The following is a 72,089-nucleotide window of genomic DNA, read 5'->3' on the forward strand; positions in this document are numbered from 1 at the left end:
GATGCAAATTTGTAAATTTTGACTTATGTGATTGTCATTTTTGTCTCAGTTTTATTTGTCCATCGACTGTACCTACATTAGGCGCTTGAGACGGCCTCGCGGGCTACACACACGACCTATTTTTAACATAACACACTTGTATCGTAAATAACAATTCTATAATGAAATAAGTACTTATAAAAATGTTGTGATATTTTTTTAAATAAAAGTTTTGTATATTTTCTCAGTGTTTTATTAGTTCTGCATCTACTACTCGTATACCTAGTTAAAAATAATTACCTTCCACCTAAATGCTAATCCTGAAAAATTAACAATTCTTGACAATTGTATATTCTATAGGTACTCTTCGGGATTTTGAGTCAAGTCTTAGTCAAATGTTGTTCCAAATTAAACCTTGTAGATTCTCTTATCTCTCTAATGGTTAGGTACATACTTTTTAATCGTGTAGAATAATTTTTCTTAATTTCTGTTACGTTTTCTACATTAACCACAGTTTTTGGATTAGAATGGTTTGTTTTTTTCTTGGCTTCTTCAGTTGTGATAGCACCGATAGCCTTTAGCATAATAAAAACTCACAGCATCTACAGGGTGGGGCATCGTATACGCGCACGCGAGAAATCCAGACTTCTAATTAAATAAAATTGTCGAAATTTTCCAGACTTACCTGGCTATTGGTAAGGTACATTTCATAATTTTTTGATAATTTTTCACTTACAAACAAAGCCAAAAAAAATTAAAATGTAAATTTCAACCAAAAAGTCAAATTCTGATTTTTATACTAACCTATCCAGATTCACTTCCTATAATTATTTACGAAATCTACGGAAAAAAATACCAATTAGATTTTGAATTAAACGCAATTTTACATTTCAACTTTCAAAATCTTTTTTATTTATGACCTGCTACTTGTGGTATCGTAAATTTAGGTCACAATGGAAACTGTCAATTTTATGGCAAAAAGGTTTAAAACGGTCGGCTATACCTTTGTTGGGAAATTATACCATTGTGCCGTAAATCACCCGTCTGGTTTACGTTTAAATAAAAAAGCGAATTATTTAGCTAGCCAAGTCAAAATTTGTAATTGTGCCACCAGGGTTTGATGGGCTAGCAGATACAGATTCATTTAGTGTAAAAACTTTGTAGGTAAATTAACAGTTAATTTCAGAAAACTAATAAAACTGTTACGGCCTTATTTATTAACAAAAATTTTTTTAAAAATTGTCAAATGTACCTTATCAATAATTAGTCAGGTATATAAAATTTTGCAAATTTTATTTAATTAGAAGTAGCGATTTCTCGCGTGCGCGTATACGATGCCCCACCCGGTACAGCTTCCTAAAATATTGATTTTTTATAAGAGATTTAATAATTTGAGATCTGTTATCACGATTAAAGTAGGTCGGTACCTAAACATAATCTTGGATTTTTTTTTAAGCGGTATTTCTGCATATTTGTATAAGGACACATACTAGTGGACATTTTTAAAATACATATTATGTCATGTGACAAAATTCATTTCAGTAATAAAAGAGACATTGTTTTAAACACGTCGTTTTTGCTTTATTTTCTCCATTTATGTTTAGCCAAGTATGAATTCTTGAAAATTGATACGCACAATAGTGTCAGACCAGGACGGGGTGTAATTCAATACCGTCTCAGGCATCTTACGAAAAATAATCCCCGTATTTTTTATTATATAGGAAGTACAGGTTGCAGGGTGGGAAACGAATTTATTCCTACTTGTAAACAATTATTTAGCGCACAAAGCTCCAAGCTTTCGTACAATCGATCGCATTCACCGCCCTGCCAGGATAATAGAAACGAGCACGTCCTCTGATTGGTTGCACGGCTGGCAAATACCCCAAACAGAGGGGATTAAAACCGGAGCGCCGCCCTTTCCAGCCATACGTCAATTTTCGAAATAAAACTGGAAAAACGTACACGACAAGTCTGATCGATTGATGAGGATGGGAATGAGGTAAAGGACTTCCGGACCAGCGATCACAGGGATGTATTAAGTTATAAGTCAGGTGGTTAGCGGGTGGTAATAACGCAGCAATATCGATGACTTTACAAGGGAAGTGACGAAATGCGACACTCGGGAGACAAACCTCAATGGAAGTACATATTCAAAGAACGGCAAAAACAAGTTTCGGTGCCAATCTACACGGTTTCAAGTGCAGTAGTACAAATTTTTGGTGTACGACGAACTTATAACCTCGTTAATTTTGAGCGAAATCATATGATCTATCTGTCATCTGATTGCAACACACACTTGTTTCACTTGTTTGGATCGTGAGATGAGTGCTTCAAGTTTTTAAATTAGCGGAGATTTTATCTTTCTTGTAAATACTTGAGGAAAATAAAAATACATTCTTGTCAAATTACTTTATGCAATTATGTAATACATATGCCGCGGCTCTCCAAAATGATGTCTTAGATTAAGTCAACATATTAAATTGCAAAAATGAGAGTTGCTAGAGAATTGTGGTTGGAAAAAATGAAGGTTGAGCCTTCTTGGGCTGCCACCACAGATAAACCGCTCAAATCAAGTGGCTTGTTGATGTAATAATAGATGACACCCCCGCCGGCAAGGGACGCGGGGGCAGTATTGGACGCAGATAGGGTGATCGGTCACTCATACTACTGTTTAAAACAGTTTGAATATATAAACTGTAATGAACTGATGATCGGCGCGCGAAATCGAATTTTCGAAAATGTGTCGTCAACTCGGAATATGTGTAAATGAAAATGGACGTTTTGTGTGTTAAATAAATTGTATCAAGGTGAGTGTTTTTAAGTGTTTTTATGAGTAGAACACTGTTTGTGAAAATCTGAAGTGGATTTGTGTGAGATTAGTATAATCATAATTGTTTATAAGAATTTGATGTGTGCGGCTTAACAAAGAAATTATGTTATCTGGTTGCGGTATTTTTCCACATTTTTCGGAAATTGACATTTTGAAAAAGTGTAATTTTATCTATCGGGCGATTGACTTTTAATTTTGTTGTTCTTTCAAAATCCGCGGCTAATATCTAATGGCTTTTTCACAAAAACAAATTGTTATTATAATTGCAAGAATAATTTTAAAAAATACTTAATTTGATATCAAATTTCCGGTCAGTAACATCGCTTTGTGACAATTAATCCGATGAACAGATTAATTTCTTAATCTCTTAATCATAGAACGATGTTTGTCGTTCATTTTTGCAATCATCTATAAACCAATCACTTTACTTTATTGTGTTTAACAATACAAAATTTTCCAATTTTAGTATCTAGGTAATTTAAGAAACCGAATTCTCGATAAAGAGGAGTGATTTTTTAAAAAACTTTCTCAACATGGTGTTCACCCAAATTTAAAGTCGAATAATTCTACATATTTTTAATTAAAATATACAGACTGATTCACATAACTTTCCGACCCTAACGAAATTTAAATGCACCCAGCTATACGTTTTTCATTCATAACTTAATCCAAAAATATGCATTATTTTAAAGTTTTGTATGGTTTGGACATCCCTCACAAAAGTCTCAATCATAAATTTTTTTATCCAACACCCGTTTATTATGAAGTCGTAATAATGCCGATTTTGAATATATTATGGGGTCTATAAAACACTAGTGGATTTATGAACCCATAATTAAACTGTTTTTATAAAATTAAACAGTTTAGAGAGAATTGAACAGTTTATTGAACATCAAAAAATGTAATACATAAAATTTGAAAAAATTAGAACAATTCTTTTGCCATTAAAGAAGTAACCCCAGAAACATCATTTTCTTGTTTCCAATTACTGAAGTCATTTAATTCCTTGTAATAAGCACCTCTGGATTTCTTCGGTAGAGAACTCGATGTGACTTATTCAACATCTTTAGGTGTTGGATAAAACTATGTACTTATTACACTCGTGCCTTAACAGCAAATAGGTCACTCAAGAAAAATTAGCCCACTCGAGCAAGCTCTCGTGGTTAAACATTTCTTTCGTGACTTATTTGCCCTATAAGACACTTGTATAATAAATAGCTATTAAATGGCAGTAATCGACAATATATTTTTTTAAATTTAAGCAACTGACTCATCAATCATCATAATTCAATATCATATCGATCCTTTCGTCACTGGAGCACATTTTAATTAAAAAAATATTTCAGAATTATACAAAAAGGAACTGTCAAGTGATTATCAATAATGCCAGGAGATTTAATAGGAAATAAAGGTATTAAGTTGTCACTGAATAACATATTACTGGTTGCATTTAAATTTTGTTAGGGTCGGAAAGTTATGTGAATCAGTCTGTATGATGCTTGTAACAAGCGTTCAAAAAATTTGTGATCAAGCAGTTGAAACTTTTTCTTTTTTTTACAAACATAATTAGATCGTTTGTTCAGAAATTGTCAAACGCTTTCACATTTTCTTCAATTAATCTCAATTTGAGCGTCATTTTATTATAAATTGAATTACATATTTGCTTAAATAAGAAACTATTATACAACACTAAGATAACAAGGAAAATTCTAGATGATTAGTTCTGAAAGGAGCTCTTGTTTTCAAAAGAAATAAACTAACACCACCGCTTGTTCACTGAAAGAACTTTTGATGTTTACAATTTGGCAGCTGATGCAAAGGAAACAATGTATTCATTTTTTTGGCCACGCAATTTTTTGAACGCTCTTTATTTTTGCTATTGCTAAATGGAAAACATGTTGAAATATTTTGCACACATAGTGTTTCTAATGAGCTTAGGATACATTAAAATATTACATTTTTAAGCTGTGTGAAATGATAATCCAAGATACAAAACTGACTTCTCTGTATTAACTTAGGGGATTAAATGAGATGATTTCTTGCTGATTATTACAATCTATAGCTAGAAAATCCTGGCTGATATACTCGTAATGCAATAGCAATTTATGCAATTCATAAAGTAGTACTTTTTTCACGAATCACCTTCGTATACAGCTTGTGCTAAAAAAGACACTTTATGCCTGAGTTGCATTCAACATTTTTTTCAACGACTGTCTTTTAAACAATTAGACAAACAATGATCATCATGAAACAAATCCAAAATTTGACATTTTTAAAACTTCAATTATTTTCAATGCATTCCTAAAGTAACTACAAATTTTAAATTTGTAATGTAAATGATAGATAATTTGAATTTGTCAATGTGCTACGTCAAGGTAAATTGCCAAATTAGGAAATTCAAAATTACTAAACAGTAAGTGATGTCAACATACTGTCATATTGACAGCAACTAAAGGAAATTCAAAATGGATTGGGTATTCAAGGTCTCAGAATTTTATTTTTTCGTTATGTGATACATCGTTGAATTCAGAAAAAAAACCTCTTTTCAAAAATAATAAAATTAACCCATGTTGCCGTTTAAGAAAATTCAAGTTAGCTTTGTATCTCGAAAACAAATGAAGGTATAAAACTGAAAAAATTGCAAAGAATAGAATTTGAATGCTCTTAACTCCATACCAAATCTTAAGGATTTCCGAGAAACCATTCTGGAGATATTTAACTGTTGCCATACTTTGTAGCGACCCTGTATATAATGCATATTTAGCAATGCTCAATCCAACGTGAACGATATCCTATTATAAGTTTTTAACTTTTCATTATTACTACAAAATGTCAAAAATGACAATTTGATTATATTTACTATTTGGAACATACAGCGTGGAACAAAATGATTATTATTATCCAGTTAGCTTTGGAATTTTTTCACATGTAAATTTTCCTGCACCTCTCTACTCTTTTTGAAGCAGCCATGTACAGTGGCGAGCACGGAATTTCGCACACATTGGACATTTCACTGACATTATTTTATTAAAATAAGATACTGGCGGCATTTTCGTGACAGTTCTGGTGAAACGTCAGTCATTATCACATATAGTCGTTTTCAACGACATCCGTGCTGTCAGTGTCATTTTTAATATGTTGGCGCAGATTGTACACAAAAATTCATAACCAGTATTGAGACTATTGAGAGTATAAGCAAATCCTAGTTAAAAAAAAAAAAAAAAAATGTCAAACAAGAATTTAAGGTTATGATAAAAGAAAATTTATATTTGGTGAAACATCAACAACAAATAAGAAATCAATCTTCAACTGGTATAAAACATAGTTAAACTAGGTAAGTCACCCTCGGAATCCGAATCACACTACATATTTTCTTTGTTTTGTTGAAAATGATAGAAAATAATTTGAATTTGTCAATTTGCCGCGTCAAGGTAAATTGCCAAATTAGGAAACTCAAAATTACTAAACTGAAACAGCACGTGATGCCAACATACTATCATATTGACAGCACGGATGTCATTGAAAACGACTATATGTCATGATTGATTATAATGACAATAAAGCTTAGACTAAATAGTTTTTTTATGACATACCAAAATGGAAAATTTCTGATATTTGTAGAAAAGAAGATTTTAACCTAATAAATTTAGTTTTGATTGATTTTATCTTATCATTTATTTTGCAATTTCAGTTCAGGAAAATTTTTAATTTAAATGTAACTTTTAAATTTTCTGTTGACTTTATGTTATGCTGCAACATAATTCTGTCTTATGTGCGATGAAGGAACATTAAAAAAAAGTTACCCATTGTAGAACATTTTAACGATTCATTTAGTAAAAATCAAAATTTGTTTAATTGTTAGTTTTCTTCATAGAATATTTACTGCGCATATGAACTGAAATAAGAGAGAAAAATATCATAATCAAAGATTTCGATATGTCTTCTTAGCAACTTTATAAAAAATAAGGTATTACAGGTATGAGATCTTTCTGTTTAGTAAAAATTCTATAAAATGAAGTAGATGTGCACGTGCTGACGTAATTAAGAAAATATCAGTTAGTGGAATTAAATCTATTATCACAAAAGTAAGCCTGTAGGAAAAAAAGTGTTTATAACTTGTCAATCATTGAATCAGAAAACAGGTTAAATGACGTAGGCAATGTGAAAAATAAGCTAATCAATTAATAAGTTTGACACCTTGGGAATTGCTACTTTTGCCGTTGACTCTTTATAGAATTAATCATTACGTTATCAGAATAATACTTTTACATAAGTATCTAAAGCACAATGTAAATCTTGGCTCATTAAATCCATATTAGGAGCGATTTCAATCAAATATGATAAGGAAATCTGTGACAGCAAATGATTGAAGTTAATCAATGAGTTATAAGTTCGCCATGTTTCCTCGAAAATATCGCTTTCAGACGGTTACCAGGACGACGAATTAATATAGAGGCGCACCCGTAGGGCTTCAGCACTACGTGGAATATTAGTTTGCAGGAAATATCTTCAGGAAATAAATGCTACACATTCTTTTATCATATTATATCATATCCACAAACAAATCAATGGGCATGCTTTTATCAAAAGAAAATTCATATTATATCATATCCACAAACAAATCAATGGGCATGCTTTTATCAAAAGAAAATTCGCCGGGTCATTTGAGAGTCAGTGGAACCTTCAAAATGAGATCAGAGGATAGGAAGGAGTGTTGGTGATGCGACTACATCAGTGAAAATCCAATTAAGCCCACATTTTAGAAGAATTCTTTTTAATTTAATAGAAAATTCCTCTGGTTGGGGAGACTCTTTCGAATCGGTATGGTTTCTGTTTTGCAACAGGTGCGCAAGTTCGCCGTTTGGTTTGGTCCTCATCCAGCCTCGCCATGGATGCTAGTTACGTCCCTAACAACCCCCAGTTCGGTCTGCAGCTCGAATGCAACTGGAGCTCTGGTGCTAACGCAGGAATCCAGCAGCTTCCTTCGTGCACGGACGATTTGTCTTCCTGCTGGAGCGAAGACATGGGATCTTTTTCCTTGCCCCTAGACTTGGAGCCTCTACCGAGTCTGTTTCCTTTCTCGCCCTGCAACAACTCCACCTCCAACTACAAGTAAGCAGAGACATGTGTGCGTAGCTCCTTGTAATCGATAGGGTTCCAGGACAGAATCCTTGATGCAGAATCAGAGTCCTCAGTATATGCTACGCGACAATAAGCAACCGACATCGGATATGGCCGACGTTTTGTTGTCTCTTAAACACGCGGTGGTGCATCCTGGACAGAGTCCTTCGGAGAAGTACGACGGACAGCAGCATCTCTACCATCCGCAGATGTTGCTGTCTCCAGGAGGATACACTGGGGGCTTGTGCGATCAAGGGTTCAGTCAGCAGCCTCCCATGTTTCCGAGCATGTCCGTGAACGTGTCCATGAACATGACAATGCACGGGTACCATCCTTCTGGTGGTTATCCAACGAATGAGATCGCGTGCCCACAGGTATTGGAGTGTTAGTGTTATGATTGTGACCAACTGGCTTATTATTAGGTCCAGTGGAACGCCACTCCTCAAGGAACTTCCCCAGCGACGTACCAGACGCAAGGACTCCTCAGTCCCTCGTACGGAGGCACAACGTATTCCTTTACGGCTGATTTTAGGCCGCCGCAAGAGACTCCCGTTTTGACATCTTACAAGTCGGTTCCTATGGCCTTTTCGTCGCCGAGGAGGAGGCACAGTATAAACCTCATCGAGGACGACAACCAGAAGCCGAACGTGTGCAGGATATGTGGTGAGTTTCGTGTAAAAACATAAGTGCAATAAATTGTGTCATAATTTTTATCTTGATTTTTTTTCTTTTATTGTGCCGCACGTTATTGAGTGCATCATTTACGTAGGTGTTATTTTTTACCTTAACCCACAACCTATTCACCAAAACACTAGAGCAATGATGTTTTTCTTGGTCATAACTATAAATAATTATGCCATCGAAGATATTACAAGTAGAGTTTAAACAATTGTATTTGAACGATTCTAGAGATATCAACAATTCTGGTCAAGGGTAGTCTAATAAACAATGTACGTTTATATTTAAAATGTAGAGTTAGGTCAAATCTTATTTATTAGTGACGAAGCTGTAATGGTGGTAGATTCTTGAGAAATTAATGTCAAAAAAGAAAGTACTTTAACTTGCTTATTGCTCTTAGCAACAAAGAAAAAATTATCAGTTTCTCAAATACTGTGTCAGTCATCGTTACAAACTGGGGTAATTCCATTTAAAAATTTGAAGGGTATTATTATGTTTGATAATCCCTTGACCTTTAATCCAGGATGATTCACTGTCAATAAAAACCTATTGTTTCTTACCTATATATTCTAATATGATAAAGCCATTTTTAATTAGTGCAGTTTAATCTCCCTGATTACGAGATGATAAAAGTTACGTCGTTTCTATCTTGTATCTGGGTAAAAAATTAAGATATAAGTATTTTTAAGGGATAACCTCAAATATTAATCACATGTTATGTTTTAGAACTATATTATGAGAAATTCATAATTATGTAGTTTCTGTAAGTATGAAGGACATTTGATTTTCTAAGATAATAATCATTGCAAATATGTACATATTACAGTAATGAACGATAATGTAACATTTCTTTAAATCGATTTTTTTTTACACAGACAAATTAACACAGTTTTGCTTAATTTTTTTAGTTAAGTGCCTACACGTGATTCATACTAGATTTATTAATTTATGTTTATTATAGAACATATACCGTGTGTCCGCTCAAAAATTTCGACTAGGTACTACTAGGTTTCTGGTGGCTTTAACGTTAGAAATTTGAAATTTACATTTTTAATGAGGAACTGTCGAAGAAAACATTATTTTTAGTTGGCCCAGTTTCAGACTAGAAAATTTTCAAAATGTCTTAAGTACTACTTTTTTTACTTCACAAACTACTTTCTTATTTCTATCGACACTATGTCACATTCTCGCATTTCCATGAAAAAAAGTTTTCTTACATTTTGTCACTTTTCTTGCTATGGTAACGCCATTTTCTTGTAAATATTAACACAATTTCCCTTTATTTGATTAATTGTCTTATAATAAAAAATCAAGCTTTACCATATCCAGAAAATTTTAGTATTAAAATCAAAATTCAAAATATACAATAATTTCAGTTAATTTAACTTTTTCATGTGATTAAAGTTAAAACTACACTTGATGAGGAACATAAATAAGTTTATTTTATTTATTTCGCTTTGGTCCGGTTGTATAAAGCTTAGTTAATATCGTGTCAGCTAACAACGCGTCAAGTCGGAAATCCGCCCATTTGATTGGCTGATTCAAATAAAATGTTAAATATCATTCAATCAGATCGCTTGACATTATGTTAACTTTAACAACGACTTGACATCGCTTTATGCAACCGGGCCTTTTATCTTTTTGTAATTTAATGCTATTACACTACAGTAAATTAAGAAGGGGAATAAATGGTGAAATAAATTATTTCACCTGTTATTTCAGACAATAAAGTGCATTATTTGTTGAAGAGATATACTGGGTGCCCCAAAATTCGTGGAACAACTTAGCAGTACGTTGTCAAGTAGTCATTAAAATATCAGGTAAAAATGTTAAAAAAAATCAATCTTCGTTTTTGTCGAAGATATGGACCTATTCGTTACACTAAATGTGGCAACATTTAAAAACATTCTATGTATCCCAATAGTCTGCAAATATTTCATTTTTGTTGTATCCATGGAAATGGGGGAGAAAAATCAAAGCCATGTTGCCGTACGTTATTTTAGGTAAAACGGACATAAAATTAATATTTGGAAATGCTGGAAGTAATGAAGAGAATAATTGCAAACCTGATCACAATCGTTCAAAATTATTATGCCAATGGCTAGGAAAAGAAAAATAATGAAAATCTTTTTTAATATTTAAAATAAATGAGATCAAAGCTGCACCTTTTGAGCCCCCATATCTTCAAATTTAAGAGGTATAGAATTTTTTTATTATTTTTCTCATTATTTTCTAACATGAGTTGACATTGTCCCATTGAGTTGTTCCGCGAATTTTGGGGCACCCAGTAGAGCATAATAATAAATTTCATAAACCAATTTTAACAGTCATCTGATGTAATTTTATGTAAATATGAAAATCAAAAAGTTTAATCTAAAATCTTTTTTCTACTTCTATTGGATAATACCTACTGTAATTATTTTCATTGGGTAACAGAATTCATTACTCATGGCCCGTTGAATAGTAATTTCGAAACTCACTGCAAATATCATAGCAACTAGTTTATGAAGTCCAATCGCAAATTTTAATGCAATGGTATAAAATTTACAAAATAATAATTTTAAAACGTCAGTTTCAGTTTGTCAAATTAGGAAACTAATTTATCTATTTCTCTTCATAGTCATAGAAAAAAAATAGTATTCTACTCGCGCAGAATGGCTATTACTCGCTCGCTCGCCTGCGGCTCGTGACACAAAATCTTTCTCACGAGTAATAGCCATCATTATCCGCTCATTGAATAATATACTATTTTTATAATTGTGAGTAAAATGACGCAAGATCAAGTTTTATCTTTAGAGATCGGTATCACATATTATATCATGTATGTAGCTGCAGATAACATAATTTTTTGTTATAATTTACATTAAGAAAAAACCACCTAGAGTTGACGATAAATCTAACAGAAATATCTGATACGCAGAAAAAGCATCCATTTTCAATCCCTTGATATACTACTCGAGTAAAATTTGATTTTTATAATCGATTTAACTAATTAATTTATACTTTATGGTATGTCGTGATATAAACTGTTTCACTCTTAAAAGGCCACAAACTACGATTTTTAAGCACTTTTGGGAGGCACTTTGTTGGGTACCATTCTACGTTATCTATGCATTGATTCCCCAAATCAATAGTCGCAACGGGCCCACATTTGAGAAAAATAGAAACTTCATCTTTTCTTTGCGTGGTTAGATCAGAATCTGCAGGAAACACCCATTGTATCGATTGTCTTTTTGTAGACGTTGGACGATGATTCTTTCTTTACATTTTTTAAATGTTTCTTTGCATCATATGAAGCATTATTGCTTTTAAATATCTAACAAATATCAAATTATACAGCATCGACTGATAACAGTAGTACTTAATTCCAATGCCAGAGGTACAGTTGCGGCCCCTACAAACTCAGACAGTGCTACAAATAAAATTTTTTGGCTGTGTAACATGGTCCTAAAACTGAAGTTTATAAAATGTCACCCAACTGAAAGTCAGTGGCGTATAAAATAAATTTGAAAAATGGAAAAATTCAAATACAATAAAGTTATTTATTGTATCTCCGTTAGCATCTATGACCATTTGGAGTCTCCTCGGCATTGACAGAACTGTGTGTTGTACACAGTCCACAGATATTTGTCCCCATGTACACTTCTTTTCACGGAAAAAGCATACAAGTCTTGAGAGATTTTTGCGATTTTTTGGCTGTGTAAATTTACTTGATGTTTGTTTCCATGTTTACCCATATTAAGTTATCAGGTAAGAATTTACAAACGAATTTTGATTATACCAGACTTAAAAGAACCCACAATAAACCTTGAAAATAAAGAATAATACCTATAATGTTGATAACAGTAACATTAGAGGGGGCATTAAGTACACTTTTACTGACTGAAATCGAATTATTTCAATTACCTGTCACTGACAATGACAGTGAGATCAGGTAATGGTAAATCTGATTTACACAAGCAAAATGTAAGTGTATGCTTTTTCAGTGAACAGAAGATCCGAGATACTTTGAACGGTTTTGAGGCAAGATCTTATTATTAATTTTTTGGCCATGATACCCCAAATATTTTCAATGGGGTTGAAGTCTGGGCTTCTCGCTGGCCAGTCTAATGTGCTTACTTCATTGGCTTGCAAAAAAATTCTTATTCGATGCGCTGTATGAATGGGGCAATTATCCTGTTGGAATACAAAATTATGTACCTATTTCCAAAAACAAGTAGAACTGAAGGTAACAGTGCTTGCCCAGAATATCTCTATAAAGCTGTTAATCTTTCTTCCACTGTAACACATACTCATATTCCCGTTCCACGGGAACTCACCCACCCCGAAACATTCACAGAAAAATGTCCACTGCGCTTATACGGGGTCATTATAAATTATGGTACCATCGTAGGTGGCTGTGCGCTATGCTTTAGGTGCGCCGCTACGCCCACTAGTTGTTGTAAACATTTATAATGACCCCGTATGTTGAAAGGCGAAACGCAGTCTTTTCTCTTTATTTGCTTCTGATAAAAATATCTTATTGGCCGCACTTCGATTTCGTAGTTCACTCTCTTTTGTTCTTTTTCGACTGGTTCTTATGGAACCGGGAAAATTGGATTCCACTTTTGCTCTTATTGCCGTAAGTACTAAAAGGGTGCTTCCTTAGAAAATTAACTAAACGCATATCTTCATCACGGTTTGATATTCTCTGCCGCTGTGAAAGAATTTAAATCATTTTAAGATCATCTCGTAAGATTCAAAATGCCTACGTTGTCGCTTTCTTCTAATATAATTCTTGTTTCCTCAATTCTTCGTTTTGACAAAAGTATCGTGTTTTTATCAACGTTTATTTCATTTGCGATGTGGCTAATGCTCATACCGTCCTCTAGCCTATAATCTGTCTCAAAATCAAAAATCCACCAACAGTGCATTCTACGTCGAAAATACATCCGACAACGTCGCCGACTTTTGTTTTTAGTGTGTCTGCAAGTGTCAGAAAAAAGTGAGGTTATGAGAGAAAACTGTTGGACAGTCGTTTTGGTCGTAGTTCATCGTGTTTTTTATTCTCATTTTATTATTTCACTAAAAAAGTATGATATGGTAGCTAAAACCTTTTTGTACATAATAATTATTTTGTGTTTCGTAAATAAACTCAACAGTTCAATGTCAAATTTTGGAGGGAGGTTGAGCCAACCCAAAAAAATTAAACTTTTTCTAGGGATTTATTTTTTCTGCCAACATAATTCAACAGGTGGTGGATTTTTGATTTTGAAACAGATTATAGTTCTAACTTTCTGTGTTCTAACTTTTGCAGTTCGTTTAATTGAAGCATTTTAAAAATTGTGCACACAAAAAACTGACACTGACGTTGCCATACCGGATAAAAGTCAAATTTACACATTAAGATTTTAGATTTTTTAAGATTTTTAATTTTTTTTTAAATTTGGCAGAATGTATCAAAAGTCGGTGTCTGAGTTTGTATGTAGAGGCCGCAACTGTACTTCTTGTAATTTTTTAGGTCACTGTCATCACCTTGTATCACTTTTTAACAGCGACTGTTTTCACCCGTAACAGCAGAAAATGTTCGTCCTTTAAAAGAAATCGTCTCCTCTTTAAATATGTACCTATTTAGTACCCCTAGTTGTAAACAATTCTTTCAAAAGGTACTTCACGGACAAAAGCCAAACAGATTCTTTCGATACACAGTTTTCGTTTTAGAAAGGTTCAAAGGTCTCAGAAAAAGTTTCTTTATGTCTACATTAGATGCTACTTGTATCGGGTGTTCATTTAAATTTCCGGTCAAAGTTGGCGTTGAAGAGTCGATTGTGAACGCATCACGGATTACAGATCACGGATCATCTGTTTAAATCTAACTCCACTTTTTCCTTGTTTGTGTTTTTAATGTGCAGACTAACGAGTGGTGCGTTCACAATTGACACTTCAACGCCAACTTTGAGGAGAAATTTAAGTGAACAGTGAACACCCGATATTAATTAAAAAAAATTAAAAATCCCAACGTTTATCTAGTTAGGCTAAGGTAAAAGATGTTTTCATCACATGGTTTGTTCACTTCAAGAAGTAGAGCCAATTAAAAACGTCTACGTTGCTATTTTTATACAGTGTGGAACAAAATGTTTGTCATCTAGTTTGCTTTGGAATTTTTGCACATGTAAATAAATATTTCTGCACAGCTCTACTTTTTTTTTGGAGCGCCTAACTATTAGTTCTGTCAGAAAATGTCATCAAACGAACTGACAATTGTTACAATTTACTAAATTGAATTAACAAACGTTGGTGGCCACTTTCAACAATAGCTGTGACTTGCTTTTGTTAGCTCCTTTTCAATTTCAATCTCAACTTTGTATTCATATCATCCCTTCGCAATAAATCACATTTGGAATTTGGATATATTTTGAGGTTAGGCCTTCTTTTTTTTTGTAGAGCAGCATTTCGTATTTTTACAAGGGTAATGCAAAAGTAACTAGATGACAATCATTTTGTTCCACACTGTATTACTATATGTACCTAATTGATCGTTCTGAAATAGATAAAAGTAAAATTTTGTTGTTTAGTTTTTTTTAAACAAATTTTACTGTTGGACGACTATGAGTTCTGTTTAGATTTACCTACCTATCATAATCATAAATTAATAACAAAATGACGCCCCAGCAAATTTTCTTTATCCACTTAATTGGATAATTGCTAATTCCTTTTTTCTAAATAACTTTAAGCAATTAGAGGATAATATAAAATTTTAATCAAAGAGTAGTTTAAAGTACACATAGCCTTTTTAAAATATGTACCAATGCGCAAGAATAGTATTTTACATTGCATACTAGCATGGTAAAAAGGGAGAGCCGAAGGCGAGCCAGTCACCTTCTGAAGCCAGTAAAACCCGTTACCATGCGTGTATTGTTGAATATTTTATTTGTTCCTCACTTGTAAATAGTTATAGAAACTATTAAAAATTCCGGTATTTGAAAAAAAAATCGTATGAGCTTTACACGTATTGCTTTGGAAACGCACATCACGCACATCAGCACGGGTGTAAAATTTTACTGGCTAGCCAGTATTTTACATGCTTGCTAGTATAATTTTATATGCTAGCCAGTTAAGAGACATTTTCAAGGTGAATACAGTGGGTGATATTCATAAAAAATAGAACATACTTATACTTATAATTCATAAAATGTAAGTAAATAATTTTGCAGAATTTAAGGAGATGCTAGTACTTAATGTAGCATTAGCATATGCTTAGAAAATCATAGAGAGATAAGTTTCTACTACTGTCTACATTCATAAAATACCTACTAAAATAGAGAAGTTACTCACAAAAATAAGTATATCCTTATAAAATCACAAGTCTGCTATTCATTAGACTTATAAATCAATTGACTAAACTAGGCTATGCTTGTCATACCAAAAAATCAAAGAACTTATATGATGTAAGTATCTGCTCAAAAAGGCAAGCATCTGTTTATGAATATGGATTCAAATTATACACTTTTATGTTGAACTGATACTTTTAACTAAATACTGATGCTTATAAGTATTTGCTCATAAGTAGATACTAATTTTTATGAATATCACCCAGTGACTTGATAAACTGATGTTTACAAGTAGGGAACAAATAATGCATTTTAACTCTGGTAATAACAATAAGCAGTGCATAGAGCGCAGTATTTTGAACAATGTATGTATAAAGTATATTGTTATGTGTGGTAAAAAGACTGAGCAAAATGATTTGCTTGGATCCATGGCTTAGAGAACCTTTGGAAGATTAGAAAATACCTAAATGAGACAATTTGTTCAAGAACGACTACAATATGAAGATGGTAGTTTGATGATTTGCACTGGAATAAATGATGGGGCATTTTACGTCGACAGGTACATACCACCTTGGTCACTGTGAGCTCTCAATGAAGAATGAGGAAAAAATCCCTCAGAAAAAAAAACTAAATTAAATTTCCTATACATATCTACTTGAAAGTTAGTAATAAAATTTCTGATAATTTTTTATCAGTTCAGTGTTTTATTATTTTTTTTTTGCTAATTTGAATAAAATGTGTTTTATGTAATAATTGCCAATTTTTAGTGCATACGATATCAATGTAACAGAAACTGAAATATCTTCTATTTGTTTTGAGCTGTAGTAATGTTACTGTTGTCTCTACTTATATGTTTTTTTTTATTGGTAAGCTATTTGCTCAATTAAAACACGCCTGAGCGTGTATAAATCGAACTTTTAAAAACGCGCGTTTTTTAAAGTTTCCATGGCATCATCAACAATCCGAGAGGACCGGAGAAACGTGAAGTCTAAATATTAACTTATTAATGATTGATCTGACAGGAGTACCTTGTAACGTCAAATAAAATACTACTAAGAAACGTTTCAAAAGCTTTAATCAAATATTCAACAATCTTAATCTTTTAAATGAATGCGAATAATATAGTTGAGATTAAGTGACAGATTGGATATTAATTTTGGTTTTTTTCATTTTCCATGACAACGAAAGGTATATTCATGTCACATCACTAATGTATTCACGTTCTTATTTCCATTTTTTGTAATATTTATGATTTCAAAGTGTACCAATAAAAAAAATAGCGTAAAGTATTCGTGGATAACTGGTCGTTAAGACGTTTGCTCTATTTCGAACACTCCGGCTGAGCGTGTTTTAAAGACCTTTTTATTCATTTATACTTTAATATACTGTTAAACCATTGAACATATCATTTCTTCTTGCACCGTTTTGGCTCAAAGCGAATATAAAAAACGTCATGATATATTCGCAAAAATTATACACATGAATTTAGCAGTTAAATTCAATTTATTAAAGGATACACAACCACATTACATTTATAAACCAGAAAGTTGTTTAGAAAATGACAATTACAAATTATATTTTGATCGGACAGTTTTAACTGACATTCACATTCAGCATAACAGACCAGACATTATTATTTTAAATAAACAACAAAAGCAAGCATATCTTTTAGATATAGCTGTTCCAAATTCACACAATATAACACAGACATATAATACAAAAATTAATAAATATTTAGAACTCTCCGTTGCTATGAGAAATCTTTGGTGTTTAGAAAAAATTTCGATTTTACCATTTATAATTTCAGCAACAGGAATAGTACCCCAATCTCTTTTTAAAAATTTAAAAATTTTGGACTTAGAGAACACATTGGTGGTTGAAATTCAAAAAGGTATATTATTATACTCAATTCACATCGTGAGGAAATTCCTTAACATTGACACAGAACATAAAACACAAAAAAGTCAAAATGCGGAGGCGAGACGCCGGTAATTATGTTGATAAGCACTGCACTATTACTTGATAGTATTATCCGTAATAGTGTATGTACTCCGGCAAAATTGCCGTGCCGCCGGGTGGAGGTGGGATAGGAGAAAGAAACCTACTATCCAGTTGTTAGGTACTCTCTTTACCATCAGCTCATCTTTGTTATACATTGTTACTTGTTATCTATTTATTATTCCATGTTTTATCTCACTACTTGATAGTTGTATCCAGTTTTTGTTTTCAAGAACGTCCTTATGTCCTGATGCTATTTTTTAAACTTATTCAATTAATATTTTGCAATTATCATTTATTCTTTCTGTTTATTGTGGAAACTACAATTGACTTTTCCTTCGAAGACGGATCACTTCTTCTTAGTCCTCTTCCTCTAACATGATCTATTCAGTTTTGCTTTTAGATGTATTTCGCTTTTCATCAAAAAATTAGTTCTGTCTTAGAATTTGCAAGATTAAAAAGCAACATAAGAAAAATATTTTTTAGGGAAAAGTTACGCCCGTCCTAGCACCCTGAAGACCCACCTGCGCACGCACTCAGGTGAGAAGCCGTACCGCTGCATCGACTGCAACAAATCCTTTTCCCAAGCTGCCAACTTGACGGCGCACGTCCGTACTCACTCCGGGGAGAAGCCATTCCGGTGTCCAGTTTGTGACAGGCGTTTCTCTCAAAGCTCCTCCGTGACGACACACATGCGCACCCACTCAGGGGAGCGGCCCTACAGGTGTAGACTATGCAAGAAGGCCTTCTCCGACAGCAGCACCCTCACCAAACATCTCAGGATACACAGCGGAGAAAAACCCTACGAGTGCAAATTATGTCTTTTGAGGTTTAGTCAAAGCGGCAATTTGAACAGGCACATGAGAGTGCACGGGGCGGCGAACATGATGCCCCCGTGACAGCCGTTTTTTCCACACGCGTTTATTTAAACAAAATCGATGAGTGTGGCCAGATCGGTGATCTCCAAATGACGGAAGTTGCACGTCTTGACCACAAATACTTTTTGAGTAACAATCTTATCGGCTTTTATTCTCGCAGGACTTGCACAACAAAAACAGAAGTTGTAAACAAATGTGTTAAAAAATGTTATCAAGGATGATGGCAAAAATAAGAGATTTACTTTAGCCTAAGCCTTCGAAATGCCTCAGCAAATATTGAGTACTATTATTACACCTTGACTATTGTGACAATATTGACAATGGATTTCTCTAAATTTCGTATTTGCAATTTTTTTATCCATATTTTTCGAGTCATTATACTCGAATTAGATTTCCAAAAAACATATTTGCTTTGTGGTTATCAAATCACCTAAAAATTTTAAATGTGACGTAGTATTTTATATTATACATATTTCATATCAGAGTTATTTCCTCTAATGTACGAGAAAACTAACTCAGGCAAATAATAATCAATTAATCTGCGAATTTTTTTTTATTACTTGACATTTTGATTCACCTATTTTCAATACCCTGTAAGAATATTAATTATATTCGAACAAATTTTTTCTACTCCTATTGGCTAATACTTGTTTTTCATTGGATAACAGGAATCATTACCCATGGTCCGTTGAATAATAATTTCAATAGTCACTGCAAATATCATAGCAACTAGTTTATGAAGTCCAACAGCAAATTTTTATGCAATGGTATCAAGAATAGAGAGTAATACAATTAAAACGTAACTTTCAAACGTCAATTTCGGTTTGTCTAATAATGAAGCTTATTTATCAATTTCTCTTCATAGTCGTAGAAAAAGTATAGTATTCTACTCGCGGATAATGGCTATTACTCGCGCGGCTGAATTACGGCCCTCGCCTGCGGCTCACGAGTATAAGCATCATTATCTGCTCATTGAATAATGTATTATTAACTCAAATAATAGAAATTCCCTTAGAAAGCAATTAACGATATTAACTTATTTACACTCACATACTTTTTTGCTGTCATAGATTTCAAAAAAAATCACTACCTCCTATTTTGTTACACCCTCTTGATGAACACGAATGACTCGGCAATTTTGTATATTTTTAATCGTTTATCGTTATTATTTTTCACTTGTGTTTTACACTTTCCCAAGATGATTGTATTTTGATTTCTTCACATCTTTTAGTTTTAAAATTGATTGTAATTTAATTTATTTTTGTTTTCAACATTCAACATATTAAACAACTTCATTTAGTACTTATATCTGTTTACTAGGAAATTGTCACTTGAAATGTACCTCAACGACACTGCACAACAATTAATAAGAAAAAAATTCTCGATTTCAGAACTATAAATTCTCTCTCACGTAATCTCATTGTGTTGTCTCTATTTTATTAATTCTGCTGAGAAAACAACAGTTAGATTGTCTTCCAAAACGTAAACAAAACAAAAAAATATGTTAAAATGAAAACAAACAAGAAATTATTTGATAACAATGTACAACGTTTTGTGGAAAGTTAAATTCTTTTTCAAAGTAAGTCATAAATGTGGCTAGATTCTAATTAAAGTAATTTATAGATGCCGCTACTGCAAAAAGAATACTTTGAAATTTGTTTATTGGGAGCTGTTATGTTGAAAAACGATAACTGAAATTGTAGGAATTATATTTCCCAACCTGAACCAAAATCTAATAAATATAAACACTCAACATCAGAATGTCACAAACAAGATAATCGCGAGAGTGCAGTGTGGTGCTCTGAATTGTTAGTGCGGTCATTGTAAAGGTAATAAACAAAATTATCGCCAATCGAAAAGATCATATTTGACTCATCTGCATCTATCTAGGATTCGGAACAAAAAAAAAGTTACTACAAAAAATTACTAAATACGATACGTTTTTGTGGAACATGCTGTATCTAGTCCTCTTTTAAGAAACAATTTGGGCCGGGTCGCCGACATGTGTTGTTTTTCAAAGTACTTGATTTTTTTAATCAGATAAAATGTGGAGTGATTTGTAGATATCATACTATTGAGTTTCTTCCTTCCCTTTAGCTACCGTGTTTTGTACATTTTATTTTTCACTGATTTCTAATTTGACGATCCTTGAAGTTGTTTATTTTTGTGGTCAAAACGTGACAACTGACGTCATGAAAAACGAAACTTAAATGCAACGATTTATTATAATCGAATAAAATCTATGTAATTACCAAAGAGAGACATGAAGTATTAACAACTAGTCATTTTTGTAAATAAAATCTCAATGTTGATATTTTTAATAAAAGATTCCGTACAATTCTGGGGTTTCATTTATTTGCACAATTAGAATGGTCAAGGAGAAAAGTTTTAATCGTTTAGACAAATATGGGGATTACTGTCTACGTCGACAATGTTATTAGCCCCTACCATCTGGAACCCGCCATAAACTATTCGACATTTGTATTTGCGAACGCCTCAAAAAGTGTCTAAGATTAATTTTTCTAGAATAACCTTTGTAAGTACTCCTCATTGTTCGTTTTTGTCTAAATATTTAAACTTCTTACTCTAATTTTATGTAGGTACATATTTTTCATAATATTTGTTATTTCTAAATATTCAATTATGGATTTAATATAATCGATGATTAATTTTTGTTTTTACAATATTTACAAACGGCGATGGACATTACCCCATCATCATCGACGGAGAATTCGTTGATTCGATAATTACAATTGTTTTGTTTTACGCGATTGATAGATCAAATAAGATAAGGGATTTTGTGGGGAGGGAAATTGTTTTATTACCGGGATCTTGTAGGAGGAGCCGTCATATTGATTTGATGTGCACGCTAATCCTTTCTAAGATAAAAAATTAAATAAATTGTCCCGCGCGATTCTCAGAATCTAATTGTGTCAGTAATTGTCTTTAACAATGGATCGTGATGTAGATACCGAATCTCCAATGCTCCATCCGGAACTTCCCCGGGCTCCGGGCCAGAAGCTGAAGCAGTACTTAGCCACAATATCAGGTTAGTGTTTAACATATTTTATAATATCTCCACCCCACGAAATCGTTTTTGCCAAACCAAACTCAAAAAAAAAAAAAAATACAAAACACAAATTAATTTTTTTTAAATTGTGATATTTCTGATTCGTCGAATTGATCTTAGAGTTGACTTTTTCCAATTCGATTTTGTCCATCTATAGCTTGTATAAAACATATTTTTTCTTGTTTTACAATTTACAATATAAATTTTATTTTCTGATATTTAAATTGAACAAGTAAAGATTGTAATTGTTGTTGCAGTGTCCTTGGGGGCGCTCTGCGCCGGGACCTGTTTGGCATGGACTTCCCCAGCGCTGGACCAGCTTTCCATCGCCAACAATTCCACATCTGAAAGTTTCTACGTGAGCGACTCCGAAGGAGCCGCCGTTGGAGGAACGATTGCGATCGGTGCTTTAATTTCTGCAATTCCTGCCGGCTTCTTGGCTGACAAATTCGGGCGAAAGAAGTTAATCTTCATTCTCTCGTTGATGTTCCTCATCAATTGGCTCTTGATAATCTTCGCTCAAAACGCAATAACCCTCATCATCGGTCGTGTATTCGCCGGCATAGGCACCGGAGCGATCTGCGTGGTGGGCCCAATTTACATCGGAGAAATAGCCGAATCCTCCATTAGGGGAATTCTCGGAGCCTTCATAAACATGTTTCTCTGCACGGGGATTCTCGTGACTTGCGTGTTCGGCTCTTTCACCACTTGGAGAGTCCTTTCGATGATCCTGGCCGGGATCCCTGTCCTTTTCGGTGGAAGCTTTCTCTTCATGCCCGAAACGCCAGCTTACTTAGTCAAAGTGAACAACCTCGAAGGAGCTGAAAAGACGCTCGTCGGATTCAGAGGCAGCAACTACGACATCCACGCCGAACTCAAAAACATTCAGAAAGAAATCGAGACGTCGCAGCAGAACTCGGCTACGATTAAAGACGTCTTCACTTCAAAAGCTAACAGAAGGGCTTTCGTTTCAGTCGTCGCCGTCCTCGGCTTCCAACAGCTCTGCGGCGTCAACGCCGTCGTTTTCTACACTGTTCCTATATTCAAAGCCGCCGGAAGCAGCTTGTCTCCTAGTCTAGCAGGAATCATAATAGCGCTGGTGCAAGTCGCGTCGTCGTTCGCCTCCATTTTCATTATAGAGAAGGCGAACAGAAAATTCTACTTGATGTTCTCTTCAGTTGGAATGCTGCTGTTCCTCACAGCTTTGGGAATGTACTTCCATCTGAAACGACTCAACGTTGACATAAGTCATCTTGGTTTCATTCCTATTGGTAGTGCCGTCATGTTCATGATCTCGTTCTCTGTCGGGTACGGTCCTGTACCATGGCTTTTGATGGGAGAACTGTTTGCACCAGAAATTAGAGGAATTGGAAATGGATTCGCCATCGCCACGAATTGGTCGTGCGCTTTTCTCGTCACTTATTTCTTCCCAATTATAAACAGTAGCTTGGGTGCTCACGTTGCTTTCTATATTTGTGCTGGCATAATGGCTGTTGCGACAATATACGTTGGCTTCATTGTTCCAGAAACTAGAGGTACATCATTGCTAGAAATTCAGCGTAGATTAAATAACTAAATAATTTATTAGCAATTTATCGACAATCTCTCATTAGATTAAGTTTTTTACATGAGACTGTAGTAGAGTTAGTAATAATTTATTCAATTAGCATTATTTTTTGAAAACAGATGTTAAGTATTACCATAAATATGTATGTAATTTTATGGATAAATGACAATTGAAACTGGAAGGAGTTTATAATTGGTTTCGAAATAGATGAACTTCAATGCGCGTGTGTATTGTGGGTTGCGTAACCCTAAATGAGTAATTGTAACATAATGTTAATGTAATAAAGAGAATTATTTTATAATGCAAATTTAATATAAAAGTAGTTGATCGCAAAGATTCAAGATTTTTGGATCATGAAATGCGTTATTACCAAAGCATCGAATTTTAGGATTTTAGCGACGTCTTGCGACAATTTTGTCGTATAGATATTTAAAAGTCGAAAAATTAAAAGAACGTTCCAAAAATCAAAGAAACTGACCTCGATAAACGGACGCTTTTTGGGGATATTTTTCTTGTTCAAATAACATTTACAATTTGAAGTAAAAAAAACTCCATGTTTTTTACTGCTTTAAAATTAAATTCGTGGTAAGCCATTCAAGTCCTTAGTCAAATTTGTCAAATTGAATTAAAAATGTTATTTAAGTGTTGCCTACCAAATTGCAACTCAAATTATGGGTCCTCTTCTTCAAATTAGGTACGTAGGTACTTGTATTTAAGTTTCCATTGTGATGAACCAAGTGGGCAATTCGAAAATCCCGCCAAGTGGCCATCTTTTTTTTTACCAACATACTCAATGAAAATAAAACCCGCGTAATTCAAAAGTGGCTAAGAGCGCGTGATCGTACCTCGTTAATTTCCCTACGTTGTTTTTTTTTACAAATTAAACATTACCAGATTCGTTCCAACAGGGTTTGTGAACCACACAGAAGAGTGCAAATAAAACAACACAATAATTAAAATCAGCTATTTATTCAATGTTATGATTAATAAACGTCTCGGGAGAGGGCACCCAAGTCTCCCCGAATGTGAGAAGACTACTCATTTAGAACTCTAGGAAAATGGTGAGCTCTGGCCATTCCCTTAGACCCCCGAATGAGGCTCCGCTAAAAACCTCTCCTGAAAATACGAACAAATCCGAAGTGCCACGTGAACGGGACAGTTATTGTAAGTTGGGCAAACCTAATTTCATAAACAACACAATTCAAAATTCAGGAAAAACAGAAGGGTCATGTACATTACAAACAAAGCAGTTACTTCGGGCCGTTCGAGCGAGAGCGAGCACTAGACGAGAACTTTAGCATCCTTTTTTTTTCAAGTTAATTCACAATGAACACATGTTAAACGAGAGGTCGCGGGGTCGTGTTCAACGATTGGATGTTATGAGAAACTAAACCCCTCAAACAGAGAGAGACCCTCGCGATAAGGAAGAATTGACATTTACAGCAACTGGAAAATGCAAACGAAACCGCGACAAAGCTTTGTTGACGGAGTAACTTAAGAACACTTTCAATTTGGGATGGAAAAGTGGTAACAACCAATAACACATACGTAAAAATTTAAAACCACAGTCCGGTCGACCCCAGCCATGACCAACTTCATTCATATCCGCTTCGCTTCTACCGGGACATTTTTTTAACTCTGAACATAGTCCATACTTATTCCCTATGTTCAATTTTAAAAAACACAGATCAATGCATTGTGAGTTGCTATGCAACCAACTATACCGAACACCAGAGATTTTGAAATAATGTTAAAAATTATTCCGACTGATGGAATTGGTCTATCATGTGTTGCATTGGAAATGTCACGCACATTTCTAATGCTCTGATTGGCATAGAATAACTGCATTATGTGTATTTCTTCTTCAAATAACTTGACCATTTTGTTAAACTGTCAAGTACTTATTTTCGTTACCTTGGTTACGTGATTACATACATGCATTGACCTGTGTTTTTTAAAACTGAACATAGGCAATAAATATGGACTATGTTCAATGTTAAAAAAATGTCTCGGTATATGGCCGTTTCAATTTTGAATTTTACATGCAATCAAATGTTCCCATTTGATGGACATAGATATATAAGGAGAAGATACAGCAATAGGTGAAGTACTGGGGACAAGACGTACCTTTTGTTTCTATTTCAGTCGCACGCATGTAATTAACAAATATATAATTCCTAGCGTTTTCCATGAGTTAGGTATATTGTATATCCATGAAAGGATATTTCTTTATTTGAAGAATTGTAAGGAGTGGAACATACAATACAGGTCTTCATCTTTAAAGCAAAAAATAATTCACAAATAATTTGTCACGATGACGTTTCTCAATTATCGTCAACTAGATGAATACGAGGTACTTCTCTATTCAAGTGCAGATGTATGGAAACAAGACAAGAATACATTAATTGTGTGCTAGAAAAAAATGGAGGATAGTACCGGAATCGTTGATATGTTTTCCCAAGCAACGAAATACGTTTATATGGAATGGCTGTATCTTCCCCTTATATATCTATGTTGATGGACATGTACTAGCGACATCTCCTCAACAAACAACCAAACTATAACTGAATTTGTCATTAACGTCAATTAATTAACGTCAAGGTCAATGGCCTAATTTTTATGTTATTACTGTTATCAGTCCATTAAAAAGAAACACGAAGACGAAAATGTTGGGTTTAATTTAACTAGATGACAACACCTCTGACAACACTAACAAAACACATTTTTAAAGGTAAGAGCACTATTTATAACTTCAAAACTTTTCAGCTCAGTGGTTTACTATTCAAGCTTAGTCTTCAAAGAATCCATTTATTCTACTGGTTTTGCAGCTGTTTTAATAATAACATTGCATACTGCAGCTTTGTGGTCTGCACAGGAAAACGCTGAATTTTGAAGGAGGTGATCATACAGCAAGTCATGCAAATGAGTACATGGTTTCTCATATTGTAGAAATGGTACCTAACAGTTTTTGTACTATATTCGCAATTCTCAATAATGCCTACAAATGAATCACTGGGATACAGCAATTGACTCCGATTTTGAAGGGCTATTAATCTTAACAAAGATCCTAGTATGATGGTGGATAAAACTGACATAAAAGATCCCTTTGACAAATATGTATTGTATATGTATTGTTTTACAGGGAAGAAGTAGGTTCATTTTCATCTGGGGACTGGGTCAGGATATGAATTCGTACAAAAAACAACAGGGTTCTAAAATAACCAAAGAAAACATTTTGCATGTTGTATATTTTGGATCTGAATTCCTACAAATACGAATGGGACAGCATCTTTAGTGAGTGTCACTTTTTTTGAAGATGATCTGTAATTTTGTTGAGATCTATAATACCATTTAATAAACTACCTTCTATAAGAAATTTTATTATTCAAAAAATACTACAAGATCTTTTAAGAGACTTTAGCCATTTGTTTCTTTTATTGCAGAATTCTTTGAGGAAAACTTTGAGAGCAGGGAAAATAATGCACAGATTCTCAAAAACGTTAACCGTCACATTTATTTATGTAAACAACTAAACAAAACTACATTCTCTCTATGGCTACTCAGTATTAGAATCTAGACTACTAAATTGTCTCCCTGTAACACGCGCAAAACAATTATTTTAACACTCTCACCGTTTCAGCGTGTTAAGTAGGGTATTCGATTACATTCATACTAGAACATAAACGCTTGAATTTTTCTTTTGTCAAGGCTTTCGTAAAAATGTCAGCCTTTTGTAGTTCTGAAGGAACGTACTCGACTTTGATTTCTTTAGCGTTGACTTTTTCACGAATATAGTGATAACGAACATCAATGTGTTTTGTACGCTTGTGAAATTCAGGATTTTTGACTAGTTTTATGGCACTTTGATTATCAACGAATATCACAGTTGCTTTTTCACATTGAGGTCTGATATCTTTCAGCAACTTTCGTAACCATATTGCTTCCCGAGACGCAACCGACGCTGCAACATATTCTGATTCTGTTGTGCTCAGTGTTACAAGCTTTTGCCTTTGAGAGCACCATGTGACAGGACCATTTGCGAGCTCGAACAAATACCCGGTTGTTGACCTTCTTGTTTCGATATCATTCGCATAATCCGCGTCGGAATAACCAATTAACTCACATGCTTTTTCGCTACAGAAGTATTCGATGCCATACTCGATCGTTCCTGACACATATGAGATAATTCGTTTTACTGCGCGCCAATGCTCGTCATTGTGATTGTTCAAAAACTTGCTTACTGTATTTACTGCGAAAGCTATGTCTGGACGCGAAACTACGGCCAAAAACATTAAGGATCCGACTGCTTCACGATAAGGCACATTTTCAACCTTTTTGTCGTTCTCGAGCACAGGATAAAGAACAACATTAGGATCAATCGGAACACTAGCTTTCTTTGCTTCACTCATTTTGAATTTTGAGACAATTCTTTTTGCATATGCACTTTGGTGAATGAACAATTTTTGTTTCGCTCGATCGCGCTTGATCTGCATACCTACAAACATGCTAGTATCACCGATTGTGATTTTGAAAGTCTCATTCAAACGCCCGAGCATGATATCAAGCGTATCAAGAGATTTTGCTGCAATCAAACCATCATCAACAAACAATGCTAAATACACGGACTCATTTCCGACATTTCCTACAAAAATACATTGGTCTGCTTCAGTTTCTTTAAAACAAAATTCGTGCAAGAATGCACTAAACTTTTTATTCCAGCACCTTGGTGCTTGCTTCAATCCATATAGGGACTTGTTCAGCTTACACACGGCACTTTTTCGCGCACTTTTGCTCTGCTTTTCACCACTTAGACCTTCAGGCACTTCCATGTAGATCTCCTCCTCGAGCTGCCCATGAAGGAATGCTGTCTGTATGTCGAATTGCGCCAACTCAAGATCCTCTGCTGCCACGAGTGCAAGAAGCACTCTTATTGAGTCGTACCGTACAACTGGAGCAAACGTTTCATTGTAGTCAACACCTCTCTGCTGCAAGAAACCACGAGCACACAGTCGTGCTTTGTACCTGTACACATCGCCCTCGGGATTCCTCATCAGTTTGAAAACCCATTTAGAGTCGATAGTTTTGACTCCGGGATTTCGTTCGACCAGGGACCAGGTACCATTTTCCTGGTGAGCTTTGAGCTCACTGTTGATCGCGTCGATCCACTGAGGTGCATCTGCACCTTGTGTAGCTTCTGAATACGTCAGGGGCACGTTATACTCTGCAACGTTAGACTCATACCGCGTTGGAGCTCGCAGATTCGCTCGATCTCGCAGGGTTCGTTGTGATGTTTCTTGTTGAAGCTCCTGTACCTCCATATCTGCAACTTCTTCGGTAGCTTCTTGAAATTCATCCTCTTCTTCTCGTTCATCTGCATCTTCTGTTCGCTCATCGACTTCTTCGACATTTGGAAATATTATTTCCTCGTCATCTTCATTTCTTACGACACTTTTTGTGCTGCCAACAGTTTCATTGAAGACAACATCACGCGAAACAGATACTTTCTTCGACACAGGGTCAAAGACTCGGTAATTTGACGATTCTCCATCGTAACCTACAAATAGCATCTTCTTTGAACGTGGCTCTAGCTTCGTGGTCATCTGCTTCGGGATGTGAACAAAAACTGTGGAGCCAAACACACGCAAGTGTTTTAAGTTTGGCTTTTGTCCGATCCAAAGTTCATACGGTGTCTTTTCTTCTGGAGTACTCGATGATCCACTTCTATTCATCAGATACACTGCCGTGTTTACAGCTTCTGCCCATAAGCGGAGTGGTAGGCTTTTCGCGTGTAACATCGTTCGTGCTTTCTGGACGATGGTCTTGTTGTCGCGTTCTGCTTTGCCATTTTGCTCCGGCGTATACGGGGCAGTATTTTCTCTCTGAATTCCTCGAGATTTCAGGTAGTGATCCAGAGATTTGTTCTGGTATTCTCTGCCATTGTCGGACCTCAGCACTCGAATTCTTCGTCCGCACTTGTTTTCAACCATTTTGTCCAGCATCTTCAGTTTCTCGACTACGTCGCTCTTATGTCGAAGGAAGTAGACAAAGCGAAAACTTGTGGCATCGTCCTTAAACAAAACATAATAACGTGCTCCACCAAGAGATTCTACGGACATCGGTCCGCACACATCCGTGTGAAAAACTTCGCCAGGTTTCGTCGCAGCCCGTTCGCGCACTTTGTTGAAGACTTTACGCTGCGATTTTCCTATTTGACATGGTTCGCAAAATACGTCGTGCTTTTCTGATAGCTGCACGCCATTGACGAGATTTTTGTTTACCATTTCGCGCAACGTACGAAAATTTAAATGTCCCAGTCTTTCGTGCCAGACACGTAGGTCACTTGTCGACGCGTTTGCTTGAATATTACTACGCGCATTTTTAACTCTAAAAACCATGCGATAAATTTCGTTTTCTTGTTTTACACCGAACGCTAGCAACTCGTTGTCACCGTGTATGTTTACATAGTCACCTTTGAAGAGAACCTCGAAACCGCGCGTGGTACACATACCTACCGAAAAAAGATTCTTTTTCATCTCGGGCACGTAGAGAACATTTTCTATTCGCGCGTTTCGCCACTCATCGTTGACGCACTTTTCAATGAGCACTGTGCCTTCGCCCACAATTTTGCACTCCTTGTTGTCACCTAAAGAGATAGTACCACCATTAGTGAGCACTCTGTACTCGGAAAACCAATCGCGTCTTCGTGTGATGTGCCTTGAAGCTCCACTGTCGGTAATCCAGACATCTTCGTTACGGGCATTGCGAACTTCGTTGATGGCACTGTCTAGCAACTTAGTGTTGCTCTTGTCACACATCTTCGACTGTTGTCGGTGTTTCTCTGCTACGAACGCGCAATCTCTTGTATCTTTACCTGCGCTACCATTTTGATTTTCGCTTTTCTTGCTTCTGCACTCGCGAGCAAAATGGCCTCTCTTCTTGCATTTGTAGCACTCGACGTCCTTACGCCAGTCCGACTTCTGTGATTTCCCTGTTGCGTTCTTCGCGTCGTTCTTCTTGGCTGCGTTTTTCTTGTACGCAGAAAACGCGCCAGGTCTCTCGTCCTCAGCAGTTAGACGAGCTTCTTCACGGATGAGACGCTCTTGAAGATTATTCAGCGTTTGCTGCTCTGGTGATACACTGTCCCATGCCGTCTGAAAAGCTGCATATTTCGACGATAAACTTGCGAGTATTTTGGCCATTATCGTCAAGTCCGACACTGGTTCTCCCACGTCCAGTAATTGAGCAGCCATGTTTTGTACTTTCGCAACGTGCTGTATGATACTGTCTCCCGGAGACATTCTGTACTCGTACAGCCTCGTCGTGAGCAGCAGTTTGTTCGAAGCGGACTTCTGCTCGTGCACGCTCGTCAGTTTTTCCCACATTTCTTTGGCCGTTACACAGACCAAAAGCGGTTCAAGCTGCTCGCTCTCAATCGTCGTTGAAATCAGGAACATAGCTTTTGCATTGTCCTTGATCCACCTCGCGATATCCTGACCGACACCTTCCGGTTTCACTCGCGATCCGTCGACAATGTCTCGAATACCGTGCGCGACAAATAACGCATTCACTTGGAATTTCCAACTTTGAAAATTCGTCCCGTTGAATTTCGAAACGTTTCGCGCCGAGATCTCGTCAGACATTTTCGGATTACTCGCGAGCACTTAACTTTTGTCGAGAACGATTAACTCACTAGCCGTATGGCTACAGCGTGCGCGACTCGTTTTTGAGACGCTCACAAAGTTTTTCCTCTAAGTGTTTTCAGCTCAGTTAACGATATCTGGGCCCATAACCTTTTATTGCAGAATTCTTTGAGGAAAACTTTGAGAGCAGGGAAAATAATGCACAGATTCTCAAAAACGTTAACCGTCACATTTATTTATGTAAACAACTAAACAAAACTACATTCTCTCTATGGCTACTCAGTATTAGAATCTAGACTACTAAATTGTCTCCCTGTAACACGCGCAAAACAATTATTTTAACAGTTTCTCTGATCAGAATCGCTTGGAAATTGGAAAAAAGGCTTCAAATTTCCACAAATAAAACACTTTCTGCCCATTTTGTTAAAAAAACAACTTAACAGTCCCGAATTTATTTAAACTTTAGAACGTCGCCTGCGTTGATTATAAAAGCCTGCCAAGTAGAGAATTAGACCATTATGCTATTTTCTGCCGCTTTATGCTCGTGGCGCTAGTTATCCTCTGGTGACAAGTTGAATTTGACAATTGCAAATTAGATTAATATTTCATTTTGTGCACAATATCTCCAATTCAGAAATCCTCAGTTTATTTACAGGACATTGGTCTGGTATTTTATGATGTTATAAAAAAATTAAAGGAAATTAGGGAAAAGGTATACCGCAACTTACTACTTTTTCTTCGTGTGGGACGGGAATAGGACTTGGAAGGATTTGATCATTTATTGGATGGAGTATTTGATCGGAACCCAAAGTAACATGTTTCCTAATTTTGGGAACTGCGTTTTTTTTAATCTGCACCGCCCCATTGAATAAAAAAAAATCTTTTCGATCAAAATGCAAAATACATACCTACCTTTGACCTTTCCGATGCAGGTTTAAAATCTTAGGTACATAAAATGGGTATAAATATATTTAATACAATATTAAATTAATTAAATCACAATTTATAGTAGATAAATATAAAAACCTTTCAAATTTTCGCCTGTAGTAATGCTAACTATCCACAAAAAACGCTTATGTTTGTCGCCTGGAAATTCGTGAAATGCGACTTTTGGATTGGAATTTAAACACGAGGGGATGCAACAAAAAATCTTTCAAATTATTACAACAACTCTATTGCTATCAAAAAACAAGAATAAACAACGCATTTCAATTTAAACTACACGCTATTTAGCTGTCAGTGAAGTGATAACTAGCGCCACGGCAAAAATTGGAATTACTCGATATTTTGAAAACTTGCTTACTTGGCAGGCTTTTATAATCAACGCAGGCGACGCTTTAGAATGAATAAGTTGTCAACTTGACGGAAGATGGCGACACATGATGCACGTTTCATGGACTACTTTGCGGGAACAAATTTTTGCTAAATTGAGACGGCCATATAGAAGCGAAGCGAATATGAATGAAGTTGGTCATGCCCCAGCTTTGTTGAGCCGGTTCATCGACGTAAGGGGGCGCCCTGAATAATATGGAGGGCGCCCGGACCTAAGCAGTGGAAATAACTAAATGTAGTAGATCCCTAGCTAAGGAAAACCCCACGGAGACGGGCGTATCCGAGTTCCTCCCGGTGGTCACTTCTTTACCTGAATAACCCTTTTTAACGGACGAGTTCCTCCCGAGGTTATCGGGGATTACTGCGATAGGTAGTCGACGAGTGGTAGCCGGACTAGATTATTATGGCGAGTATTTTGCTTGAAATTGGCAATAAAGACACTGATGAGAGGGAGAAACAATTTTATTTAAAAGGGTAAATTAAAATTTGTGTACATGATATGAGTATACAGTGAGTTTTTTTTAAGACTGGCCATAGAGTTTTACATGCTAATTTTTCAACCCCGTTAATTTTATTTTTGTGAAAATTACAAAGCCTAGCACTGTTTTTATATTAAACAATAATATTATCTAGTCATTAAAAAAAACTCAAGGTATATCTATAGAGTGATCACAAAAAAACGCCCCAGCTTATATCTTTCTTATTTGACATCCGATTTCAACGAGCAATACATCAAATTAAAGGGTTTAAAAAGTACTATAAACTGGATATAAAATGTTGCCCTTAGCAACCCTCCCTTGCAAGGGTCAAGGGTCAACTTTATTTTTTTTAATGACAACATACAATTTTTTTGGTACAGTTAGATTCATTATGTTTTGCTGAGTTTAAAAATATAGCACACCTGTATATTTAAATGTCATTTTAGTTTCTAATTCTAATAGGAATAAGTAGAACTTTATTCGTAACAGGCCATGAATTACTTATGCAGACATTTTTGTAGTCATGGAAACAATTTTTATTAAGTAATACAAACAATAAAAATAACAATATTTTTTTTTCAACTGATCTGTTCAAATTGAGCACCATTTTGTTCGAGACACTTCGCCTGGCATTCAGAAGGCTTTCAGGTGGCGTTTCTCTGCAAGTAGTAATTTCTATTATTTCCGAAATATGCTTGTAACATATCGACAATTTCATTATTGTTTATTTTATTTCACAATACGAAATTGTAGAAAATTTTTTTTATTTTTTTGTTTCCATGGCTACAAGAATATCTTAAATAATTCATGACCTGTTACGAATAAAGTTCTACTTATTCCTAATGATTTTTAATTGAATTTTATTTATTTCTTATGTTAGAATAACATTTAAATATACAAGGTGTGCTATATTTTTTAACTCAGAAAAACATAATGAATCTAACTGTACCAAAAAAATTATATGTTGCTATTTAAAAAAATTAAGTTGACCCTTGACCCTTGTAAGATAGAGTTGCTAAGGGCAACATTTTATATCCAGTTTATAGTACTTTTTGAACCCATTAATTTGATGTACCGCTCGTTGAAATCGGATTTCAAATAAGAAAGATATACGCTGGGGCGTTTTTTTGTGATCACTGTATTTTTGCAATAAAAAAACTTTTGAAAATATCTCGCACTTTTCCACTCACTTTCCATGCTGACGCTTTTAAAGAAATAATTAAACTAACATTTTTTTCCAACATCGATTATAAAAATGATACTTTCATCACTCAACCCGATCATTCTTATCACCAGCGCTAATCCCTTACCGTTCACTACCTGCTACAAGGCCTGAGAATTTCTGACCCCCGGAGGAACTCCACTGCCGCCACGGAGACACCTGAAATATAAACACAATTGGTTGCTACCGGGATGGAAAGTGGAAACTTTGAAATTTTGATTAGTGTTGAGCAATAAATAGGTACTTATTACACCAAAAGCGTCACTCGGAATAATTAAAATGGGATCAAAAATGAGGGAGTGCGGTTATAAAAAGTGAAAGCCACAGACCCACGCTAAAACTTGGTGCCCCTTTTCTTTTAGGAACGTTAGTGAATTGTTACACCTGAGTTTACAAAAAACGTGATCCGTACGATTTTATAAAATTTGCAAAGCTAGAACCAAGCTGCCTTACGCTCCTTTGCAAGCTTACAAATGTTAAAAACGTAATACATGGGGATGGTCGAGATAATTGTGGATTTTGAAAAACATGGTGGAAACATTACAAACCCACGTGCGACCCATTTGTGTCTTATTATTGTTCAACTACATTTCGCGCGAAACAGAAATAGTTTTAGTACCCCAAACACATACATATACTCTGTTTGTGAGGCCGATGCAGCTAAGCCATAAAACGACCGAAGCGCTGACAGATTCCAGTGCGTCCAAAACATTTCATGAATAATTAATTATTAGCAGAAGAATTAATATTTCTAAGAAGATGAACTTTTTGGATTTCCTGCTATAAAGTAATATCCCCTACCTAACATCTTCCAAACATCATGTTTTCTCACTCTCACGCCCGCACACAGCTTTCAGAACGAGGATGGCCAGTTGGTTAACGTAAGCCGAACGCAGTATCTTCCCGACAAAAGAAATTTGCATATGAGTGTGTTAAGCGGTGATTATTATTGATTTATGACAACCCAGTTTTACGACTTATTCGCAACAATATCAAAAACCGACTTTACCTAGTTCAAAAACAGAAGCTGGACAGCAACATTTAGCACAGCTCAATAATCTACTTTTTGAAGTAGTGTATGAAACATACAAATTACGATTCTTTTTAAAATGAGATTTGTACACGGTTAAGCAGCCAAATCATAGCCAAATACACAAATGTATAGTGGCGCCCTCTCAGGAACAGTAAAAATGCTCGCAACTGATGAACTCAACCATGGCCAACTGTATCGATATACACTAGACGTGTATACATGGCCGTTTCATTTTGCAATTTCTTCATAAGAGAAAAATTCCGATGAAACAATTGAAATTTCCCGTAAAGTAGCGACGCCATACGACTATAATTTTAACCAATCTTCAATCTACGAGTACGTCAACTTGTCAAATTTATATTCTTGGTTAGGTAACGGTTAGTTGTCGTATGTTATTTATCTGTTAATTTGCTTGTCACTCGAAATTAATAAATTAAAATGAACACAACGAAACTAAACACGACAATCATCAACTGAACAATAAATGTTATAATTGACAATGAGCACAGAAAGGTAAGAAAATACTTCCAAAATCTGACGTTTGTGACGTTCAATTTGACAATTTTAAATTAAAAAAATTATTATGAAAGGATCCAACAGATGTCGCTACTTTACGGTAGTTCATGGTTTGCTTTCTAGGAACACTTTTATTTTGAAATTGAAACGGCCATGTATACACGTCTAGTGTATATCGATACAGTTGGCCATGACTCAACCAGCCGTATTAGAGGCTTCGACTCTTATTAATCTAGGAAGCCGTGGGTACTATCATGGCTTTTGTTGGCGGTTGGTTTGAATTCAAAAGCGGGTATCTCACCATCAAATGAGGAAATGAAGCCAATTTGGAAAGAGATTTTAAAAATCGAAGAGTGAAGAATTCGCAAAAGTAGCCAGACTTGTGCTAAACATTTTAGGGGAACAGATATCAATGGGGACAAAATGAAGCGACTTGTGCCAAACGAGGTGCCAATAACTTCTAATTACGAAGAAATTATATTTTTGGAAGAAATAATCAAAATTAGTAATGATGACACAATCACTGGGGAAAATCTTTTGGCTTTAAAAACGAATATTGAAATGAAACTGGGAAGCAAGTTACAAGAAATGGGGTTGGATTTCGAGTTGGATTTAGACAATGGGGAGAACAAAATTGTTATATTTAAACTGGAAATGCCCACCTCGCGTTAGTTTGTAACCAAGCAGTTTCAATAGCCCGGAACACCGCAGAGCATCTGAAATATTATCAGTAACAGCGTCGCCTGCGTTGATACGCAGGCGACGAGTAACAGTAATCAGCACCGTTATTTTTCTGTCCCCAAGGTGGTTTTAAACTATATATATCGTGTGTTCCAATAAAAACTCACTCGCAGTAAGCCATGACTATAGAGATAGATAGATTGGTCATGTCGATTTTAGGATCATTGGAAGCAGTTCATTTGTTTCTTACAAATTTTCATCATATTGTGAGTTGTGACAGATAACCTATAAATTTACTTTAGTAGTTCATTTCACATCTGGTACTAAGACATACTTTACTTTTGTCATGGCTTGCTGCGAGTGAGTTTTTTGTGGAACACACGATAGTATTACAATGCGATAACGCATTTTTGAACTGTCGTAAAATTAAATCACTTACATTTGACAAATGCAAATACAACAGGTTTAGTGGATTTCGAATTTTTTCACTAAATGTTGGTGAAGCAGTGTTGCCAGAGTGTGTAGGCCATTCCATAGCACACTGTTTTTGGTCAGTGTCATGGCCTAGTAAAGGAAGATCGCCTTGATCCATGATGGGTTTGCTAAACTCTGTCCACTCATAGATTGCTTGTCATAAATGTTACTAAAAATGTTCACTCTACGCTACAACAAACAGATCCGGCGCGAAATTTAAAAAAATGGAAAGAGCAGGTTTACACGTGTAGTGACCCAGTTTAAAATTTTAAATTTAAATTTGCGGTACCGCCACAACAGCGCGCCAAATGTGAAGGTACTAGCGGCTAGACTTGGAACTAAGGGATGGGGTTGGCAATTTTGCGAGCGGAAATATAGCGGGGGTGGAAGCTCTCTCGGGCGCGCGGTTGAAGGGGGTAGGTCACTTTTGTTTGGTTTTTCGAAACGAACACACCTTGCGAAGAGCGATCCAATATTCCAAAAATCTGTAAGTTACATCTGAACCGATTACACTACCGTTCCGAGTAGATATTTTGTGTCCCCGTGAAGAATCCGGCGTTTTTTAAATCCACACGGGTAATTTATCCCACGTTCGTTGCCGTATTGTTTTTTTTTTTTTTGGTTTTTAGGACCAGGACCACGTGGTAACGGTATGTTGTAAATATCATTTTGTTGCATGCTGTTTCTTTCGAGAAGCTCCCATTTGTTAATTTTAAGCGTTATTCCTAAGTTTTCCCCGGGAGGTTCATTTTTATTTTTGACGATCTGGTAATTCCGAAAATTAGTAGCCGCGCGCGTCCATTTTGTTTTGCTTTCACTAACATTTTCTCACGGTACTCGACCAGCCAGCGATTATTGTATTTGTGCTATTTAAAGCGTTTTTATTTTATCGTTACTTAACTTTGCGTTTTGTTCTCTTTTATTTGCTCATTGTTTAATGTTGCGTTTTGATTTGCTTATTTTATCATGGTTTAAGGTTGCGTGTTGCTTTGCTTATTTTATCATTGTTGAATGTGGCGATCTGTTTTGCTGGATTTTCTCATCGTTTAATGTTACTCTTTGTTTGATTGAATTAAACTCGGGTTTTTCTTTGTGTTGTTGCTAGATTTCGGAAAAGTTAAAGTTAAAATGTTGTAAGTACGATTACATGGGGTCTAGGTGACATTCAGGAGGTCGGGGGGTTGTTTAGTCAAATTTCCGTGGGGGCGACGGTTATGTAGGACCGTATAACGGCGGCGGAACAAGTCCTGCTGTATGCGACTCTGAGAAGTTGACGTGAAGCCCCCGTCGCAGTTATAGGGATTTCGGGAGTTTGTCGGAAACGGTTGGTTGGGGAAGGTGGAACAAGTTCTGCTCTATGCGACTCTGAGAAGCTCATCGTACAACCCCGAACGCTTATATCACTCGGAATTGGTCGGTACACAGTAGTCCGACACGCGATACTCCGAGTACCTATAAATGTCGCTGCTTTCAAGACGATTCAGATTATTTTTCTGAGTCCCCTCGGGGCCGAAAGTTTGTTACCTCCAGCTCTAAGCTCCCGTTGGCGTACCTTGACCGCTTAGTTCCAAATTAAACATTGTTTTTGCCATTAATCGAATTGTAAAATATGAGTAATACCTGGGATACGGTTTTTGAAGAGGGTTTTTCATCCGTCCCTGTCTGTAATAACTGCACCATAATTTGTTCACTTGTTTTGCAAGTTTTAACCTGTCATTTTGTCTGTTATGTACCCGTTTTCTGTTATTTTAAATATTGTTGCATTCATCTTGTCGTTTATCTTTGTGATGTACTCAACTAGTTAATTTCTTGTACTTCGTTAAACTTAGTTTCTGTCTTTTTGGATTCGTTTTATTTATTTTTTTCATCAAAGTTATTAGGTACAGGCATTTTTAATAAAAGGTATTTTGCGTCCCTCACATGTGTGTTTTATTCGCGGCACTCTTCCAACTGGAACCCTCATCGTTTGCATTCCGAACCTTTTTCCGCCAAAAGAAAGACACAACGTAGGGCTCCTCCGATTCGATGACGATCACGACCACATTTGTTACCGTTTTGCGCAGGTTCAAATGTTTGGCGGAAAAAGTAATGTATTTAAATCATTACACACGTGATTTTTTATTATTATTCTGCATGTTTGCACTTAGGAAAGACGAAAGAAAACTTCAGTATAGTAGGAATAATATATTAGGTTTTATTAATACAGGGTATTTCACGAGTGATAATGTGCCGACGGAATTAAGAATGCAACGCACAATAGATTTTCGAATTTCCGAAGAAAGCTAGCTACTGAAATTAAAATATACAGCTTTTTTCGGAAATGGCTAAACACAAACAATTCGATGTTTGTAATGTCACTTAAAGTGTTCATTATGCAAGATTCTTGAGGCACGCACTCACTTCACAAATTTAAAAAAACGGCAACACGATCAAAACTAATAACTTTTAAAACTAGAGAAACGCAAAACAAAGCTCTAAACATGAAAAATCGCAAATCTAAATGCTTAAATCACTTGACAGCACTAACAATTTCAAATTTTAAATGTCATATAATTTATTTTTCGCGTGGGTTTCAAACAACCAATAAGAATCAGTCGCGCGAATGTTTCAAGATATTACCAACACAATCTATGATATTTTGTTAATATTTTAATGTTATGGTTTGGGGATTTTGTTACCTAAGGATATTTAAAAAACTGCATTCTATCAGTGGACGTACTATTCCGGACACGGAATCTTGGCCATAGCTGACATTTAACTGACAAATATGTGTGAACTGGCCTTTATTGAATATAACCCAACTTTTGACTCGATAATGCCATTTCCCTGCTTTTTTGATGTCACAAGAAAAACTTCAAAGTGATTTTTAATAATTGACATTTATTAATGACACTAATGGTTGGTTTACATAATTTTTTTAGAAATGTGTAAAAAATGTTGGCCAAGATTCCGTATCCGGAATAGTACTCTACCAATAATTTTATTTGTCACAACTGACATTTACGAAAATGTTAAAATACGACAATTAAAATGTATTCAAACCGTAGAGGGATATGGAGGGGGCACTGCCTATGCTGGCAATGTAAAGGCAGCGGCACGTCGCGAGACCTGTGCGGAGACCTTTTATGACGCCTTTTAAAATGACCGCCAGTACTTCGTGAAATTTCGTAGCGAGGGTCGTTGGGCATCAGATGCTTCATAGGCGTCGGTGTTCCGTCATTTTACTGGGATTTGGTTTTTGTTTTACACGTGAACCGGTTGGTGAATTCTCGTTGTATTTTTTTAAGTTATACAGGGTGTTTTCAAAGTTGAGGAGTTCCTTGTACGGTTGGCTTCAAAAAAAACGGGAACTGTCAGAAAAAGTTCTGTCAAAATTTTATTAAATTTTTATAGTTTGAAACAGCCTTTTAGAATTTAGGTTAAAAAACTGCACTTATGTGTCAGAAATACTACTGTCAAACCAAGGCGATCTTCATTTACCAGGCCATGACACTGACCCAAGACAGTGTGCTATGGAATGGCCTAGAGCTTGTGCCAATTGTCATGATCGATGACCTTGACAAAAGCTGCGCGAAGGCGGAGCCCAATTTTGATAAGTGAAACCTAAAAACGTCGGTCGTTTAGTTCAAATTTTCAGGGTGGCGGCAAATTTGCATTTTACACTGTTCAAGGATTTGGATTAGAATGTCCGACATTATCTAAGGACTTGTCGGCTTTTCGCCAAATAAATATCAACATAAATTAGCTCACAAATCTGTAAAGCGTGACAAAATGGTACCGATGTTTTTAGTTCGAATAGTACAGACGCTTCGGTACGCATTTTGGTTTCTGCGTCATCGATCATGAGAGTTGGCACGAGCTTTACCACAGTCTGGCAACATTGCTTCACCAACATTTGGTGAAAAAATTCGAAATCCACTAAACCTGTCATTGAATTTGCATTTGTCAAATATGAGTGATCTAATTTTGCGACAGTTCAAAAATGCATTATCGCATTGTAATATACAGTTTAAATCCACCTTGGGGACAGAAAAATAACGGTGCTCATTACTGATAATATTTCAGATGTTCTGCTGTGTTCCGGGCTATTGAAATTGTTTGGTTATAAACTAACGCGAGGTGGGCATTTCCAACTTAAATATTGTGACGATCACTTCCGGTGGTGACGTCACGGGATGCGATTTGACGCCGGTCGGTCGCGGTCGTAGCCAACGTTAAATAACTAGCCGTGCTGAGAAAAAGGCAACGTCGCAATCGTTCAGACTGGCGGACCGGGTGAACCGCGAACATCAACGCCTAACAAACAAAAAGGCGCGTTTTTACACGTTCTCAATAAATTGACATTGTTTATTAGATGATTATTAGTATTACAATAATTCCCATTTTACCCTCATGGAGTGAAGAATTGATGATATCTAATTTTACACTGTCCAGCAGTAGCGGCTCGTAACAAAATCAGAAGGGGGGGCAAACTTTTTTTTACAGACAGAATAGATATTTATAACAAAGGTGCTGTGCTACATGCTTTTCCTCATCACCGTAGAGGTAGAGTGCAAGATGCGTTTTTTTACTGTGGTTTCCCCAGTAGGCCTAATCCAATAAGAAAAATTCTTCGTAACAAATAACTAAATAACTTGTGGAGTTAATTCTTCTCCTTTTATAAAAACTTTTACTTGAAGACATTCATTAATATAAATTTTTGTCTCAATATTTAAAGAATTATTAAAATTCAATGTAAAAAAATATATACTTACCAAATTCAACAATTTTATGTTTCCAGCCATTCAAATTAAGTTCGACTGAAAATGTTGTTATTAAATCATTAAAATTGTTTATTGTATATTATCTGCTTTCATAAAATTCTCTACTTCATCGTTTTGCCTTTTAGAAATTGTTTCACGCCTAAACTCTGGATCAGTTCTCTCTTTAATTGCTGGCTTTGATAGATAAGACGCTAGGAACAGCCGCATCTTTTAGTCTGGGGCTTTTTAAAAGCAATTGTTTACAGTTTCCATCAGGTTGCAAATGTTTATCATATAAAATCATATCCTCAGAACTAAAATGTAATTGACAGACCACACTTGAAGCTGAAGTTTTTTCAGGGGATTGTTTTTAACCATGCTTGTTTGCGCTCTACATTTTTGGGAAAACACTTCCACCGCGATTGTTTTGTGCATTTCTTAAAGACGAGTCGTAATTACTTTTACAGCCTGTTACACAACACCTACTAGGCATGTTTGAATAATATTTAAATTAAATACCTACCTGTTACAAGTTAGAACCAACGATATTTCGTTTAACACACAAAAGTTAGGTTAGGTTTGTCTCGGTTTAACTTCCACCAAGTTGACGCCTTTAATTTCAGAAGAAAATGCCACAATTTATTTCACAAACTCTATACTAAATTCCCTTCAACTTTTAAACAACTTGGTAGCTTAAAATTTTGGAAATAAACACAGTTTTCTGAAGTTAAAACGTTAAGTGTGTACACACACATGCAAATCTGCACAAACTGACTCGGTCCTAGGTCTGCGGGCATTGTTGCCAAATTTACTTGAGCACGGCTAGTTCATTTAACGTTGGCTACGGTCGCGGTATGCCTCGAGCGCCAGTCTCTTTTTTTGGCTGTGGTGGGACGCCACACGTAGCTCTGCGGAGTGACGGCGTCCAGGGGTCAGCTGTCAGGGTGCGGGGTAAGGGAGGAAACAAACAAACAGTCGTCGCAAAACCTTTATTTACACTATGTACAAGGGGACCACCTGGTGAAGGCGAAATCCTCCGGGGATGGTGTCCGTGACCTGGGGGATGTCCTCGGCGGCAAGGGAGATAAGGGGGTGTTCGTATTTACGTCGGTCGGCCCTGGAACTTCCTCTTGGCGGCGTAGCGAGAGAGCAGGTCGGGGTGTAACGGGGTTGCGGGGGTGGGATTGGGGGAGGCCTGGTTCGCTCACTAGGGGAGCGAACGGGCCGGAGACAAGGGATGAGCGGGATGACCTGGTTCGCTCACTAGGGGAGCGAACGGGCTGGAAACAGGGGATGAGCGGGATAACCTGGTTCGCTCACTAGGGGAGCGAACGGGCCGGATGAGCGGGATGGCCTGGTTCGCTCACTAGGGGAGCGAACGGGCCGGAAACAAAGGATGAGCGGGATGACCTGGTTCGCTCACTAGGGGAGCGAACGGGCCGGAAACAGGGGATGACCTGGTTCGCTCACTAGGGGAGCGAACGGGCCGGAAGTCGGGGGTCGGAGGTTGTATCGGGAGCCGGTTCGGAGCTGGTGCTAGGAGAGTCAGGTGGATGATCGGAATTGGGATCGGAGTCGTAATCGGAATGAGCTCTGCAATGGCTCTGCAGGCTCTGCGCGGTCCTTTTGTTGGCTCGGTGGCTGCACGCGGCCGTTGACTCGCGGCTGTGGCGGTGGGGGAGCTCTGTTCAGCGCGGAGTCCGGGTATTGTCGACCGGAAGAAACACGGGTTCCGGGGCGGATTCGGTGGACGCGGTTGAGGTAGTCGGCTCCGCGCTAATTTTCTGGCCCGGCTCGGAGAAAGAGCGGAATTTTTCCGCCACTGGGAGCGTTTCCTAAGTAACTTCGTTACAATATGTATAACAATTTTGTTCTCCCCATTGCCTAAATCCCACCCCATTTCTTGTAACTTGCTTCCCAGTCTCATTTCAATATTCCTTTTTAAAGCCAAAAGATTTTCCCCAGTGATTGTGTGGTCATTACTAATTTTGATTATTTCTTCCCAAAATGTAATTTCTTCGTAATTAGAAGTTATTGGCACCGCGTTTGGTAGAAGTCGCTTCATTTTGTCCCCATTTATATCTATTCCCCTAAAATATTTAGCATAAGCATGGCTGCATTTGCGATTTCTTCACTTTTCGATTTTTAAAATCTCTTTCCAAATTGGGTTCGTTTCCTCATTTGATGGAAACTTAAATACAGGTACCTACGTAATTTGAAGAAGAAGACGCATAATTTGAGTTGCAATTTGGTACGCAACACTTAAAAGGCACTTTTAATTCAGTTTGACGAATTTGACCAAGGACTTGTCAAAATTTATTTTAAATGTCGAATTGGTTTCAAAATTTTAGGAATGTCGTAGGTCATGGAATGGACTACCAGAGAATGTGGCAACGTAGCCAGTGTCCTGGCTTGTAACTTTAGACCGCCTTGGTCAAACAGACACAAATTGACATAAATTGACAAATTAAATTTCCAATTCACATTAGGTCAAATTTCATTTCCCGTTTTTTTTTGAAGCCAACTGTAACATGAGGTACTGTTACCAATAAGCGAGACGCTAGGCACCGATCAAGTAGCTGTCAAGTTGACGGTTCTAATTTTTTTTGTGTTAACGGTTTTGGTTTTCGTTGTTGTTGAATAAAAAAGAAAGGAAACTTCATTTTCTCGTAATTTTTTTGAATTTCTGACCCTTGTCCTGTGACAATTTGGCGTGGCCAACGTGGGGCCCACCAAGTTTTCCGGACGGAAAACACCAACACCCTGAAGAAAGTACCTGAGCTAACCAGGGGCAACATGTCCGGGATACCGAAACAGATGGTCGACCTCGAGACAGTCAAGACCGCCTTGAAGAAACTCAACTACCCAATTCCAGCGGAACTAACAAACATGTTATGGGATTAGATGATCGACATCGAGACGTTCGAAACTCTCTGGAAACGACTTAGCCCTCCCACGGTGGAGGAGGTATGTTCGTTACCAACTTTCGCAGGCCTCGACCACGAGGACCCAAAGAAATTCATAACCGAATGCAAAAACATCCTCGCCAACTCCAACCCCGCGAATTGGCGAGACCAAATCGCGGCCCAGTTCCGGCTCGAACCAGCTCGATGGTGGAGCTAGGAAGCGCCGTACGCACCATTACTCCACGACCTGGAGCAGTCCCTCATCGAGAGGTACGAGAATTTCGAGATCTTAACGAAGCCATGGATAAAATTCTACGGAATCACACAGGCCGTCGGCGAGCCAGCCGACGCCTTCATCACAAAAAAAAGACTGCTCGCAACACGAATCGCACCGCACATGACGAAGGCAGAATTCAACGGGGTTTGCCGAATGTGGTTGAGAGACGGCCACCATCTCCTCGAAGAACCACGTCATGCCGCAAATGACGTGGTGCCATCAGCGCCGTTCGTCGGTGAGCCGGCCCCGCGGTACACGAACGACCACATCAACCACGAGACCAGCAGTCAGTCGTCCGACCAGAAGACGTACCTACAGAGCTGATCGACCAGAAACGCGACGGTGATCTTGAGACTCCAAACTCTGTACAACACCCACAACAAGAACCACTGCAATCACGCCACCTTGTTGACCACCACGTGCCCTTCGCCGGTGGGCCGAACCAGGGCCACCATCAGCGACCACAACATCCACCAGATCCAGTCCCAGAACGAGCCTAAGGGCCAGCTGATCGTCAAGCTCCAGGTGGAGCTTACCTTGACGAAAATGATGCTGCCAATGATATGACAGCTGGCGACGCAGCAGAGGAATTTTCTCCTCAAAAGCCTGGAGACCTGCTACACTCTCAAGAACTCATCGAGGACCGAGAACCCGATCTTCAAACTGGTCGAGACGACGAACACGCTGGCCAAGTTGACATCGAACCCATCGGCGACCGAGAATCTTATCAACGTGCACAACCTCCACTCAAGCGTGAACGTGGAGAAATGACAACTGTAGCTCCGCCACAAGGAGATGCACCTGCAGTTTCAGCTGAACGATCTGGTAAAAAACTCGACGATGATCTTCAACTTCCACCCGTCGAAACGACCGCTGAAAAACACCCGCAACGGCAAGGGAAACTCGCGCTTTCGGCCGCTCTCCCATCAGAACCAGGTCCCGTTCCGGGCCAACTACCGAAAGTCGTAGCTGTGATCTCGACGCGACCTCACCGAGCAGACCGTCAACAGCAGCCTCGACCACCACAACCACAATACGATCCAGTACCTCGACGGTGTCAACCACGACTCCTAACACCAGGTGCACAACACGCACAAGAAAAGCCATCACGAGAACAACCTCCTGATGCAGAACGTCGACATCAGCTCCGACTGCCGCTGCCACAACAGGACTCAGCTGTTCAACAACGTCAACCACGACCCGCTGGACCTGCTGCTCATCACAACCAAAAACACCAGGTCCAACCTCAACTGTGGTGTTCACCGCAACCACAACATGATACACACCAGCAAATACGTCAACGACGATAACCAGAACCTGGTGTTCGTCAAGCTCCAGAACACCAGGTCGACTTCCGCATCGGTTACGCCTACCTGGTGGAGACCGAGGACGGACGGTCGAAGCCTGAGGCCGGATAATCACCACCAACAACCCCTTCTGGAGGGGGGTAAACCTTCACTGGCGCCCAACATAAACGTTTCCTTATTAATAGAGAGATGGCGATTGACGCGCAACATTAGGTGTCTAGCGTCTTTGCGTGTCGGGGCGATTGTTACCAGTAAGCGAGACGCTAGGCACCGATCAAGTAGCTGTCAAGTTGACGGTTCTCATTTTTTTTGTGTTAACGGTTTTGGTTTTCGTTGTTGTTGAATAAAAAAGAAAGGAAACTTCATTTTCTCGTTATTTTTTTGAACTTCTGACCTTTGTCCTGTGACAGTACTATACATTATTCTTAAGAATTTTAGCCTAAATCTTCTTAGTAAAATGTTTGTATTAACGGAGATAATTCATTGTATTGTATATTTTTATTGTTTTCTAACATTTTGAGTCCGGTCCTGTCTAGAGTGGTATATAAGGGATAGAGTCTACTCTCTTTAATATACTAATTTTAGTCCTGTCTATTTCTCCGCTATACTAGATTAATAACTGACGTGGCCCAGGATCGTGTCTTTCTGGAAATCGCTCTGCGTACTCTCTGGGCGCGGCAGCTACATTCTGATAACGTGATAGTGGTGATAACATTGCCCATAGATTAGCAACATATTTGTGAGCTCATTTTTTTCGTAATGATAAAGCTATTCCGATAATTAGATGACAACTCTGACAGTGTATTTTTGATTAACGTCCATGCTCATTTGATTTTTTTTGTCAATTCTAATTTCTAACAAATCAACGCAAATTTGAGCAAGACCGGTTTCAAAAATTAAAAAAAAAATAACTTATACAGGGCAAGTCACATAAGGTTTATTTCTGAATTTATTTTGTACGCAACCAAGAATACTAATTACGCTGATCACTTGATACCATTTATAATGTGATTTTATTTAGTAATCCACGTAGGTATGTAATTTGGCTAAAAATGTCAAAATGACAGTTGATGAATTTAATTTTTGATTTCATCAAGGCGATCTACATTTAACTTAAGACCGCCTTGATTTCATTAATCAGAACAGGAAAACGTCATTGTGACATTTTTAGCCAAATTACATACCTACGTTGATTACTAAATTAAATCACATTATAAATGGTATCAAGCAGTCAGCGTCATTAGTATTTTTGGTTGCGTACAAAATAAATTCAGAAATAACCCTTATGTGAATTGCCCTGTAGTATCTTCATTGCCGTACACATTTTACTAAGATGATTTTGGTTAAAACTCTTTAGAACAACGCATACTATCATGTGCTAACTCAACTCAGCTTCGAAAACACCCTGTATAAGTGTGATCTGTTTTTATTTTGAACTATTTACTGCGATATAATGAAAATTCCTACAAAAATTGTCCCCAGAAAAAAAGTTAAAGGGACACCACTGGAAAGATGAGTTTTCTACTCTCGTGTCAAAAATAAATTACTCCCTAGGATTTAGGGATATTCGTTAGTAAGTTGCCATAAATTTGGTCAGATTGGAGGCTATGTGGTTTCTGGTGACAAACAAAAGATATCCCAAAAATGTAAGGCAGCAAGTTAATTGTAACAGTTGCAAATGACTAATTTATCTCTAAGTGATAGATGATTTTTCGTTTCACAATCAATGTTGGTTACTGGCGCCATATTTATTTGGATTTAATCTCTCAATTCAAAGTAACCAACGTTAGGCATTCAAAATTACTTTTGAAAATTCTAGTTACACACAACATGAAAAACGTTATTTCCCCAAAAGTTCGAATTCTAGGGAGTAATTTATTTTTGACACGAGAGTACGTTTACTTAGGTTTCGCTCGGCTCATCTGAGCATACACTACTTTTCCAACGCGTGCGGACCAATGACCGGAGTTTAATAATGGCGCCAACTTAGGAATTCGAATTTCGAAATGAACGTTGGAAAGAAACCGTTGCCACTATTCACTTGTCGTTTGACATTTTACTTGGCGCCTTGATTTACGGTGTTTTGCTGTGTTTTTACAGTGTTTTGCTGTTTTTTGGCTTCATCTGAACGTTTCACGACTTATTTGGAGACCTTTTATTAGGTCTACAGAAAAGCGCGGTCGTAACCACTTTTTTGAACAGTGCTCCCTCCATACCCCTCTACGATTCAAACGATGAGAAAACAGACATGATCCTGATTTATGGCGAATGTAATAAAAATGCTTCTGCCGTTGCGCGTTTAGACAGACAATAAACATTTTCCCAAAAACTCTTCGTCTTTTCACAATTTCATTTAACCAAGCAAATAACGTTTATGACAGAATTTACGAAACTGCTATTTATAGATATAGTGAAATTTTTTTAATAAACAATTGTCAGTGTCAAAATGAAGTAAAAAACCACACTGTACCACCCTAAAATTTGGACATATGGACCAGCTGTATAACAATTTGACACCAAATCATGGTTAAGGTTATGTTCACTTCACTTCCCGTACCTTTCTTCCGTGAATTCATTTTCAAAACAAATTTAATGAGAAATCAGGAGGAACCTTTTCGAATTTGAAATAAACTCTCGCTCGTTAGGGCGCAGGCTCAGTTACATAAAAAAATGTTGACACTCAATGTGACCAATCGTATTATCATGAAAATCACAGTTTGGCTCATACCAACAAGACAACGTTTTGACAATTGTTTATTAAAAAAATTCATTATAATAAGGACAACGTAACATTTTATCTGCCCCGCCCATTACATTTTCTTAGTTACCAATCAAATAGGTCTGATTTATAGAGAAAAAAAATTCTGACATTCGAATTGTCTTAATGACATTTTATTTTTTAGAACCTAAAACAATAATTGTGGACTTGACAGCAAAATTCTAACCTTAACTTTTTTACGTGGCAAATGTGATGAAAAATTATACAGATTGAATTTGGCGTTGATTCTTATTGGTCAATTTATGTGGGTGGAGCAGATAAAAAGTTATAACGGTAATACTACAGGGTTATTATAAATGATTGTAGTCGAAGCAGGCCATGCCCATGTTATGAAATTTTTGCCGCTTTCATGTGAACTGTCAATTTTTGTCGCTGTCTCTGTCATTTTTTAGGTGAAAAGTGCGGTGATGAGAGTTTTAATTATTTTTTTTTAATTAACGATTGAATCCAAAAATATTGAGTTGTTTTGCACCCAATTCAACTCCTGTGTGTGAAAGATGTGTACTCACTTATTCACATCATTTATATGGAGCGGCAACCATAAATTTTACATTCAGTTTTTATGCCTACTTGGACTAGAATCATTTAGAATAACCCTCTATAACTATGTTTAATGTTTTTTAAATCAAAAAACAAATATCCACGTTAACTTTGGGAATCTATTGTGGGTTGCATAGGTATGTATGAATCTAAATATTGGAATAAGTTTACAATATAAGGTATTTATTTATTATTATTACTCTCGTGTCAAAAATGAATTACTCCCTAGGATTTAGGGATATTCGTTACTAGGTTGTCATAAATTTGGTTAGGTTGGAGGCTATGTGGTTTCTGGTGACAAACAAAAGATATCCCAAAAATGTAAGACAGCAAATTAATTGTAACAGTTGCAAATGACTAATTTCTCGGTAAGTGATAGATGATTTTTCATTTCACAATCAATTTTGGTTACTGGCGGCATATTTATTTGGATTTAATCTCTCAATTCAAAGTAACCAACCTTAGGCATTCAAAATAACTTTTGAAAATTCTAGTTACACACAACATGAAAAACGTTATTTACCTAAAAGTTCGAATTCTAGCGAGTAATTCATTTTTGACACGAGAGTACATAATATGACAAAACAAATCTTTTTTAAAGTAAATTATTTAACTTAAAATGTGTAGGTATAATATTTTCTTCCTGCTAATATTGTATAACAGTCAAAATTTTATAAAACAAGCGATGTTGTACCTATAACCATTACTTATTACAATAATTGTTCGTTATCTCGTTCAAGAACGTTTTTATAAAATGCCAGTGCAGCGCGATGTAGAAAGACAAACTGTTCGAAATCGATAAAATTAATGTGTGTGCGTCTCACAGATTTTACAGCACCAACAACATCGCATTTTCTTTCGTGGATCATCTTATCAACCATGTACAAGAAGCAAACCATTAGACCGCTGGATCTGATTCCATCACTAGAAATCATATAAAATGTGTGTATCAAAAAATGACATTCACACAGTGGGTCATATTATGTGTTAAGAAAACAGAAAAGTCAAAACTTCATGATAAAATAATTATTCTTAACACAATAGCAAAGTAGATCTGCATTTTGTAAGATAGAATAATTAGAACAGAGCTAGGTAAGAACCTTTTCAGTGACGTTTTTTGATCCTTTTTGAATCAGTGTGTATACATAGTATACAGCGTGATTCTGAAATAAGTTTGGAAAAAAAAAACCGGCAATTGGCGATGATGAGAAGAAGTGATAGAAAAAAAAATTCTTATAAAAGTTTTTTCGTTTTCGAGATAAAAATGATTGAGGTAAAATTGCTAGTACGCTGCTGAGTTAAAAATGATTAATTGATTATCCTGGTAGCAACAATAATAATCAAAGATAAAAGGTGCCCGGAGTCACAAACGTGACATTGGATACTCCTTTCGATTATTTCCATAGAAACATTTACAAAGTGCTTGCACCTACGACTTTATTGTGGAGTTGATGTAACAATGGTTGCTAATGAAGTGAACAAATTCGGACAAATTTTCCCTATTCATAGCTGTCAAAAATACGAGGATATTGGGTAATGTCTAGTCTTTTGATTTCCACTCCCAAAAGTCATTTACGCAGAATCATTTCGTAAAGGATACTTCACATTTTTTTTTTGCATATCGTAATGAAAGTGGCACTTTTTTACACACAAAATCGTAGTGAAAGTAGTACTTTTTTGCATCATTTTATTCCATATCCTTGGAGATGATTGTCAAAGCATACCTATTTTTTTTTTTTTGTAATTTTTCATAAATCCTTTTAGACCAAATTTCTCAACTTTTTTCGATATGCAAACAATAGTGTGTACAACACGTTATAAAAGTCTCTTTTTTTCACTTATTTGCTTGATTAACTCGGGCAACGCAAATTCGTGAAAAAAAGTATGACTTTCATAACTGGTTGTACAAATAACTATTTACAAACTTATTTCAGAAACACCTGTATAAGCTCCTGTCAAACTTACTCGCAGCAAAATAAAATTCGACCCCCTTGTGAGTTTTCTTTCCTTATTGCATCCCAAATGTCCAACATCAGGTCGGTGCTGTCTGGTACTCCTTTAATTTTGGGCCATTTTTTGACGTTGAAAACTGACGGGGGTTTTTTCAGCTTCAGCTAAAACGAGTACAATGAACGGTCAGGGTAAAATAAAAAAACACCACATTACTCCATTAATTTTCAATGTAAACTTGTTGTAGTAGCGATACTCTTTAATAGTATCCAATTCAATTGTGACTTCTTTAGTTTTGATAGCCTTGTTGTGGTTTGTCGGAAAGTAACAACAATCGTTCTAGGAAAATTTAATTTGAGTAAAAATTGTGGGGTGTTAATTGCTGTAATTTTACCGAGGTTGTACAATTCAGCTCGTTTAAATTGATGATAATTTCAACTTGGTTTTGTATAACCATTAACCAAAAATCTGATAGGGTGTTGCGCAGTGGTTGTTGAGCCACAATATAGTTTTCCTTTTGCTTGTAGTCAACCACGTACATGGCATGGATGTAATCTGATTCAGCGTCTGGTGATACTTGTAATGTCACTCGACTGTGTTCAACTAAACACAAAATGTTGAATTGTCAATTTAATGTCAAATGTGGTGTGTTGTACAAACCAGGAAGCAGATTATTATCATTCTGATAACGGTTCTTCTTCGGTTCATCCGAGCAAGGGGTGTAGGGTGTAAGAGCCCTGAACATCCATTCTCTGTGTTCCAAAAGTTTCGACCACATTTTTTTAATGGTATTATCCTCAAACAACTTGTTACAGTAAGCTTCATAGTCTTGGTTTAACTCAATCGCATCATTTCTGTAGTTAAGGTTCTCATAAATTATGAGATGAGCTAGTTGGTATTGTTTCTAAAACAGTGAATAATAATCGAATTGATATTTTTAGCAGAACTTTTTACCAAATTCTGGACCATATCGGCTCTACTGTTTCTCAGTTTTTTGGTGGTCTCGAACAAATTGAACAAACCACTGCTTGCAACTTCTCGTAAAGCTATGTCGCACAAGACCAGAGTTGCTGATCTGCCTAAGCCACCCCTACAAAATATTTTTAAGTTTCCTCGTTTTCATGTTTTTACTAAATCGTACAAACAGTGAAATACCACTGGTACAGAGTGATGGGGTATGGATAATAGGTCATTCATGAACTCGGCGAAAACGTGGGACGACAAGAAATTATTGGACCACGTGTTAAAATGAAGATGATTTAGCTAGAAAATTAGAATTTAAATGGGATACACAGTGGGTTTATTTATACTTGTACCTTCCTAGACTCTCCAAATCGCTGTAAAACTAACATTCTGTGCTCGTAAAATTCATATGACGAGACTTTAGGTGAGTAAATTTCCATGCCATCGCACCTCATTTGACAGTCTGTTTGCGGCCAATAGCAGTAATATTTTTCATTGTTGTGACTTATCATTACGATATATTCTACTTTCTCTTGCCAGATCATTCGCCAGAAATCTGTGAAGGTCTTTTCCGTAGGATTTTGGGTAACAATATATTCTTTAGGATTATCGAAACACTAAAAATGCTAGTTGACTAAATACATTTTAGATTTTTCGAAATTTTACCTGCACGTAACTAGCATTTATGTAATCTGTAGATCGGTGTTCGTCACCCAAAGTTTTGTGGAGTTTGACTCGATTTTCATCATCTGAAATTTTTACTAACAAACTGAACATTTTGAAAGAGAAGACACTTACAAGGAAGAATGTTGGGATATCTATTTTTTTCCAAATTTTCAGGCTTTTTGCCTTCATTGCTTTCTTTCAAATATCCAGAAGGAAGAGACTGAAATACGTGTCTAAATTATACATACTTTAAGAAGAAATTGTGTATACGTAATAAAAAATACATACCTCAAACTGCACTTTGAGATCGTCAGATGTTTTCTCCCTGTTAAACACTTGATGAATGTAATTTGAAAAAAGTGGCCCTTTAATTGAAGGCCATTGATCACGTGTTGCCGAATTGTCAGTTTTTGAATTTAATAATATTTCCTTGTCTTCGTATTCATTCTTTCTGAACACTACTGCTTCTAAAATTTTACTGTTAATTTACAATTACAGTGTGCAAATACGAAATTATACCACCAGGTCCCAATTTGGATTTTCTCTTTTTAAAGTAAACAAATATTAACACCGATGCAATGAACACAATCGGAAGAATTATCAGTAGGTATAGAGGGTTGAAGGACGATGTAGCGAGATCACTTGATCTCTTATCCTCTATTACACTCGTAGCATTCTTATCTATAACATTCCTACTATACTTTTTGTAATCCGGTAAACTGGATGTTGTATTTATTTTTTCATTTAAAGCATTTTCACAAGTCATATTTGAAGTATTTTCAATTTTTATGTATCTTTTATTCTCTGCACAACTTAGAATTGAAGACAAATATGCAGTTTCGCCAATAGCCCAAAACCTTGTTTCATCAGAGATATGGTTCGTTGTTATTGATATGTTGAAACAAGTAGTAAAGTTTTTCAATGGAAATTGTTGTTTTTTCCATTTTCCGTTACCCTAAAAAGAGATCTCTTTAATCGTGGTTAAGGTATATTTATTTGTTACAATAAAGTTACAGTAAATGATTCAGTTATCTTATTATGAGTTGAGTTTAATAATTGAATTGTAATATTGCAGCCAGGACACATTGACAAATACATATAAAAACATCCTGTTTCTACAGTTGTGCAGTTTTCTAGTTTTGTGTAGATCATTTCTGTTTTATTTTGAGTCGTATGTAGATAAGTATCTGTAATAGATAGATTTAAATACAAGTAAATGAAAAACGTCAATGGTACACCGAAGCAGGACATAATTATTTGGCAATATAATATTTTCTTTATTACTTACAGTTGTGCAGTTTCCACATGTGCATTGCATTGGGGATGTAATATTGTGAAGCATTGAAATGTGGCGTGATATTACAGCTGCTGGTGATATTGGTACACTCGAATTTATCGTCTTTTAATTTTAGGTGATACCACTGAAAATGTCACCAAAAATAATAAACTAAAAAACCACGCATTGGTAGTTGGTTGAATATTAGCTGCGTAACTTACGTTTAATATTAGAAGAGATTTTTTTAAGACACTAACAAATTACCATTAAATGTAACGTTTAACCAAGAAACTGGTAATCGGCAATTTAAAAACTTGATTTAAGTAATTAATTTTTAATTCATGTTCTTTCATGTTCATGTTCATTTGGCATTTTATTACATCATATGGTTCAAGGATTAAAAGAATAACTGCCAAACCTACAGTTAATATTACCAAAATCAAATTTATTTAAAATATAAATTATGATTATAACTGCAAAGTTTGCAAGACTTTTGTATTAGGTAAATCTAAAATTTTTAAGGTAGCAGTAGTAGCGGTGCAAAATAAATTAACAAAATTTTGCATTAATGACAAATTAGTCATTGAAGAAATTTGCTCGCATAATTATAGAATAGAATACTGGGTGCCCTAAAATTCGCGGAACAACTTAGCAGTAGGTACGTTATTAACTAGTCAGTCAACAAAAAAAGGCCCAATTTACACACGAACGAGTTGAATACAACGTTTTTTTGTTCGACGAGCCCCTTATTTTTATTTATCAAAATCCGTTCACATATGCATATACATATTTGCCGATTAGTTTTGTGGTGGTGTGACTCATGTCAACAGCGCTGGGATATGAATTTGACTATGGCCCCTACAACTACGTAGTTGTAGGGGCCATAAATTTGACGAGGGTATCACGTCATTTCGGCGCGGATGAATCGGGGCACGTCGTTTCGGCGCTGACATATCGGCGCTACGTCAGTTCGGCGCAAAGACAAATCGGCGCAATGGCGAATGACATATCGGCGCACTAAGGTCACTAGATAAACACACTACGTGTTAAGGTAGCGCCATTACATTCCTGACGTGAGTTTATTGTGGAACAAAGATAACAAATGCAAATGTCGTAAGTGCGACGAGGAAGACATCAGTTTTAGAGAAATTTGTTTGGCAGAATGACAGCAGTCTTTTAACGTCAAAAAGTTAGGTTATGCGTTATGCTGACATTTTAAATAGTATATTATATAAAGTCCTCGTCTAGAAATAGTCAATTTTGACTTAAATTGTAAATCATTTCACAACAGAACAGCGAACCGTCTTATAACTTACCACCCTCTAACTTTATTGCCCCTTTCTTGTGCAGTGCCGACTCAAGGAAGAGCAAACATCAGGTAAAGTAACAGCCCCTATTTATTTATGAAATTATTTATGGTAGTCATAAGACGATTTTCTCTCCTATTGTAAAATGATTTACAATTTAAGTCAAAATTGACTATTTACCAAGGTGGAGAAGTTCATAATCATAGCCAGAGCGCCAAGATTAGAGCCCGAGGCGCGCCGAGGGTTGTAAGGCGCGAAGGCTATAAGGGACTTCTCCACCGTGGTTTATATAAGTACTATTTTTTTCACTACTAGATACGTTAAAACCCTTTCTGATAATAATTATTAATCAAATTATCTTGTCGGATGCGACGGGTCCGAGTTGTCATTTCTTGACAGTTGGTATGAAAATCGTCTACGTTAACCAATGAAATAGACGACAATCTTTCGTTCCTAGGTGACGGTTGTTCCATTATTCACCACTAGTTAATAATGAAAAATTATTTAGCTGTCACTGAGCGAACGTAGAAAAACGAAACTTCTCAGACTTCTATGACAACCGATAACGCTAGACTTTATTACTAGTAGTGAAAAAAATTAATTATAGTATAATTCAGAATAAATGGCATCGCGGTAGGCGTGGATTATCTAAAGTGAGCTTTATATTATGTCAAAAAATTAACTAAACATGTGAAACCGTCATTACTTTATTTTGAGGTTCTGCGTCACATTATTTTGACATGGTTTTGATCCACAGCAGAGCTAACCCACAGAAAAATCATACAGTTTTCGTAAAAGAAAGAAAGAAATTCCAAATACTATAACAAGAAAATAAACACAAAACGATTCCAACGATAATGTCAAAACCAAATTGACAGCGAAGGATACCAACAGCGTCGAAACCAAGGTATTATTTATTAGCAAGGGTCTTGCTGCCAACCGTAGAGGGATATGGAGGGAGCACTGCCTATGCTGGCAATGTAAAGGCAGCTGCACGTAGCGAGACCTGTGCGGAGACCTTTTATGACGCCTTTTAAAATGACCGCCAGTAAAATTAGTATATTAAAGAGAGTAGACTCTATCCTGGTTCCTAGGGGCGTTTGTCGATTGTTGATTGGCTGCACTGTTATTGTCAAAATTGTTAGATATGACTATGATATGATGACTGTTCTGTGGATATGACAGGTGACCGAGGTACGAGGGAGTATTTTAAAAGATGTGAGTGCAACAAAGGAACTTTTTACACGTATGTCTTACAACATTTTATCTACGATCGTGAGATCATCACACCGGTTTCAACATAAATTTGTATAAAATAATTCATTGATTCAATATTTCATGAATAACCAAAGTCGTTTGAGAACCACGTCGTTTAGCAACCTAAACAATGTTTCCAACAAATTCGATTGTTGTATTCTGACAGTTCTGTGCCATAAAAGCGAGAAATCGTCCTCTAAAACTTTTAGAGAACGATTCCGTCAGTTTCTCTAAACGTCAACTTTAACAACGATTTTTAGTGCAAAAAGTGCCTACTTTTTACGCGATCGTAGATAAAATATTTCAAGAGTGAAAATAAAATGTAAATTGTATGTTAACTATTTAGATTTGCTTGCATTTACTTCACAAAGTCTGTGGTAACTAGGCTGCCAATTCAATGGTTTCCCAATATTTTGGATCCACAATTGTCTGCGTGACGCATCGTTTGGGAACTGAAACATTTTAATACCTCTTTCTGATCTGGTAGAACAATAAGGTGCCGTGCAACTAACCATTTTAAGAAATTTTTCTGTTTTGAATTTGGCGCTTGACCGAACTGACAGATATTTGAAGCTTGAAGTAAACAGTAGATGCTGCCAACAGAAGATGGTATAAGGAAATATTTATGATATGATAATGTTGGAATCAACATTTTAATTACTTCAGTTGCATTGCGATATAATGAAAATTCCTACAAAAATTGTCCCCAGAAAAAAAGTCGAAGGTACGCCACTGGAAAGATGAGTTATTTACGTTTACTTCGGTTTCGCTCGGCTCATCCTGGAGATCTTTTATTAGGTCTACAGAAAAGCGCGGTCGTATCCACTTTTTTGAAGAGTGCTCCCTACATATCCCTCTACGCTGCCAACGTAAATTTGAATTTCCAACGCCTACCGCCAACCGCCATGACACTTATTCTGAATTATAATATAGACATCTTCATAAGATGTACCGAAATATAGGAACGATTGGTAATGGACCTTTACAAATAAGGATGGTCTTCGTCGCACAGTGACGTCACTGCGTAAAGGAATTCTGCGTCCTGTGAGACAACAAAGATGTTGACCGTTAGGTAAAATCAGTGGCGGCTGGTACAGGAGGGGCAGATGGGCAATGCCCCCCCAAAACAAATTGTAAAATAAGGATAACAATAAATATAAAAATCGTTATATAGTCTATTCAAATATTTAAATTGTAATAAGTTCGAATGTGACAATGGGTGCATTTTGTATTTTGCGCGCTGCTCAGCGTCATTTGGATCTTGCGTTACAAAAGCGCCTCGCGGCGTAGGCAAGCACTAGCTTGCCCCGCTTCGTTTATTTTCCCCTACGACGTACGACGCTTCTACAAGTTCTCCGAGAACATCATGTTAAAAAATCCCTATGACGCCGATGCCCATCTCTGTGGGCAAGAGCGACTTTGCCCACAGCTAATAAGAACACATAATTTACCGGACTTCATCGAACGTTGAATTGTTTTTAGCTCGATTGCATCCGAAGTTATGAATTTCAAATTTTAACGAGATTTCAACTGATTTGCAAGTTCGCAACACTTGTCGTCTAATTCTTAATCAAACGTGTGTTTAGTGCTTTTATATATTTTCTGCTTTCAAGTGTAGTTTTTACTAGCATTCTGCATTAATAGTAACATTAGGTTTCAGTCGTGCTCTACGCAGTCGTGCTATTTACGAATATTATCATGAATTTCGTTCAATCAATTAAAAATTTAAAAACCGCTGTTGGACTTGGATTTGAAGAGCGGAAAGAAATTAAACAGTTGGGTCCACCTCGTCCATACCTGAAAATTTGTAAACAAAATTTGATCAAGGGTAAAATTGTGGTAAGAAATTTTAACAGAGGTATGTACAATAACGCTAGTTGGTTATGTGCTTGCCATGTAAGTAATTCATTTTATTGTTTCGTGTGTTTGGTAATTTAAAACATTTGGGCCAAAAAGTTAAAAAGCATGCAATAAGCCAAAAACATTTATCTTATTCAGTCGAGTTTGGAATTTTGGGCAACACGGACCTCCGTAACCAGCTGAGTGGGGTATATCGCCTTGAAATTCAAAAACATAATGAAAAAGTGAAACAAAATCGATATATTTTAAGAAAACTTATTGATGCGATAAAATTTTGCGGGGCATTTGAGTTAGCGTTACGTGGACATGATGAAGGGGTTGAGAGCAATAACCCAGGCATTTTTCGAGGTTTGATAAATTTAATTGCCGAAGTTATCGATATTTTAAAATTACACATAGATCAATCTAAAAACACCGTGTTCACTGGCACTGACATGGATATAGACAGCAATAAAAAAGTATTGGGTACAATCCGAATTGATCCAAGTGTGCCCTCCCTTTCAATTTGGTCACGAGCCGCCACTGGGTAAAATAACTTCGATGAGTTAAACCAATGGAAATAAGTGTAGCGGTATTCGTAACCTCACTTTCTGCTATTACAAGACTTGTAATTTTGATGCTGACTGACTTGCAAGAAAACGCGCTTCCTCGTTTTGTGCACTCTGCTGATATTCGATATTTTGATTATTCGACATTAGCGCCGATTTGTCGTTGCGCCGATTTGTCGTTGCGCCAATTTGTCTTTGCGCCGAGTTGTCTTTGCGCCGATTTGTCGTAGCGCCGAATCGTCATACGCGGAATTGTCGGGCGCTGATTTGGCAGCGCCGATTTGTCATGGAACCGTATTTAAAATAAACTAGATCAAAGTTGCACCTTTCGAGCCCCCATTTCTTCAAATCCATTAGGTATAGGCCCGGTTTATTCACCTTCAAGTAAATTTATCCTGCCAGTAGTTGCTATGATTTATAGTAAATTCAAAAAACTCCTGGACTGTCAAAATTAAATTTTAAATAAAAAGCTTGTTTTGACTGTACTTGGGTATAAAAGTTTTTTGCTACAGTGTACCACGTCAAAATATGTTTAGGTTATGTTTTCCTTTTTAATCATTGAACTAAAAATGTTTTGAACATTTGAAACGAAATGCAGCAACTTAAAGAACTGGAGCAATTTAATCAAGTTTATAAAACTGTGGCGGTCGTGAAAAAGTAGGTAAGTCAAATAATTTCAAAAATGAGTTAACGATGTTTACACCTTAATAATAAATCATGGAATTAAATAATTCAGATTTTCACAGTTTAAAATTTACTTATATTGAAAGCAAGTACAGGTAGAAAGAAGTTTCTATTTAATTACAGGATTTTAGGAATGATGTGGAATTTTGAATCATTGCCCTGAAAAATTAACATTTTCGACTTACCTACTTTTTCACGACCGCCACAGAAAAAACACAAAGAAAAACAAGGTGACACACGACAAACTGAAAACCGGTAAAAACTAAACAATAACCAAAATTGAAAATCGCTTCCCATACCTGTCTGAGTCAGATTCCCAGATTCCGGTAAGGGTATATTAGGTGCAACATCTTTAATATATCCACATAGTTAACCAATCAGCTTTACCTAATCAGGCTTTATATAGCTATTAAGACAACAAGGGTTTTATAGACGTTTTAAAAATCGAGATCGTAGTTTAAATCAGAGCGACCGCAGGGAGCGAGGATTTAATAGATAAACTATAAAACACGCGTTGTCTTCAAGATTTTTTCTAACACTAACACCTTATCAGAAATTTTAATAAATTCAGAAATTATTCGAGGCGCGTCACAATACATAAAATGCGGAGGTTGCCGTGGGTACTATGGTAATAATATGTATCAACAAATTTGGAAAAAAACAATCTTCATCGTTGAAATGTGCCAAAACGTTCCAGAAGAAATAAGAAAAAAGGGGTAATTTGTTACCAATGAAGTCTAAAAGTGCATACGAAAAGGTGTATGTTTCGTTTCAAGGCCGGAACAATAAAAAAAAGCATCACGGAGGTAACGGAAGATGTCATTTTGGCTTTTCTTGATATGGGGTAAGCGTGTAGAACTTCATTAAAAGTTAATTCACACTACGGCAAGAATCATTTGAAGAAAATGTAAAGATTGCCATTTTCGATGGCCGGGCACTTGCATTGGATGAAACAGCAGAAGTTAAAGAAGAAGATGTTATGAACAAGAGCACGAAGCTAATATGGCAATTCCAATTCAATAATTGTACTTTTCACTTTTGTGATAATTACTGTAAAAATGATGAATAAAATGTTACTTGAATGATGTGTGTGAGCGTATTTTATGACTCTATAAGATACGTTGCTATTGACGACGTGTCTTATAGAGACAAGCGTATTTTATGGGAAACATAAGGTGTGAGCTCAAATGCACCACGGAAACAGTATAAGATATTAGTGTTAGAAAAATATAATAATTTATTATGGCTCTCTTCTCTCGCGCCAATAGAACCAGCATAGTTCGTTTTGAACTTTCCATTTTAACCTTTTTATAAAATGCACTTAAATAATTTGCAATTTATTTGACGATGTCAATTTAAACAAATGAATAGTTTGAAAAATCAAAAAATTATAGATACCGACCGGGCAATTTGAAAATAACTAGTGATTTAACCAACCTAACAACTGCAAATTTGATTTTGACAGTCCAGATGCTTTTTGAATGGACTTTAGAATCTAGTATTGGTAGATCCATGGTAATTAATTACCGTTCATATAAAGTTACTTGAAGGTGAATAAATCGGGCCATAGAATTTTTAAATTAGTTTTCTAATTACTTTCTAACCTGAGTGGATATTACTTCATTGAGCTGTTCCGCGAATTTTGGTGCACCCAGTATAGGTACGATCTTGCAACTTATTTTTTTTGTAGTTTTCTAGTTCAAGGAGTTTTTTTTTTTGTTCGACACTGTCAGAATTTGAGAATTTTCTCCTGTGTGAATGGATTTTGATAAATGTCACAACTTGTCAAAACGAAACGTCAAGCTAATTTTATAGTATTTTACAGTAGAAGTCCGTTAGGATAGCCTTTACTGCTGAGCCAGAGATTTTGTGAGACGAGCTCGCAGAGCGAGTCGAATAATACTGGCAAGGCTGTAAAGGCCCTAACGGACGTGTATTGTACAATAGTTTTTGTAATATCTCTACGATTCGTTCACAATTATTTTTTTGAAATACATTTTTTTCAACGCCATCGAAAAAACCGAATGATTAATAAGTGTGCGGAGGACGTCGTCATGTCAACCGTTGTTTGTGAAAAAAAATAGTTTCAATGTTGTTTGTCAGATTTGTTCAACGCTTAACTCTCATAAAATCAATAAAAAATCGCAATCAAGATATGCCCGATATCCGGAAGTGAGGTATCGTTATTGCCTGCAAAATTGCGCTTGTGTTAGTCTTAAAATTGTGAAGCATCATCTTCGATCTTGTCTACATTTGCTGCTGTTTGTCAGATTTGTTCAACACTTAACTTTCCGTTGAAAATAAACGACTGAAATCAATAAAAAATCGCGATCAAGATATTCCCGATGTCCGGAGAGCAAGTGAGGTCATCGTTATTCCCTCCAAAATCGCGCTTGTGTTGTAGTTTTAAAAGTCTGAAGCATCATCTTCGATCTCGTCTACATCTGTTAGTGGCATACGGATTTCGATTAATTCAAGGTGTGTCCCCTAACATTAAACATTAATTATTGTACCAATTGTAAAAAAGTTGAAAAATAAAGTTGCTATAGTTATTTAGTCATTCATAACGGCCGCTCCCGCTCATAACGGACACCCTTAACGGACTCCGGCTGTTATGAGGTTGTTTACATGGTGACAAATAGTCCGGAAAGCCGCCTTTAACAACTAGATATCACAAAAAAGATTTTAAGCGATTTGGAGCTTTTAAGAGGCTCGTCGAACAAAAAACCGTTGTATTCAACTCGTTCGTGTGTAAATTGGGCCTTTTTTGGAACTCGTGGGCCCACTCATGCCAAAAAATGCCCAATTTACACACAAACTCGTTAAATAAACTACTAGTACCATCGGCTGCATAGAAATCTAGTACAGTGTCAAATCTTACTCTACCTGAATTTTTGGAAATTTAAGTTGTGTAAGGTTGCAAAGTTCCACGTTGTACCGATAGAAGATAGTGATAGTGTCAGTAGTGAATGAGAACAGAAATTATACTCCTAACTTGACGTGAACGATAATTGTGTAAATTTGGCTGTACTAGATTTCTATGCAGCCGATGGTACCTTATTTTGTGTTCTTCTATCTCATTGGGGAATCTGTGACTAAAGATTTTTGTACCTGATTTTGTGTTCCATTTTCTGTCCCATTGTGTCTGTGACTAAAATTTATATTCCAATTAGATAAGCTTCTATTCTTAAAAATCTCCTGAATCTCTGTGTGAAAATCATGATTGTTCTTAAATGTTTCCCATCGATCGTCTATAACAATATCGTTTATGTGATGCTTGAATTCGATGGAGTTAATCACTTCCCAAACATGATTGGTTTTCTCTGTTAAGTTAAGGGTACTCGTAGAATTATCTAAATAGGAAGATGAAGAACCTGGAACATATAATTAGCAGTAGCAAGAGTGGGTAAAAACTGTAATAACACAAATTTACCAGCGTGAGTACTATCTTTTCCCAAACCGTCATTTAAAGTTATTCCAGGACTGTCACCATCCACTACACAGTACCCAGTAGAATTACTATTTTCACACACAGCAAAAGTACAAAATAGAAGAATAAATGAAATATTATTAAACGTCTTACAAGTTGTCATAGTGATAATAAATTTCTGAACGGTTTATTTAATTTTATGATTTATCTTATGTGTTATCTCAGATATAAGATAATATAAATTTACCATTTATCAAGAACCTCAAATACTACGGATTAAACATTATTCTGCAAATAAGGATATGATAACACCCAAATACATCTGAAACAAAGGAAGCTTTTATTGCATCTTGTTTTATAATATTTATGTAGATTGTAGTTACACATTTGGAACTTCTTTTTGAACACACATATATACGGTTTATTCACTTTGAGACACGCTGTAAACACCAATCTTCTACATTAAAACTGGAAGTTACTATAAAAATGTACTCACTTTAATCGTTATCTTTCCAATGATGAGTCATTTGAAACATGCGTTATCAACATAAATAGAAAGATTATTCAAAAGATTATTCAAGAATTGCCCCATAGATTTCTTAAAATATTATCCGAATAAAAATTTCTCTACAAAATTCAAAATTACTTTTTTGTTCGACACTGTCAAAATCTGAGAATTTTCTCCTGTGTGAACGGATTTTGATAAATTTGACAACTTGTCAAAACGAAACGTCAAGCTAATTTTAAAGATTTTTAGCGATTTGGAGCCTTTAAGGGGCTCGTCGAACAAAAAAACCTTGTATTCAACTCGTTCTTGTGTAATTTGGGTTTTTTTTTGGCACTCGTGGACCTTTAAAACTCTCGTTTCACTCGAGTTTTAAACTGGTCCACTCATGCCAAAAAAAGCCAAAATTACACACAAACTCGTTAAATAAATAACTATTCTGTACAAACTGTACTTGTATATCATTTATTAATTCCTCTATTGCGGTTCGTTTGATAATAGTTATTTTTATACAACTGCCATTAAAAGTGACATTTTTAGTGGAAGCTAATTTGATTAAAAATTGCTCTTTATAACTTACAGTGTTAATAGCTATTAATACCTAGCGATGTTATGATTATTATAACCACCGCAGATGTCGGTTTAGGTTTAGGTTTAGGTTTTTATTTGGGAACCGGTAGCAAGAGCTCGGATTTGAACGAAATTTTTTTAATGCGTTATAAATAAAACATATTAAAACCTTTATAGGTTAAAAATTGCCGCTCATTGTTTGTTTTATTAATTTATTGTTTATTTATAAGAACTGAAATTTTCCAGTTAGAAATCGTTATTTTCGCAAAAAAAAATACTAGAGTACAATATAGAATGACTTTGGGAAGAGTATATTGTTATATTGAAACTTGTTTGGAATTAATTGTATCTGGAAAAAGAAGAACAAGAGGCAGATGTTCGGTAGCCCGGTGTTGACCGGCTCAGATAGAAACACGTCCAGTTTGTCTTCTAGAGTCGCATAGTTAGCATTTTTTGAAGGAAAATATATAAATATTTTTAATGGTTTTTGACAAAAAAGTGTTTAGTAATACCATGCGATCGAAAATTTAAAAAATCCAGAGGTCCGTGAGTAATACGCTTCACACGGCGACACAAATTTCTCTCGGAAACCAGGACGGTCTTCCTCGAGCCACACCCTCAAGGTCCCACTGAACCACGAAAGCGATCATCAAGTACCGGAAACGAGGAGTGACCAGTCCTGCGCGACATCGCACCTGTGAGGTGCAGGAACCGGGCAAACCGCCCCTGTATACCGGGCAGAAAATAAATGTTGTGTTGTCCTTCAAAAGTTTGTATCTCTCTCCCTTCCGCGGCCCAATCTGGACACCTGATTTGTGTTTTGTGGCCGGCCCGACCTTCCTGGTCGTTTGGGTCGTAATAGTACCTATATTTTTTATTGAAACAAAAAAACCGGGCGGTTAAAAAATGAAATGTCCATTGAACTTAAAATAAAATTTCATCGTTTGCTAAATGCCCCTGGCAGTTATATTCGGAAGTATAAAATCTCAAATCATTGAATGATCGAACTCTACTTGCTGCGACTTACAATTGAAAACTGGCTGCCTTAATAAAATTGCAATTTTTTCGAATGTTTGTTTTTGAGACTTACTTATTGTCATCGCAAATGCAGCTATAATTGGATATTGACTTCTTTGAAAATTAAATGGTAAAATAGTACCTGAATACGTTAAATTTATACGTGGAATCAAAATTCTCTTATTGCGTTCGGTTCCAGTTAAAACTTCGCAATCAATAGCATTGCGATGCATAAACTTGATGCGTCTTCTTGTTCCATAGACTAATGTTTCCTTTGCATTTAAGTTTCTGATCAGTAAAACGTGCAATTAACTTTCAATACTTATGTGGTGGCAAACCACTGATATGCAAAGAATTTTGTATTTCACTCCGAAGAGTGTTTTTATGAATAATCTAAATAAACTCCCTCTTGGAGTGGATTTCACTGCGGGGGGATTCAATCAATTACAAATCATCCACTCCGCATTCGCTCCAAATTCACTCCGCATTTACTCCGCTAATTTTTTACAGTGTATGAACGTAAACAATGAATGTTTTGATATTTGTAACTCACAGGTGTCCCCGAAAAAGAAGATGAGTTCATAACTCCTTTATTTATCAGAGGATTTTAATTATTTATACACCAAATTAAATCGTTCTAAACAGGCTACAAAAAGCTCTAATAAATTCACATACAGTGCATTTTTTTAACTGTTGCCATAGGGAATTGCATGGTAAAACTTATACCCCCTGTTAACTTTTGTTCTGATGAAAATATTCAAACCATTTTTGAAACAAAGTTGGAAGATTTTTTAAACTATCGGATAGTTTACAATTCAATATCCTAAACTGTCGAAAAAGTTGTGAAAAAAATATTTGTACCACGCCGGAATAATAGTACGTCGAGCGGCCGCCAGAATAGCGTCCTTGTCGGCTCAACCAGCAACTGCCTATCCCCACTTTTGATTTTTGTTAGTTTCATTTAAAAAATAAATAGCGAGATCTTCTCGTGGCTATGATTAAATTTCTTTAAAAAAAAAATCAAAATGTAAAAACGTTAACGCACAAATAATTCAACAAATTAACAGAAATTATCAAAGGAATTGTTCGAAATGTTTTTCTTCGACTATTTTGTAAATGTCGCACTGTAATGGAATTTGGTCAGCTGCTGGTTGAGCCATGGCCAACTTCATCTAGCTTCCGCTGCGCTCCATACGGCCGTCCCAATACGCCAATTTTCATTGTTGAAATTGATTCTACTAACCTCAAAAAATCGTTTGGTAACTAGCCCCAACTAGCGGAGAAAAATGTTAATAACAATGATTGACGTTTCCTTCAAAAGTGTCATGAAGTTTCAAAAAGATATGAAAATCAAACGAAAATATGTAATAGTCTTGTAAAACTGGAAAATATATAACTATATTTAATACATCATTTACATAAAACAATGGAAAAGGAACAAAAGTCGAAAGTAACGTAATTTTAAAAAGCATAAAGGAGTGATAACTAAAGAACATACCTAAATGGGTGGATAGGTAGGTAGGTATGTAGGTACCTCTTTGGTAGATACGTAGTATTATAATTTTAAAACCTTTCCATTTATGGGTTTATTAGCAATTGATTTTCTTTTTATGGAATCAGTTTTTTGTGAACAACTATTATTTAAAAGTGGTTTCATCAATAATTCTATAATATGTAACTACAAATTTTGTCTTTATGTGTGTTACAGATAAAGAGGGAATTACGAATTAAATGTGGAAGTAAAATTGTTACGAGTTGTTTGCAAATATTTTCTTGGGCCAAATATGATAAAATTTCTGTGGTGGCAATATCTGCCAATTCTTTAAAAAAACTTACAAACTGATAATTTGGATAAGTCAAACCGCCACGATTTTGAAGATTAATTGAACGTAAAAGAGGACCAGGGGTTGAAAAAGACAATATAGGAAAGAGACAACTGTCGCAGTGAAATATTTCATTTAATTTTTTTACAATATACCCTGCTATGAAAGCAACAGAAGCTGCATATTTGGTGTTACTGCAATTAAAAATAATAATTGGTTTACTTAAATTTCGAATTTTCTCTAACAGTCGAAAGGGTAGTATCAAGTCCGGTTCACATTTTTCCGCCAAACTAACAAAAAAACACGGTTTCCCCATCAACCCATAAAGATTTATGTTAAAAACTTTGCAACAGATGGGGCTAGTTACCAAACGATTTTTTTAGGTTAGCTGAATCAACTTTAGACCCTTAAGGCCCATACACAATGGCGTTAACGTTACGTCGATGTTAAAACGTTAATGTTAACGTTAGATCTAGAAATTCAAAATTACATGTATTTCATTGTGGACCGTTCACAATGACGTTATGATGAAAATTAATGTTGCATGATATTGTTAGCGTTAACGTTAGTTCTAGAAATGTTCTGGATTCTTAACGTTACATTCTAACATTAGCCAACGGAAATAATTTATAAAAAGTACTGAAATACATGTAATTAGATCTAACGTTAACATTAACGTTTTAACATCGACGTAACGTTAACGCCATTGTGAAAGGGCTGTTATTGGGACGGCCGTATGGAGCGCAGCGGAAGCTAGATGAAGTTGGCCATGGTTGAGCTGACAGGGACGCTATTCTGGCGACCGCTCGACGTACTATTATTCCGGCGCCCTTTAAAATATTTTTTCACAACTTTTTCGACAGTTTAGGATATTGAATTGTAAACTATCCGATCGTTTAAAAAATCTTCCAACTTTGTTCCAAAAATGGTTTGAATATTTTCATCAGAACAAAAGTTAACAGGGGGTATAAATTTTACCATGCAATTCCCTATGGCAACAGTTAAAAAAAATGCACTGTATAGGTCCAAGGGCTTCAGGGCTAAACTGTCAAAATATTTTTTTTTCAAATGCAAACATAATTTTTTTAACACTTCCGATAGAGATTTTTATTCTAAAAAGAACAGTGTATCACAAGTGTACACTTACCTACCCAAAATACAATTAAAAAAAATTAAAAAATGCTACTATCGTTGATGCTTAAACTACGCACTGTACGTGCAATCACAAATGTTATTAGTTACATATTTGTCATTTGTTTTTCCAATTAACTTAATTTGGGTAATTTATTACATTGTAACATAATGAATTTTGATAGCCTCTCGCTTGGTGCTCGTCATTTGTTTCAAAAGGTAGTGTTTTTTTTTTCTTTCTTTTTTTTCTTATATTAGGTTACACATGTCATACATTATTGTTTTCAGAATAAAAATCTCTATCAGAATTACTAAAAAAAGTATGTGTCCCTATTTGAAAAACATATTTTGACAGTTTAACCTTGAAGCACTTTGAGTTTACGTGAATTTAGTACGCCATTTTGTAGCTTATTCACAACCATTTAATTTAGTGTATATAGTGAAAATTTTTTAATAAACAATTGTCAATGTCAAAATTAAGTAAAAAACCACTCTGTACCACCCCAAAATGTGCACATATGGACCAGCTGTATAACAATTTGACACCAAATCACAGTTAAGGTTATGTTCATTTCACTTCCCGGACCTGTTTTCCGCGAAATCATTTTCAAAACAAATTTAATGAGAAATCAGCGGAAATATTTTTCGAATTTGAAATAAGGTCTCGCTCGTCAGGGCGCAGGCTCAGTTACATTAAAAGAATGTTGACACTCAGTGTGACTAATCGTATTATCATGAAAATCACTATTTGGCTCATACCAACATGATAACGTTTTGACAATTGTTTATTAAAAAATTTCAATTATAGATAATTAAAATCCTCCGATAAATAAGGGAGCTATGGATTTGTCTTTTTTTTTTGGGGAAGCCCTGTATATTATACATAAATTTTATCTTTCTGCACTCCACTCCCCAGAGAAAAAAGGGAGCCTTAGGGCGAATATATTAACGTGTATTTTGAAGAAAAAAAGTCCTATCTCAAATGATAACCGAGAAAAGACATTCTGAAGTTGACCAATTAGAGTTGAGCATCATTAAGGTGGAATAATCGCAATTTTGCGTTGCCTAGGTTTCCTTTTTATCCGTAAACCTCTATAATTCTGTCCATTAGATTTGGTCCACTACATTTATTAGAATGATTGTTTACGTCAGTTTGACATGTGTTATACAATTTCGCTGCGATATTTAATTCAAGTGTATCATTTAACATGTATGCTTCCTCTGAGTACGTAGATATGATTCTTACTTTTGCGCGATGTGGGAACAATGCACGTGAAGCAGTAAGGTTGTACCGTGACAATTTCCACAAAGACAAAGTCATCCGGATCATAAAACAATCCTGAAATTAATCGCGGGGGGTCGAGAAACGGGTCAGATGCAGCCAGTTCGAAGAAGAAGTTGGGGGTGCTACAAGAAATGTAAGGACTGTCGAACACGAGGAAACCGTATTGAATGTCTTTGAGGAAGACGGCACCCGGAGTATTCGAACAGTTTCTCGTGAAATGAGTTTATCCAAGAGCTCGGTGCAGAGAGTTCCAGCTGATAATAGGAGGCATCCGTACCACTATACAGGAGTACAACATCTTCTGCCAGAGGATTATCCAATTAGGCGAGAGTTTTATCTATGGTTAATAAACCAAAACGACGCTCCACACTTCTTGTCACGGATACTGTTTTCTGATGAGTCGCTATTTTGCCGGTAAGGTTGTTCCAATTATCACAACCTTCATATCTGGGCAGAGGACAATCCAAGAGAATTATTTCCCAGAAGTTTTCAACATAGGTTTTCTGTTAATTTGTGGACTGGGCTATTGGGAGATCGTTTGGCAAGTATAAGCGTGGTGAATCCTTCCATTTGTTAAAATTCCGAATCCCCGGCTCTAGATTGGACCGTTTGAATTCCCCGCAAGATTAACGGGGGCAAGATATGCTCAGTTCATTGGCACGGACCTGATTTACTTGAAATTGTACCTATTGCTTATCGCATAAATGACTGGTTCCAACATTTTAGCAGAAACGTTCGGAAAATTTTGGATAACCAATATCCACAGCGCTGGATCGGTCGAGGAGGACCGCATCATTGGCCTGCCAGGTCTCCAGATCTGAATCGGCGGCCCATAAATTCAGAGACTGATCTGAGAGTTCGAATTCAGGAGGCTTTGTTTCAGTTACTGAAGAAATGATAACTAACGCTACTACAAGAAGTTTGTTACGTAGAGCACAATTGTGCATACAAATGAATGGTGGTCATTTCGAACATCTGCTTTAACATTGTTACCTATTTAAATAAATGGTTCGTTTTAGAATCGCAATTTTTATTGTTTTATTTCGAATTTTGCAATTGTCAAGTCTTGATGTTGATGACAGATAAACGTCAACGAATTTTTATATCAGAAAACGTCAAAATTCCAGTTGCTCAAACATTTTATTGATTTGTGCGATATCAGAGATTTTTTGTTGTTGTTTAGCAACCGATCGGATTTTTTAGTAACACCTGAGGACGAGCTTCCGGGATAGGTGAAATTAGAAACTTTATAACTCGGTAATTTGAGCTAGCAGAAAATTTATTTTAATCAATTTGGAGTCTCTTTTGTTGTCGGCCCATGCCTGTTTTCTCTGGGGAGCCAGTTCTGGGACACCTGTATAGATTTAGACTGATTATGACAGTTTAGTTAATAACTGTGCTACAATCGTATCAAAAATAAATTACTCTCTAGGATTTAGGGATATTCGATACTAGGTTGCCACAAATTTGGTTAGGTTGGGGGCTATGTGGTTTCTGGTGGCAGACAAAAGATAATGCCTCGCTAAGTGATAGATGATTTTTCGTTTCACAATCAATGTTGGTTACTGGCGGCATATTTATTTGGATTTAATCACTCAATTCAAAGTAACCAACGTTAGGCATTCAAAATTACTTTTTAAAATTCTAGTTAACCACAACATATAAAACGTTATTTCCCTAAAAGTTCGAATTCTAGGGAGTAATTTATTTTTGACACGAGAGTACGTTTTTACTTCGGTTTCGCTCGGCTCATCTGAGCATACACTACTTTTCCAACGTGTGCGGACAATGACCGGAGTTTAATAATGGTGCCAACTTAGGAATTCGAATTTCGAAAGGAACGTTGGAAAGAAACCGTTGCCACTATTTACTTGTCGTTTGACATGTTACTTGGCGCCTTGATTTACGGTGTTTTGCTGTATTTTTACAGTGTTTTGCTGTTTTTTGGCTTCATATGAACGTTTCACGACTTATTTGGAGACCTTTTATTAGGTCTACAGGAAAGCGCGGTCGTAAGCACTTTTTTGAACAGTGCTCCCTCCATACCCCTCTACGATTCAAACGATGAGAAAACAGACATGATCCTGATTTATGGTGAAAGTAATATAAATGCTTCTGCCGTTGCGCGTTTAGGCAGACAATAAACATTTTCCCAAAAACTCTTCGTCTTTTCACAATTTCATTTAACCAAGCAAATGACGTTTATGTCAGAATTTACGAAACTGCTATTTATAGATAGTAAGGACAACGTAAACAGCGCAAACTTTTCAATAATTTATTTAAACAAAACAATTCGGTTGCCATGGTGACCATAGCCAAAGCCTCCTAAAGAATCAAGCCACAGTCACACGCAGCCGAGAGCTAGTGACGTCACGTTTGTCGTCTGACCTGATACGACTGGCACAGTACGGTCCTACGATAACTTGTCACCAGAGCTGGATTTACCACGGTTTGATTT

General features: G+C 36.2%; 3 protein-coding genes and 1 long non-coding RNA gene across 8 annotated transcripts; 3 read left to right on the top strand and 1 right to left on the bottom strand.

Moving 5' to 3' along the window:
* The first annotated feature begins 1,332 nt into the window (after positions 1–1,332).
* Positions 1,333–20,405, top strand: LOC138126074 (protein glass-like). Its single transcript, XM_069041742.1, has 5 exons — positions 1,333–2,786; positions 7,654–7,921; positions 7,971–8,304; positions 8,353–8,593; positions 18,403–20,405. Exons 2-5 carry the CDS (start codon positions 7,698–7,700, stop codon positions 18,813–18,815), a joined length of 1,212 nt encoding a protein of 403 aa, XP_068897843.1. The 5' UTR covers positions 1,333–2,786; positions 7,654–7,697; the 3' UTR covers positions 18,816–20,405.
* A 143-nt stretch (positions 20,406–20,548) lies between these two features.
* LOC138126072 (facilitated trehalose transporter Tret1-like) lies at positions 20,549–23,732 on the top strand. Of its 3 annotated transcripts, none has more exons than XM_069041740.1 (3): positions 20,549–20,623; positions 21,763–21,843; positions 22,122–23,732. In XM_069041740.1, exons 2-3 carry the CDS (start codon positions 21,777–21,779, stop codon positions 23,438–23,440), a joined length of 1,386 nt encoding a protein of 461 aa, XP_068897841.1. In that variant the 5' UTR covers positions 20,549–20,623; positions 21,763–21,776; the 3' UTR covers positions 23,441–23,732. The 3 variants fall into 3 exon arrangements, with proteins under 3 accessions (XP_068897841.1, XP_068897842.1, XP_068897840.1); XM_069041741.1 differs by lacking the exon at positions 20,549–20,623 and adding an exon at positions 21,254–21,330; XM_069041739.1 differs by lacking the exon at positions 20,549–20,623 and having other exon boundaries at positions 21,623–21,843.
* Positions 23,733–25,434: 1,702 nt separating this feature from the next.
* Positions 25,435–26,807, top strand: LOC138126225 (uncharacterized). Its single transcript, XR_011157692.1, has 2 exons — positions 25,435–26,162; positions 26,219–26,807. It is a non-coding gene; the product is annotated as an uncharacterized lncRNA (long non-coding RNA).
* Positions 26,808–49,521: 22,714 nt separating this feature from the next.
* On the bottom strand, positions 49,522–63,809 carry LOC138125735 (receptor-type tyrosine-protein phosphatase epsilon-like). Of its 3 annotated transcripts, none has more exons than XM_069041185.1 (17): positions 63,684–63,809; positions 63,304–63,622; positions 62,982–63,244; positions 54,227–54,359; positions 53,953–54,125; positions 53,458–53,893; positions 53,227–53,405; positions 53,071–53,158; positions 52,939–53,021; positions 52,626–52,889; positions 52,451–52,572; positions 52,264–52,399; positions 51,970–52,213; positions 51,704–51,912; positions 51,526–51,648; positions 51,325–51,473; positions 49,522–50,283 (listed from the first exon to the last, which is right to left on the bottom strand). In XM_069041185.1, the coding sequence occupies exons 2-17, from the start codon at positions 63,461–63,463 to the stop codon at positions 50,070–50,072; spliced, it is 2,976 nt and encodes a 991-aa protein (XP_068897286.1). In that variant the 5' UTR covers positions 63,464–63,622; positions 63,684–63,809; the 3' UTR covers positions 49,522–50,069. The 3 variants fall into 3 exon arrangements, with proteins under 3 accessions (XP_068897286.1, XP_068897289.1, XP_068897287.1); XM_069041188.1 differs by having other exon boundaries at positions 63,304–63,569; positions 63,686–63,766; XM_069041186.1 differs by having other exon boundaries at positions 63,304–63,744.
* Positions 63,810–72,089: the final 8,280 nt, after the last annotated feature.

The sequence above is a fragment of the Tenebrio molitor genome, chromosome 3 (assembly GCF_963966145.1).
Source record: "Tenebrio molitor chromosome 3, icTenMoli1.1, whole genome shotgun sequence".
In the NCBI taxonomy this organism is placed as follows: Eukaryota; Metazoa; Arthropoda; class Insecta; order Coleoptera; family Tenebrionidae; genus Tenebrio; species Tenebrio molitor.

What these genes read in the sequence shown, in the direction of transcription:
- LOC138126074 (XM_069041742.1), top strand. Translation starts at nt 7,698, where the DNA reads ATGGATGCTAGTTACGTCCCTAACAACCCCCAGTTCGGTCTGCAGCTC. An exon ending in ATGAGATCGCGTGCCCACAG is followed by an intron (nt 8,305 to 8,352) that starts GTATTGGAGTGT and finishes GCTTATTATTAG; the next exon opens with GTCCAGTGGAACGCCACTCC. An exon ending in GAACGTGTGCAGGATATGTG is followed by an intron (nt 8,594 to 18,402) that starts GTGAGTTTCGTG and finishes AATATTTTTTAG; the next exon opens with GGAAAAGTTACGCCCGTCCT.
- LOC138126072 (XM_069041739.1), top strand. Translation starts at nt 21,747, where the DNA reads ATGGATCGTGATGTAGATACCGAATCTCCAATGCTCCATCCGGAACTT. An exon ending in GTACTTAGCCACAATATCAG is followed by an intron (nt 21,844 to 22,121) that starts GTTAGTGTTTAA and finishes TTGTTGTTGCAG; the next exon opens with TGTCCTTGGGGGCGCTCTGC.
- LOC138125735 (XM_069041185.1), bottom strand. Translation starts at nt 63,463, where the DNA reads ATGACAACTTGTAAGACGTTTAATAATATTTCATTTATTCTTCTATTT. An exon ending in AGATAACTGAATCATTTACT is followed by an intron (nt 53,894 to 53,952) that starts GTAACTTTATTG and finishes ATCTCTTTTTAG; the next exon opens with GGTAACGGAAAATGGAAAAA. An exon ending in TAAATGCTAGTTACGTGCAG is followed by an intron (nt 52,890 to 52,938) that starts GTAAAATTTCGA and finishes TAGCATTTTTAG; the next exon opens with TGTTTCGATAATCCTAAAGA.